General features: G+C 44.3%; 2 long non-coding RNA genes and 1 pseudogene across 4 annotated transcripts; 2 read left to right on the top strand and 1 right to left on the bottom strand.

Moving 5' to 3' along the window:
- Nucleotides 1–30,796: 30,796 nt before the first annotated feature.
- LOC119280126 lies at nt 30,797–31,963 on the top strand. 2 transcript variants are annotated; one of them, XR_005138068.1, is made up of 4 exons: nt 30,797–31,081; nt 31,151–31,357; nt 31,550–31,719; nt 31,813–31,963. It is a non-coding gene; the product is annotated as an uncharacterized LOC119280126 (long non-coding RNA). The 2 variants fall into 2 exon arrangements; XR_005138069.1 differs by having other exon boundaries at nt 31,228–31,357.
- Nucleotides 31,964–34,765: 2,802 nt separating this feature from the next.
- Nucleotides 34,766–36,712, top strand: LOC119352632 (annotated as a pseudogene).
- Nucleotides 36,713–37,911: 1,199 nt separating this feature from the next.
- On the bottom strand, nt 37,912–44,598 carry LOC119267934. 2 transcript variants are annotated; one of them, XR_005132764.1, is made up of 10 exons: nt 44,415–44,598; nt 44,244–44,344; nt 43,265–43,446; nt 43,037–43,112; nt 42,805–42,924; nt 42,630–42,709; nt 42,047–42,154; nt 41,363–41,951; nt 39,147–39,256; nt 37,912–38,175 (listed from the first exon to the last, which is right to left on the bottom strand). It is a non-coding gene; the product is annotated as an uncharacterized LOC119267934 (long non-coding RNA). The 2 variants fall into 2 exon arrangements; XR_005132765.1 differs by lacking the exon at nt 43,265–43,446 and having other exon boundaries at nt 44,244–44,598.
- Between the last annotated feature and the right edge of the window lie 23,732 nt (nt 44,599–68,330).

Raw genomic sequence — 68,330 nt, forward strand, 5'->3', positions numbered from 1 at the left:
AGTTCTTTCCAACATGCTGGGCTTGCCAAAGGATAAAATGAAAAAGGAAAGGTGAAGATCACCATGACACTTGCATAAGGTAGAAGATAATAATAAAAGATAGGCCCTTCGCGGAGGGAAGCAGAGGTTGCCATGCGCTTTTATGGTTGGATGCACAAAATCTTAATGCGAAAGAGCGTCACTTTATATTGCCCCTTGTGATATGAACCTTGATTATGCAGTCCGTCGCTTTTATTACTTCCACATCACAAGATCGTATAAAGCTTATTTCTCCCACACCAATCAATCATACATATTTAGAGCAATTTTTATTGCTTTGCACCGATGACAACTTACTTGAAGGATCTTACTCAATCCATAGGTAGATATGGTGGACTCTCATGGCAAAACTGGTTCAAGGGTATTTGGAAGCACAAGTAGTATCTCTACTTGGTGCTGAGAATTTGGCTAGCATGAGGGGGAAAGGCAAGCTCAACATGTTTGATGATCCATGACAACATACTTTATCTCATATATAAGAAAACATAACCCATTACGTTGTCTTCCTTGTCCAACATCAACTCTTTAGCATGTCATATTTTGATGAGTGCTCCCAATCATAAAAGATGTCAATAATAGTGTATTTATATGTGAAACCTCTCTTTCCTTATTACTTCCTATTAATTGCAACGATGACCAAAGCTATGTATGCCAACTCCCAACAACTTTTAATCATCACACTCTTTCTATGTGAAGTCATTACTATAAATAAGATCAATATGAACTTTTGTTTCTTCTTATTCTTTTTCTCTTTTCTTTTATTCACCCAAGATCATAGCAAGAAAATCAAGCCCTTGACTCAACACTAATTTTATTATATAGCTCACGGACTCGATTACATAGAGAGATCATAAGGCAAAACTCAAAACTAGATCATGCCATAAACGTTATTCTACTAGATCAAAATACTACTAATAGGATCGAACTAAGGAAAACGGTAAAGATAGGAGTTGTGATTGTGATACGATACCGGGGCACCTCCCCCAAGCTTGGTTGTTGCCAAGGGGAGTGCCCATACCCATGTTATTATATCTCCTTGGTTGGTGAAGAAGGTGGTGATGGATAGTCGCACATTGAGCGTAAGAGGTCCTCTAGCTTACGAATAATGCCCTTGAGTGCAAAGATATGCTCCTTTAACAAAATATTTTCACTTGTGAGATACTTGTTTTGAATATGAGTTAAATAAATCATCTGGAAAGCTTCGATCTCAGTTGGGGTAAGAAGGTTGTGATCAAGTTGAAGGATGTCTTCTGTTGCCGGAGCTTGGTTCTCCGTGGCCTTCTTGATCCCTTCATCCTTGTTGATCTCCATGGGTTCTTCCCTCTTCAGCTCTATCTTCATTAGCCAGGCATCTTTGTCACCATTGTTGGAGGAGGGGGACGACATGATGCCTGGCCTTGACAACCCTGATAGAGAACATCCCAAAACAAGAACAGAGGATAATTGCGTGATACGGGAGTCAAAACCTTCAGGAGAATATATAGTGAATTTTTACCGACCAAAATACGTATCGTGCAAGAAAACAGAGTCCGGAAGGAACACGAGGTGCTCACGAGGTAGGGGGCGCGCCCTCCACCCTCGTGGGGCCCTCGTGTCCTTCCCGGACTGCTACTTAATTTTCTATTTTTCTAAATATTCCAAAACGGAGAAATATTGCCTTAAAAATTGTTTTGGAGTCGGTTTACTTACTGTACCACATACCTATTCCTTTTCGGAGTCTGAAACGTTCTGGAAAGTGTCCCTTATGTATTCCTCCGGTGTTACGGTTTCAATAATATTGGTTTCAATATTTATGGGATTACCTGAGATATAATGTTTAATTCTTTGACCATTTACCACCTTTGGATTTGTGCCTTCAAAGTTGTTGATTTTTATGGCACTGGAACGATAGACCTCCTCGATAACATAGGGGCCTTCCCATTTAGAGAGAAGTTTTCCTGCAAAAAATCTTAAATGAGAGTTGTATAGCAACACATAATCACCTACATTAAACTCACGCTTTTGTATCCTTTTGTCATGCCATCTTTTAACCTTTTCTTTAAACAACTTAGCATTTTCATAAGCTTGGGTTCTCCATTCATCAAGTGAGCTAATATCAAATAACCTCTTTTCACCGGCAAGTTTGAAATCATAATTGAGATCTTTAATAGCCCAATATGCCTTATGTTCTAGTTCGAGAGATAAGTGACATGCTTTTCCATATACCATTTTATACGGAGACATACCCATAGGATTTTTATATGCAGTTCTATAGGCCCATAATGCATCATCAAGTTTCTTGGACCAATTCTTTCTGGACCTATTGACAGTCTTTTGCAAAATTAATTTGAGTTCTCTATTACTCAATTCTACTTGACCACTAGACTGTGGGTGATATGGAGATGCAATTCTATGATTGACGTCATATTTAGCAAGCATTTTACGGAAAGCACCATGAATAAAATGTGAACCACCATCAGTCATTAAATATCTAGGGACTCCAAACCTCAGAAAAATAACTTATTTAAGCATTTTAATAGAAGTGTTATGATCAAAACTACTAGTTGGAATAGCTTCTACCCACTTAGTAACATAATCAACAGCAACTAAAATATGTGTATATCCATTAGAGGCAGGAAAAGGTCCCATATAATCAAAGCCCCAAACATCAAACGGTTCAATAACAAGTGAATAATTCATCGGCATTTCTTGACGTCTACTAATATTACCAATTCTTTGACATTCATCACAGGATAGGACAAACTTACGGGCATCCTTGAAGAGAGTAGGCCAATAAAAACCGGATTGCAATACCTTATGTGCAGTTCTATCTCCCGCGTGGCGTCCTCCATAAGTTTCGAAGTGGCACTTGCGTAGGATATGTTCCTGTTCATGCTCAGGTACACAACGTCTAATAACACCATCTACTCCTTCTTTATAAAGATGTGGGTCATCCCAAAAGTAATGTCTCAAATCATAGAAGAACTTTTTCTTTTGTTGGTATGTGAAGCTAGGTGGTATAAATTTAACAACTATGTAATTAGCATAAACAGCATACCAAGGGGTACTACGAGAAGTACTTGTGACATTTAATTGTTCATCAGGGAGGCTATCATCAATAGGAAGTGGGTCATCAAGCACATTTTCTAACCTAGACAAGTTGTCTACAATGGGGTTCTCAGCACCCTTTCTATCAACAATATACAAATCAAATTCTTGTAGCAAGAGAACCCATCTAATAAGTCTAGGTTTAGCATCTTTCTTCTCCATAGGATATTTAATAGCAGCATGATCAGTGTGGATAGTTACTTTAGAATCAACAATATAAGGTCTGAACTTATCACAAGCAAATACAACTGCTAAAAGTTCTTTTTCAGTAGTAGCATAATTTCTTTGAGCATTGTCTGGAGTCTTACTAGCATAATGGATAACATTTAATTTATTATCAACTCTTTGCCCTAGAACAACACCTACATCATAATCTCTAGCATCACACATAATTTCAAAGGGTAAATTCCAATCAGGTGGCTGAACAATAGGTGCAGAGACTATGCTTTCTTAAGTATTTCAAATGCTTCTACACAATCCTCATCAAAGACAAATGGTATATCTTTTTGTAATAAATTAGTCAGAGACCGAGAAATTTTTGAGAAGTCCTTAATGAACCTCCTATAAAATCCGGCGTGACCAAGGAAACTTCTTATACCTTTGATGTCCTTGGGACATGGCATCTTTTCAATAGCATCAACCTTGGCTTTATCAACTTCAATACCTCTTTCAGAAACTTTATGCCCCAAGACAATACCCTCATTAACCATAAAGTGGCACTTTTCCCAATTCAAAACAAGATTAGTTTCTTCACATCTCTGCAAAACTCGATCAAGATTGCTCAAGCAATCATCAAAAGAAGATCCATAGACAGAAAATTCGTCCATGAAAACCTCACAAATATTTTCACGAAAGTCAGAGAATATAGCCATCATGCATCTTTGAAAGGTAGCAGGTGCATTACATAAACCAAAAGGCATACGTCTATAAGAAAAAGTACCAAAAGGGCATGTAAAAGTAGTCTTTGATTGTTCTTTAGCCGACACAGGTATTTGAGAGAAACCAGAATAACCATCTAGAAAGCAGTAATGTGTATGTTTGCATAATCTTTCTAGCATTTGATCAATAAAAGGTAAGGGGTAATGATCTTTCTTAGTAGCCTTATTTAATTTGTGGAAATCAATTACCATCCTATAACCTGTAATAATTCTTTGTGGAATCAATTCATATTTATCATTAGGAACAACAGTAATACCTCCCTTCTTAGGGACACAATGAACAGGACTTACCCACTGACTATCAGCAATGGGATAAATTATACCTGCCTCCAGAAGCTTTAATATTTCTTTTCTAACCACTTCTTTCATTTTAGGATTCAGACGTCGTTGAGGATCACAAACTGGTTTGGCATCTGCTTCCAAATTTATTTTATGTTGACATAGAGTGGGACTAATGCCCTTAAGATCATGAAGAGTATATCCAATAGCAGCACGGTGCTTCTTCAGAGTTTTCAATAATCTTTCTTCTTCATGCTCTGAAAGGTTAGCACTAATAATAACAGGATATATCTTCTTTTCATCAAGATAAGCATATTTAAGATTATCAAGCAACGGTTTAAGCTCAAACACGGGATCACCCTTAGGTGGAGGGGGATCCCCTAGGATTTCAATAGGCAAATTGTGTTTCAGAATTGGTTCCTTTTTAAAGAATACTTCATCTATTTCCCTTCTTTCATTCATAAACATATCATTCTCATGGTCTAGCAAATATTGTTCTAAAGGATCACTAGGAGGTACGGCAATAGAAGCAAGACCAATAATTTCATCCTTACTAGGCAATTCTTCTTCGCGGTGTTGTTTACTAAATTTAGAGAAATTAAACTCATGAGTCATATCATCTAAGCCGACAGTAACAACATCCCTTGTGCAATCTATGGTAGCATTAACAGTATTTAAGAAGGGTCTACCAAATATAATGGGACAAAAGCTATCTTGTGGGGAACCAAGAACAAGAAAATCAGCAAGATATTTAGTTTTCCCACACAAGACTTCAACATCTCTAACAATCCCCATCGGTGAAATAGTATCTCTACTGGCAAGTTTAATTGTGACATCAATATCTTCTAACTCAGCGGGTGCAATGCCATGCATAATTTCTTTGTATAAGTCAATAGGTATTGCACTGGCACTAGCACCCATGTCACATAAGCCATGATAACAATGATCTCCTATTTTAACAGAAATAACAGGCATGCCTACCACAGGTCTAGGTTTATCTGTATCATGGGGTTTAGCAATTCTAGCAGTTTCATCACAGAAGTAAATAACATGCCCATCTATATTATCAGACAAGAGATCTTTAACAATAGCAATATTATGTTCTACTTTAACTTGCTCAGGAGGTGTATATGTTTTAATATTGCTTTTACGAACCACAGTTGAAGCTTTAGCATGATCCTTTATCCTAACAGGGAAAGGTGGTTTCTCAACATAACAAGTAGGAATCAAGTCCATATTTAGTGCTAAACTTACGGAAAATATTGGTATCCATAAAAGATTTAACACAACCAAACTTAGGTGTCATACCTGACTCCTCACCATTGTCGAGGTCCCAATCTTCGGAGTTGCGTTTAATTCTTTCCAATAAAACCCATTTGAATTCAATAGTCTTCACCATAAAAGAGCCAGCACAAGAAGTATCAAGCATGGTGTGATTATTTTCAGAAAGCCGAGCATAAATTTTTTGAATAATCATTTCTCTTGAGAGCTCATGATTGGGGCATGAATATAACATTGATTTAAGCCTCCCCCAAGCTTGAGCGATGCTTTCTCCTTCGCAAGGCCAAAAATTATATATATAATTGCGATCACGATGAACAAGATGCATAGGATAAAACTTCTGATGAAATTCCAATTTCAATCATTTGTAATTCCAAGACCTCATATCATCACATAGCCTATACCATGTCGATGCATCTCCCCTCAAAGATAAGGGGAAGACCTTCTTCTTAACAACGTCTCCGGGTACACCTGCAAGCTTAAATAATCCACAAACTTGATCCACATATATCATATGTTCATCAGGATGTTTTGTTCCATCTCCTAGAAAAGGATTAGCTAGCAGTTTTTCTATCATACCCGAAGGAACTTCAAAGCAAGCATTTTCATTTTCATTTTCATTTTTAGTAGGTTCAGTAGGTTGAGGAGAAACTCTTTGCTCTACTGGTCGGGGTGAAGATACCCCGAACAAGCCCCTCAGAGGATTACCTTCCATAGTAACAAGTGACAGTAAATTTCAGCACACTATATAAATTTTTCCTTACCAAATTCCACCTACCAAAGGCGCTTCACTCCCCGGCAACGACGCCAGAAAAGAGTCTTGATGACCCACAAGTATAGGGGATCTATCGTAGTCCTTTCGATAAGTAAGAGTGTCGAACCCAACGAGGAGCAGAAGGAAATGATAAGCGGTTTTCAGCAAGGTATTCTCTGCAAGTACTGAAATAAGTGGTAACAGATAGTTTTGTGATAAGATAATTTGTAACGAGCAACAAGTAACAAAAGTAAATAAAGTGCAGCGAGGTGGCCCAATCCTTTTTGTAGCAAAGGACAAGCCTGGACAAACTCTTATATAAGGAAAAGCGCTCCCAAGGACACATGGGAATGTCGTCAAGCTAGTTTTCATCATGTTCATATGATTCGTGTTCGGTACTTTGATAATTTGACATGTGGGTGGACCGGTGCTTGGGTGTTGTTCTTACTTGAACAAGCATCCCATTTATGATTAACCTCTATTGCAAGCATCCGCAACTACAACAAAAGTATTAAGGTAAACCTAACCATAGCATGAAACATATGGATCCAAATCAGCCCCTTACGAAGCAACGCATAAACTAGGGTTTAAGCTTCTGTCACTCTAGCAACCCATCTTCTACTTATTACTTCCCAATGCCTTCCTCTAGCCCAAATAATGGTGAAATGTTATGTAGTCGACGTTCACATAACACCACTAGAGGCTAGACAACATACATCTCATCAAAATATCGAACGAATACCAAATTCACATGACTACTAATAGCAAGACTTCTCCCTTGTCCTCAGGAACAAACGTAACTACTCACAAAGCATAAACATGTTCATAATCAGAGGGGTATTAATATGTATATAGGATCTGGACATATGATCTTCCACCAATTAAACCAACTAGTATCAACTACAAGGAGTAATTAACACTACTAGCAACCTACTAGCACCAATCCCGGACTTGGAGACAAGAATTGGATACAAGAGATGAACTAGGGTTTTGAGATGAGATGGTGCTGATGAAGATGTTGATGGAGATTGCCCTCTCCCGATGAGAGGAGCATTGGTGATGACGATGGCGCTGATTTCCCCCTCCGGGAGGGAAGTTTCCCCGGCAGAATAGCTCTGTCGGAGCTCTAGATTGGATTCGCCAAGGTTCCGCCTCGTGGCTGCGGAGTTTCATCCCGAAAGGTTGCTTCTTATTTTTTTCTCGGCGAAAGACTTCATATAGGAGAAGATGGTCATCAGAGAGCCACCAGGGGCCCACGAGGTAGGGGGCGCGCCCCCCACCCTCATGGAAAGGGTGTGGGCCCCTTGGTCTTCATCTTTGGCGAGGATTTTTCATTATATATTATAAGGTATTCCGTGGAGTTTCGGGACTTTTGGAGTTGTGCAGAATAGGTCTCTAATATTTGCTCCTTTTCCAGCCCATAATTCCAGCTTCCGGCATTCTCCCTCCTTATGTAAACCTTGTAAAATAAGAGAAAATAGCCATAAGTACTGTGACATAATGTGAAATAACAGCCCATAATGCAATAAATATCGATATAAAAGCATGATGCAAAATGGACGTATCACCGCCCTTCCTCATTTCTTGTCCGCCCCCCATGGACGACTTCATAGTCATCTTCATCACCTTGCCACCGATAGCCATCCATGAAACCACGCAAGAGCAGGTGGTCCCGCACCTGTACAGAATTCGGGTCCATAAGGCTCTTCAGCTTGCATCTTCGACACGGACATGTATCTCCGTCTCGTTCTTTTGAAGCATCTCGGCCCTCGCGGAGCTCAAAAACCTATTCACGATGCCTTCGGTCATCGTGCGAACCATGGTCGCCTGCGGGGTAGAGCAAAACAATATTTTAGAACCAAAAAAATTGGCATGACTTTGCCTAAAAATAGGACCAAAAAGAATGCATAGTGCCAAATTCTCGCCGAAACGGAAATGAATCAATATTCCGGCAAAATATTGGCAACTATCGCATTTGAAATACTGGTACCTGCAAACACAAACATATGCAACACCACAAACATATGCAACACCACAAACATACGTAGATCTAGGCCATAAAAAGTGCATGTGCACGTTGTTGGAGGGAGAAAAAAGTAGATCTACAACATAAAGAAAGCTTTCCCCTTACTTACCTATCAAAAAAGGAAATTTAACCACTTAATTTGGGTGAATCTATCGTGCAAATGAGGTGAGGAGGAGGAGGCAGCCGAGACAAGATTGGAGGAGGAGGTGGAGAGAATGAAGTGGGGAAAGTGAGTGTGGTAGGTGGCTGTCCAAAATATCTGGCTGCTCTCAGGTTACCAATGGCGCACCACCTAATAATGCGCCATTAGTAACCCTGGTTACTAATAAAGCACCTGTTACGTGGTGCCCCATTACTAGTTTGAACTAGTAATGGCGCACTATACCCTGGTGCACCATTACTAGTTTTGAAAAAAAAAAGTAAAAAAAATGTTAGTAGTGGCGCACCACCTAACAATGCGCCATTAGTAACCCTGGTTACTAATGGCGCACCTGTTACGTGGTGCGCCATTACTAGTTTTGCAAAAAAAATAGTTGTTAGTAGTGGCGCACCGTGGTTGTGGTGCGCCATTACTAGTTTGAACTAGCAATGGCGGACTATGCCCTGGTGTGCCATTACTAGTTTTGGAAAAAAAATATTAGTAGTGGCGCACCATGGGTTTGGTGCGCCATTAGTGATATGGACACTAATGGCGTACCTACACATGGTGTGCCACTGCTATATAACAGTGATGCACCACATATGAGGTGCGCCATTAATGTCCATATTAGCTATAGCCCTTTTCCTAGTAGTGTGAAATGGAAAATCATCGTAACAAGAAAATTAAGTTTCTATGATCTGATCGTGGAGGTGAATATTTGAGTTATGAGTTTGGTCTTCATTTGAAACAATGCGGAATAGTTTCGCAACTCATGCCACCTGGAACACCACAACGTAATGGTGTGTCCGAACGTCGTAACCGCACTTTATTAGATATGGTGCAATCTATGATGTCTCTTACTGATTTACCGCTATTGTTTTGGGTTTATGCTTTAGATACGGATGCATTCACGTTAAATAGGGCACCATCGAAATCCGTTGAGACGACACCATATGAACTGTGGTTTGGCAAGAAACCCAAGTTGTCGTTTCTTAAAGTTTGGGGCTGCGATGCTTATGTGAAAAAGCTTCAACCTGATAAGCTCGAACTGAAATCAGAGAAATGTGTCTTCATAGGATACCCAAAGGAAACTGTTGGGTACACCTTCTATCATAGATCCGAAGGAAAGATATTCGTTGCTAAGAATGGATCCTTTCTAGAGAAGGAGTTTCTCTCGAAAGAAGTGAGTGGGAGGAAAGTAGAACTTGATGAGGTAACTGTACCTTCTCCCTTATTGGAAAGTAGTTCATCACAGAAATCAGTTCCAGTGATTCCTACACCAATTAGTGAGGAAGTTATTGATGTTGATCATCAAACTTCTAATAAAGTTACTACCGAACCTTGTAGGTCAACCAGAGCAAGATCTGCACCAGAGTGGTACGGTAATCCTGTTCTGGAGGTCATGTTACTTGACCATGACGAACCTACGAACTATGAGGAAGCAATGATGAGCCTAGATTCCGTGAAATGGCTTGAGGCCATGAAATCTGAGATGGGATCCATGTATGAGAACAAAGTGTGGACTTTGATTTACTTGCCCGATGATCGGCAAGCCATAGAGAATAAATGGATCTTCAAGAAGAAGACTGACGTTGACAGTAATGTTACTGTCTACATAGCTCGACTTGTTGCGAAAGGTTTTTGACAAGTTCAAGGAGTTGACTACGATGAGACCTTCTCACCCATACCGATGCTTAAGTCCGTTCGAATCATGTTAGCAATTGCCGCACTTTATGATTATGAAATTTGGCAAATGGATGTCAAAACTACATTCCTTAATGGATATCTTAAAGAAGAGTTGTATATGATGCAACCAGAAGGTTTTGTCAATCCTAAAGGTGCTAACAAAGTGTGCAAGCTCCAGCGATCCATATATGGACTAGTGCAAGCATCTCGGATTTGGAATATACGCTTTGATGAGTTGATCAAAGCATATAGTTTTATACAGACTTTTGGAGAAGCTTGTATTTACAAGAAAGTGCGTGAGAGCTCTGTAGCATTTCAGATATTATATGTGGATGACATATTGCTGATCAGAAATGATACTAAATTTCTAGATAGCATAAAAGGATACTTGAATAAGGATTTTTCAATGAAAGACCTCGGTGAAGCTGCTTACATATTGAGCATCAAGATCTATAGAGATAGATCAAGACGCTTGATAATTTTTTTCAATAAGTACATACCTTGACAAGTTTTGAAGTAGTTCAAAATGGAACAGTCAAAGAAGGAGTTCTTGCCTGTGTTGTAAGGTGTGAAGTTGAGGAAAGACTCAAAACCCGACCACGACAGAAAATAGAAAGAGAATGAAAAGTCATTCCCTATGCCTCAGTCATAGGTTCTATAAAGTATGCTATGCTATGTACCAGACCTATTGTATACCTTAACATGATATTGGCAAGGGAGTACAATAGTGATCTAGGAGTAGATCACTGGACAGCGGTCAAAATTATCCTTAGAGGACTAAGGAAATATTTCTCGGTTATGGACGTGATAAAAGAGTTCGTCGTAAAGAGTTACGTCGATGCAAGATTTTGACACCGATCTAGATGACTCTAAGTGTCGATCTAGATACATATTGAAAGTGGGAACAATTATCTAGAGTAGCTCCGTGCAGAGTATTGTAGACATAGAAATTTGCAAGATACATACGGATCTGAATGTTGCAGACCCATAGACTAAACTTATCTCACAAGCAAAAATGATCACTCTTTGGGTGTTAATCACATAGCGATGTGAACTAGATTATTGACTATAGTAAACCCTTTGGGTGTTAGTCACATGAAGATATGAACTAATCACATAAAGATGTGAACTATTGGTGTGAAATCACATGACGATGTGAACTAGATTATTGACCCTAGTGCAAGTGGGAGACTGAAGGAAATATGCCCTAGAGGCAATAATAAAGTTGTTATTTATATTTCCTTATATCATGATCAATGTTAATTATTCATGCGGGAATTGTATTAAACGGAAACTTAGTACATGTGTGAATACATAGACAAACAAAGTGTCCCTAGTATGCCTCTACTTGACTAGCTCGTTAATCAAAGATGGTTAAGTTTCCTAGCCATAGACATGTGTTGTCATTTGATGAACGGGATCACATCATTAGAGAATGATGTGATGGACAAGACCAATCCGTTAGCTTAGCACTATGATCGTTTAGTTTATTGCTATTGCTTTCTTCATGACTTATACATGTTCCTATGACTATGAGATTATGCAACTCCCGAATACTGAAGGAACACTTAGTGTGCTATCAAATGTCACAACATAACTGGGTGATTATAAAGATGCTCTACAGGTGTCTCCGATGGTGTTTGTTGAGTTGGCATAGATCGAGATTAGGATTTGTCACTCCGATTGTCGGAGAGGTATCTCTGGGGCCCTCTCGGTAATGCACATCACTATAAGCCTTGCAAGCAATGTGAATAATGAGTTAGTTGCAGCATGATGCGTTATGGAACGAGTAAAGAGACTTGCCGGTAACGAGATTGAACTAGGTATGGTGATACCGATGATCGAATCTCAGGCAAGTAACATATCGATGACAAAGGAAACAACGTATGTTGTTTTGCGGTTTGACCGATAAAGATCTTTGTAGAATATGTAGGAGCCAATATGAGCATCTAGGTTCCGCTATTGTTTATTGACCAGAGATGTGTCTCGGTCATGTCTACATAGTTCTCGAACCCGTAGGGTCCGCACGCTTAACGTTCAATGACGATTTGTATTATGTGTTATGTGATTTGATGTACCGAAGTTTGTTCAGAGTCCCAGATGAGATCACCAACATGACAGGAGTCTCGAAATGGTCGAGAGGTAAAGATTCATATATTGGAAGGTTGCATTTGGACATCGGAATGATTCCGAGTGGTTCGGGCATTTTTCCGGAGCACCGGGAGGTTACCGGAACCCCCTGGGAGAAGTTATGGGCCTTATGGGCCATAAGAGGGAAACACACCAGCCCACAAGGGGCTGGTGCGCCCCCCCCCCCTTGGGCAGGAGGCCGATTAGGACTAGGAGAAGGGGTCCGGCCCCCTTTCCTTCTCCTTCTCTCTTCCCCCTTTCTTACTCCGTGTGGGAGGTGGAATCCTACTAGGACTAGGGAGTCCCAGTAGGACTCCACACCTTGGCATGCCCTCCTAGGGTTGGCTGCCTCTCCCTCTCCCCCCTTTATATATGGAGGTAGGGGCACCCCAAAGACACACAAGTTGATCTTTAGCCGTGCGCAGTGCCCCCCTCCACAGTTTTACACCTCGGTTATATTGTCGTAGTGCTTAGGCGAAGCCCTGCGCCGGCAACTTCATCATCACCGTCACCACGCCATCGTGCTGAAGGAACTCTCCCTCGGCCTCAACTGGATCAAGAGTTCGAGGGACATCACCGAGCTGAACGTGTGCAAATCACAGAGGTGTTGTACATTCGGTACTTGGATCGGTTGGATCGCGAAGACGTTCGACTACATCAACCGCGTTACTTAACGCTTCCGCTTTCGGTCTACGAGGGTATGTAGACATACTCTCCCCTCTCGTTTCTATGCATCTCCTAGATAGATCTTGTGTGATCATAGGAATTTTTTTTGAAATACTTGTTCCCCAACACTACGGTAATGTGCGCTGGTGAATGTGGACCGTTTGACTGGTCAATTGATCATGTCATCAACAAATTACGTAGCTGTATGGTGAGTCAGTGACCGTATGATCACCATAAAATGTATTTTATTAACATAGTACAAACTCAAACTACCATTTGTTTCTTTCATATATGTGCTGACAGGTGGGCCCCACGGTTACGCACGCTGATGGTGCAACACTAGTTGCGCCACATGGAACGTTTGACTGGTCAATTTATCGTGTCATCAACAAATTACGGAGTTGTACAGGTGATCCAGTGACCGTATAATCACGATATGTATTTTTTAACACAGTACGCACACAAGCGCTCATATATACGCGCAAACACTCACCGCTATAAGCGCACACACGCACACCCTACCCCTATGAGCACCTTCGAGAAAGTGAGCGAGCATATGATCTTGAGATTTTCCGAAGTCACCATAGGTGCCTCATAGTCGAGGGGAACGTCTTCTCCCATTGAACGCACAATGCCAGAAAATACTGAAATTAATCCAGGATAAATGCGAGCACCAGGACTTTAACCCTAGTGGGCCGGGGAAACTACTGTCCTCCTAACCATCCAACCACAGGTTGGTTAGCAGCAGAAAATGTATATGGTGACTGTGATGAGCTTACTCTGAAGTCCAGTGACCATATCATGCTTTCACTTCAAATACAATGGCTGATAACCCACAAATATAGGGGATCGCAACAGTTTTCGAGGGTAGAGTATTCAACCCAAATTTATAGGGGGAGACAAAGAATATTTGAAAGTATTAGCATCTGAGTTGTCAATTCAACCACACCTGGAGATTAATTATCTGCAACAGCGTGATCAGTAGCAAAGTAATATGATAGTTTTGATAGTAGTGACAGTACAATAGTAACGGTAATAGTGATAGCAGTATTTTTGTAGCAAGTGCAACAGTAACTATAGCAGTAGTAACTTAGCAAGAACAATATAAGAGAAATTCGTAGGCATTGGATCGGTAATTTGTTGGATGATATTCATCATGTGACAGTCATAACCTAGGGCGATACGGCACTAGCTCCAGTTCATAAATATAATGTAGTCATGTATTTTGTAAATAGTCATACGTGCTTATGGAAAGAACTTGCATGACATCTTTTGTCCTACCCTCCTGTGATAGCGGGGTCCAATTGGAAACTAAGGGATATTAAGGCCTCCTTTTAATAGAGAACCAAAACAAAGCATTAACACACGATGAATACATGAACTCCTCAAACTACGGTCATCACCGGGAGTGGTCCCGACTATTGTCACTCTGGGGCTATAGTGAGTATAACTTGCAAGATCGGATCTAGAACATGGATATAATGGTGATAACATAAACGGTTCAGATCTGAAATCATGGCACCCAGGCCCAAAGTGACAAGCATTAAGCATGGAAAAGTCATAGCAACATCAATCTCAGAACATAGTGGATACTAGGGATCAATCCCTAACAAAACTAACTAGACTACATGATGAATCTCATCCAACTCCTCACTGACCAGCGAGCCTACGAAGGAATTACTCACTCCCGGTGGGGAGCATCATGGAATTGGTGATGGAGAAGGGTTGGTGATGATGAAGATCGAAGATCCCCCTCTCCGGAGCCCCAAACGGACTCCGGATCTGGCCTCCCGATGAAGAATAGGAGGTGACGACGGCTCTGTCTCGTGGAACGCGATAATTATTTTCCCTGATTTTTCTCTCCGAATATGTGATTTTATAGTATCAGGGTTGAGGTCTGCGGGGCCACCAGGTGGGGACAACCGACGTGGGCGCGCCAGGAGGGGGGCGCCCTGGTGGGTTGTGCCCACCCAGGTGCCCCCCTCCAGTGGATCTTGGCTCCAAAAAATCTCTTTATTGATATAAAAATTCCTCGCAAAGTTTCGCTCCATTCCGAGAACTTTTATTTTTGCACAAAAACAACACCATGGTAGTTTTGCTGAAAACAACATCAGTTCGGGGTTTGTTTCATTCAAATCATGCAAATTAGAGTAAAAAACAAGAGGAAACACTACAAAAAGAATACACTTCCGTGATGATACGTGTTTGTCACAGTAGGTCACGTTTTCTGTCATGCATGTACATCCATGACAATTTTATGACAGAATCAAGATAGTCATACATGTGCTGTCGTAGAAGTGTTCCATGACATTAACAAAATTATCATCACGGAAGTGTCCACTTCCATGACGATAAATCGCGCGTCACAGAAGTGCTTTCGTCAAGGGTGACCGACATGTGGTATCCACCGTAACGGAACGTCATTAAGCTATCGTGTCCGGTTTTGGATCCGATAACCCGTTAACAGCCCCGACCAATGGGGATTTTCCACGTGCAAAATCATCATTGGCTGGAGGAAACACATGTTGGCTCGCCGTTGGGACAGATGCCATCCACTCATTGGGCCCAAGGCGCCTATGATACGTCGACACGTGGCACGGCGCAACAGAGGCCCATTCCTGTGAAAAGGCCGGCCCGTTTGACTTGGTCAAAAGGTGGCGGGCCGGCCCACAACAAGCCTGTTAACGGCCCGTTCGCATATAGCCCATTTACAGCCCACTAGCCCAGGGCCCATTTAAGGCCTATCCGAATTAGGCCCAGTATCGTCATCTGGGTCATCCAATATAATTCCAGCTCGTTTTAACTTTCAGCCCATGTATGGCCCATGACGTCTTTCGGCCCATATGAGGCCCTTAGTAACTCTCGGCCCATTAATGGCCCGTGGTAAAACTGGCACATAATGAACAGTGTCTCACTTTATACCCATTAATGGCACGTGGTGAAACTGGCCCGTAATGAACAGCGTATCACTTTATACCCATTAACGGCCCATTATTCCGTTGGGCCGTTTCCAGCCCATGTTATCTTTCGGCCTTCTCAGGGCCCATTTATTCTTGGGCTCATTTCCAGCATTCGTTTACTTACGGCCTGTTACTCTCATTTTCTGCTTGTGGGCCAAATTCAACCCGTGGTTACAGTCGGCCCGTTTGTGGCCCGTTAATACATTGGGCCATTTTCATAGCGTCATCAAATACTGCCGATTAACGACAGCCCATTATGGTCGGCCCATGAACGGACAATTTCAACTCTAGCCCATTTACGGCCATAATGTGGTCTGTTATTGGCCCTTGTTTGGCCAACCAATCATACGGCCCGTAGAAGGCTCATTGTGTCTACGGCCCGTATAAGGCCCATTGTTTCTACGCTGCAGAAAGCCCGTTGTTTCTACGGCCCTTAGAAGGCGCATTTTTTATGGCCCGTAGGAGGCCCATGTTAACTATAGTAAATATGTAGCCCATGGTTATTGTGGCCTACTTTTAAAAAATAGGTTATTGCGGCCACTAGCAAACCGCGGAAAAAGAACTGCACTGACTACAAGAAAACAAATAAACAAGACAATAAGGAAATAAATAAGCAAGCAACTTACGCTAGGCTATCACGGCTATTACACATATTACATCCACTGGGCATCAAAGTTCGCCACCAGTGCAAATATAGGGAACAAAGCAGCATATAAACGCCGCAACAAAACAAGTCCAGAACTGAAACCACTTCAGAAGAGTTCAAGAAACAATATCCTGGGTACCCATAATGCTGGCAAGATGCTTAGCAAGCTTATTAACTTTCTCTTGTTTGGCGCTTAAATCCTCCAGCACTTGTTGTTGCACCAGAAAGCATGCATCTGAATTCTGCAGGGGCTTCCTCAGTCCTTCGGCTTCCTGTCGCATAACATCTGATCGATGTATTTTAACTTGAAGTTGAGACTCAAGAAGCCGAACTTATTCAGGCAGCGAGTTCGAAGAGCTGGTGCAAGCAGTAGCAGCCAGTAACTCGAACACTACATCAAGACAGGACTTTGGGGTTGTCTCAGTATCTTCAATATAGTTTTTATCAGCTTTCTTGGAGACCAACAGGGATGTCTCACTATCTTGAACCTTATCTGCATTAATTCCTTTACCATTGCATAACGGGGTACTCTTCTCCAATATTTTACCCGCGATCTAAAGGAGAAACAAACAAACACATCACAGGTTTACAATGTAGTATATGAAACTCATTTTGGTAAACCAGTTCAGTAGTAAGGTGGACATGATAACAACATGAAACAAACATATATCTATGTAGTATGGTCGTTGTATGGTCTCTATCATTCTAGTTTATGTTGCCAAATCAAGATAGATACAGTTCAAAGCATATCTATTTAAGACAAAGCAGCATAGACAGAATATAAGTATGGGAAACTACACAACAATAACAACACTTCTAATGTGCATGGCATCAGAACATAACTATTTATTCAATTGAAACTGAAATCAACATAGAGCAAGTTACAACAGCAAACACGTCAAAGAAACAAGTTTAAAACATACCTATTGCGCCATTGGAGTTTCAATTGCATCCTTCAAATTTGAAATTAGTTGGTATGAGTAAATACAGTGATGCAAGAGCAAAGTAGTATGAACCATAGCTACGGAACCTGACCTGAGAACAATTCTTCTTCTGCTTTAAGCGTTGACTTGGGGTTTGGAGTGGTGGTCCTCATGCTTTGGGCACTGCAATTGCCTTACTAACTACTCGTGTTTGGGTGCTTTGTGGTGGAGACGGTGCTATGTCAACGGGAATTGGGTTACTATCTACTAGGGTTGGGGTTAGAAGGGGTGTAGCTGGTTCTTTGTCCAATTGGGTAGGGGTACAATCTGCGTGAGTCTGGGTTATGTGTGGTGGGGCTGGTTCTTGGGCAAGTACAACCGTGGTTCTATCTCCATCGACAGGTAGCACGATCTTTTCTGAAGACCGTGTTTTTACTCCCATGGATACTGCCATCAACCCCTCCAATTGAAATGGCTGATAAACAAGAAAAGTAATTGAATGTACAGACATTATAAGATAGACCGGTGCAATGGATAGTAGGGAAGAAAACAGTGCATGAAATAATTCACATTTATGTTGTCTAACCAAATAGAATAGCAGGACATAATTTCACCTATATGATGGCTAATTAAACAGGATAGCATGACACAATTTCACATGTATGATGGCTAACTAAACAAGATAGAATGACATACTTCAAAATATGATGAGTATGTAAACAGGATGACATGATATAACTATATGATGTGTCTATTAAAGTGGTTGGCATGCCATAAATCACAAACATGTCGTCGATGGAAACATGATGGCATGATATAATTCACGGATAGAATGACATAATTCAAAATATGATGACTATGTGAACAGGATGAGGTGATATAACTATATTATGTCTTTAGAAAATGGGTTGGCATGCCATAATTCAGATACATGCTGTCTATGTAAACATCATGGCATGATATAATTCAAATATATGATTTATATACTAAGGAAGTGAGCAGAGGGCAATTGCATATATGATGTGTCAACTAAGGAGATGGCATTCAATATCGTGTATATGATGTAAAAACTAAGCATTGCAATACAACATATGCATGATATGAGTAATATAACCCTGCCAAGTTTGAGCATACACCTCAGGGGGATAATAGGACTGGTCATCTGCCTCTGAATCCTCCTCTGAAGAGCTATATGTAACCAGCAAGATATTTGCTGTAACGCCCTCGATGCGGCTATATCTCCCACGTGTCGAAGCACGACTTAGAGGCATAATCGCATTGAAAGCAATATCGCAAGTGAGGTAATCTTCACACAACCCATGTAATACATAAGGGAAAGAGATACATAGTTGGCTTACAATCGCCACTTCACACAATACATGAATAAAGCATTACATTCATCCAAATACACTCAAGGTCCGACTACGGAACCAAAATAAAAGAAGACTACCCCAAATGCTACACAGAACCCCGATCGTCCCAACTGGGCTCCACTACTGATCAACTGGAAACGAAACAACACAATGAACAAGATCTTCATAGAGCTCCTCCTTGAGCTCGATTGCGTCACCTGCACGCTTTCATCGGCACCTGCAAACTGGTTTTGGAAGTATCTGTGAGTCACGGGGACTCAGCAATCTCACACCCTGCACTATTTAAGCTTATAGGTAGGGTAAAAGGTATGAGGTGGAGCTGCAGCAAGCGACTAGCATATATGGTGGGTAACATATGCAAATGAGAGCGAGAAGAGAAGGCAAAGCACGGTCGAGAAACTATGATCAAGAAGTGATCCTAGAACAACCTACTTCAAGCATAACTCCAACACCGTGTTCACTTCCCGGACTCCGCCGAGAAGACACCATCACGGTTACACACGCGGTTGATGTATTTTAATTAAGATCAACTTCGGGTTTTCTACAACCGGACATTAACAAATTCCCATCTGCCCATAACCGCGGGCACGGCTTTCGAAAGTTCAAACCCCTGCAGGAGTGTCCCAACTTAGCCCATCACAAGCTCTCACGGTCAACGAAGGGATATTCCTTCTCCCAAGACAATCCGATCAGACTCGGCATCCCGGTTACAAGACATCCTCGACAATGGTAAAACAAGTCCAGCAAGACCGCCCGATGCGCCGACATCCCGATAGGAGCTGCACATATCTCGTTCTCAGGGCAACACCGGATAAGCAATCCGTACAACTAAAACCAGCCCTCGAGTTTCCCCGAGGTGGCGGTGCAAGGGTCTCTAGTTTGGACCAACACTTAGACAAGCACTGGCCCGGGGGGTTAAAATAAAGAGGACCCTCGGGATGCGCAACTCCCAAGGGAAAAAGGCTAGGTGGCAAATGGTAAAACCAAGGTTGGGCCTTGCTGGAGAAGTTTTATTCAAAGCGAACTATCAAGGGGTTCCCATTATAACCCAACCGTGAAAGGAACGCAAAATCCGGGAACATAACACCGATATGACGGAAACAAGGGCGGCAAGAGTGGAACAAAACACCAGGCATAAGGTCGAGCCTTCCACCCTTTACCAAGTATATAGATGCATTAATTAAATAAGAGATATTGTGATATCCCAACAAAATATCCATGTTCCGACAAGGAACAAACTCCAATCTTCACATGCAACTAGCAACGTTATAAGAGGGGCTGAGCAAAGCGGTAACATAGCCAAACAACGGTTTGCTAGGACAAGGAGGGTTAGAGGCTTGGCTTAACAATATGGGAGGCATGATAAGCAAGTGGTAGGTATCGTAGCATAGGCATAGCAAAAGAGCGAGCATCTAGCAAGCAAAGATAGAAGTGATTTCGAGGGTATGGTCATCTTGCCTGAGATCCCGCAAGGAAGAAGAACGAGTCCATGAAGAAGACAAGCGGACGTAGTCGAACGGATCTCACAACACGACATTACCGGATTACCGAGAAGAAGTACACCAGAAAGAAAGCAAACAACATAGTAAACAACCACCACATAAGCATGGCATGATGCGCAAACAAGTATGATGCATGTCCGATTTAATGAGGCATGGCATGGCAAAGTGCACCAACAATCCTACAAATTAAGTGGAGCTCATTATGCAACGGAGTTGCATATTGAAGAAAACACCACATGACTAATTTAGTTCTCTCTTGTTTATGTACCCAACAAGATTAAATGTTGTTAGCATGGCAAGAGGTGAAGCATGATGAAACTATCTAATATAGGCAAGTTTAAATGAGGCCGGAACAACAAAACAACAAGTCCGGAAACTCCTCATATGCATATATTAGGTTTGGTACTGTTCTGCCCTAAACATAATTTTAGAGTTGTTAAACATGCAAAGTAAAGCCACCATGTTAAACTAGGCATTTTCCACCCCATTTACATATAAAGTTTGTTAGGTTTGGAGCTACGGTTATTTAGTTATGAAATAAATCATTTTAGCATGGCATAGGAGCAATTTTAACCAAACAGCATTTTAAACATTTCAAACATAGATGAAAGTTGGATATTATGAATCTAGACAAAATTCTAAGCAAGTTTCATATATAAATCATTTTAAACCGATGCACGGTTATTAAGTTATTATATGCATGAAGTTTAGGGACCTTTCTGTAAAAAACGGCCGTCCTCTGGAAAATAGCTAAATTCGCCAGGCAGAAAAAATATGAAACGGGCTGAAACTGGAGGGGCTGGGAGCACTACTCACAGTGGCCTTGGGCCGGTTGGACAGAGAGGGTGGCCTGGAGGGGAAAACTAGCAGCGGGCCGGTGGCTGGGCCTTGGCGCGGCCCATGAGCGCGGGGCTGGCCCAGGGAAGCAGCGACTCGGGCCTCTCCCCGCACAGGAGGCCGAGCGAGGCCGCTGTGAAGACAGTGGCGGCTCGCGACGGAACGGCCGCACCGGCGAAGGGGATCCGGCAGCGACGATGACGGGGCAAAGCGGGGAAGAACAGGAATGAGTGGATCCGCCCGTGGGAGTTCGGATCCGGTGACGGACGAGGCCGGGAAGGCCGGTGACGAGCTCGATGGTGGATCCTGCAAAATGGCGGCGGCGCAGGTCTTAGAGTAGAGGCAGAGTACGGGAGAAAGGAGGAGAGGAGGAGACATCGGGGAGATGGTGCGTGGACTTGCGGGTCGGTCGTCGAGGCAGGCTGGAAAGGAGAGGGCGGAGGAGGCCGGCGGGGTCCTGTTGGTGCTCGGCGGTGGCGAGGTTGCGAGGGCTCTAGGTCGGGAGCTCCTCTCCCGATCCGGAGCTCGGGGCGGGGCAGCTGCGGGGAAACTGCGCGATCGGGCCCGGGCGGTCTCAGATGGGCCCTGAGGGCCAGGGCGAAGTGGGGCGCTGTAGAGGCGACGTGGCCTCGCTTGATTGGCGCCAGTGGGACGCTGCCAAGTGGCGCTGGTGAGGTGGCTGACGCTGGATTTGGAGGGGGAAGGTGGCTGGTGGCACGGAATTTGAGGAGGGAGGCGGCGGGGAGGTATGGGAAGGGTTAGGCTACCAAATTAGGAAGGAGGGGTGTTTATATAGGGTAGGTGCTAGGGTTAGGGGGCTTTGAGGGGGTTCTCGGAGCGTTTCGAAGCCTCTGATCGCGATCTGACGGTCCGGAACAGAGGGGGGGTTTAGGTGGGCTGCAAGTGAGTTGTAAAAAGAGGTTGGGCTGAGATGAGAGGAGAGGAGTGCAGCCCGGCAACTGTTTCCGGAGACCGAAAACGTCCGACGTTAGACCGACTATAATGCCGCTATAGTTTAACGGTTGGGCTATCAAATGAACTCCGAATGCGATGAAACTTGACATACGGTCTATATACACTATAATAAGACCGCACGCCAACTTTCAACCCAATACGAGAACATTTTCCGGCCACTTATAAAATACTATTTCAGACATGCCGCGGACGCGTGCAAGTGTGTCTGGGCTCAGAACAGACAACGGACGGAACTGGGAGACCCGGACTAATGCAAGTTTTGAAAACATGATGGTGCAATGCACATGATGACATGGCAAGATGCAACACGCAAGGAAATGACATGGCAACAACAGCAAATAACAGGAAGACACCTGGCACATCGGTCTCGGGGCGTCACAACACTCCACCACTACGAGAGGATCTCGTCCCGAGATCTAGAATGGCACCGGAGGGAAAACGGAAGAGAAAGAGGATGGTAAAACCAAGTTGCTTCTTTGACAAATGAGTGAAACCAAAGAACCTTGAAAAGGTTAAGCCATTGAAAGAAAGAATACAACAAAGATGAACGAATTTGAAAACACTCTGTTAGAAAAGAGGAACAAGGATCAATACTAGAACCTTGTAGGTTGAAGACATAAGAATAAAGGTTGCAATGGACAAGAAGCACATGCAAACACTCTGGTTGAAAGAAGGAGCACACGGAACGATAAAGATCAAATACGACAACACTCCGGTTGGAAAAGGAAGGAGTTGAACATGATCTTGACAAGATGAGAGGATACTTGAAAAGAGGACGCGACACTCTGGTTAAATGGATAAGCATGAAAAGAACAAGGTCCTGACAAGAACAAGAAGAAGGGTTGAAAAGAGCAACAACACAATGCCTCCGGAACGAAAGGATAGAAGATAGATAATTGAAATAAAAGAATGGAGAAGAAAAGGCCAACTTCTGCCACAAAAGAGCTTGAGAAGGTATCCTTAGGAGAAGGGTCAAACGGAGTTGTTGGAAAACTAGCAACGAAAAGGATAAGCTTGATATGGACTTGTAGGATACATCTCAAAATTATGAGGTGACAACTTGCCACTCACGAAAAAGATTTGATTGGATTGATATCAACAAGGGAACAAGAAACTATTTCACCGGGAGGATAAATGAAGAACTAGGGTCATTTATAAGCACCATAATTAGCAACAATCCTTAGGGAAGGCTTTAGGTGAAACATGACACAAGATAACTCCAACGAAGAGGTTGATGGATTTAAAATACCTCATTCTTAACAGCATGTGAATCATGAAACATGAACTCACATTATCAGGAATGACATAACACCACCTCCAATGATACGGAAGAAGAATTGCACTCCGAATTACAAGAAGAAGAATGCTTGAGCTCCTCTGAAAAGAATCTTGATGAACACTCCGAGAAAGGATTAAGTCCTTGATGAACCAACATGTAGAACCTCCATGAAGAACTCCGGTAATAAAAGAATGATCAAACGAAATGGAGGATGTAAAGAATAAGGTTGAAGCCTTGCAATGATTAGATGTATCTCCGTGGAGATATAATTACAAGAGCTTGGAACTCCTGGAAAAGAAAAGATAAAGCATGTCAAACCGAGAATGTGATATGATGAACCTCCGGAATAAGGAATTGAATTCACTCGATGAAACAAGAATAAGAATTACATTATGCTTATCCTTCACCAATTAAATTGATGACAAGCAACGGATTTGACATACTACTTGTTCTCGTAGAAAATATTAAGATAGATATAGCGTCAACTTGGAAAGGTCTTCAGCGAATCACCGGTCGGGTTGGAACAACGAACAAATTGATATGAAAAGAAGGAAGAGAAATCTTGAACGAACACGGTAAGAATTGGAAATGAACAAAGAAAAGATAAGGAAAACACCAGGAAGAATTATGAAATGAATGAAGGTGCTTGAGGGAATTTAGATACAGGTGAAACGAATAGAACACGAACCGATTAGAGAATATTTGAATGATGCACTAGTAAGATATGGAGAACAATAGTTGAAAGCTGAGAATGAATAAATCTTTTGAGATGATGGGCTCCGTGAAATCAAACTGAAAAGACTCCTGAATTGCTCCGGATGGGTGAAAAGAATTCTCACAATCGAAAACAATTATGAGAGGATGGCATAAAGCTAGCACCATGAATCTTGAAGAGAATGGAGCAAGATTTAATAGAAAATCTTCTTCGGTCTACAAGTGTTGAGAATGACAAAGAGAAACACCACCATGAATAGTTGAGATACTCCGGGATGACGAATAGAAAGGTTGAACCAATGATGAAAAGAATGTGAAAGATCTTGGAGAAGGACATAAGACTGATGATAATTCATTCTTACGTCAAACTTTGAAAAGAATTTAGGATAGCTCTGGGAAAATAAGAAGAGTCAGGTAAGATCCTAGGAAAAGACCTGTGGGTTAGGGCCCACTCAAGAGAAACACCGTTGATGATTTAAAATATAGATTGCGCCGGTTGAATTAAATGGCTTGAATGATATAACCACCTCGAAAGAGCTTGAACGAATGCAGAGTGGAAACACGAATCTTTGAGATATCTTGAACACTCTGGAACAATTGAATAGCAAGCGGGGAAGATTAAGAGGTGCACCGACATGAGAAGACATTTGAAACAAGGAAAAAGGATATGATCAACACCAAAGCTTGAATTGGATCCACCGGAGAAGAAAGAGAACGAAGAATGATGAACTTAAGCTCCGTTAGTATCTTCAAGAGAATCACCGGATAAGAACATTAACGGAAAAGGGAATGGAGAGGCTTCCAATCAATAAGATGATACTTGATTAAGAAATCTGAGTCCTTGAAGAAAAAAAGGTGGGAGGGTGGGAAAACAAAGGCAATTTGGGACGGATTAAACAACACCGTTGACGAAAACTGAGATTGGATCTTGCAGATGTTGAAAATGAACGGATCTACTTGAAGAGAAAACACACCGGTTGAAAAGGATTGACATGACAATCTCAATAAACGAGAAGGATTAGTATTCACATAGGAGTATGAAAACACCTCTTAGAAAAGGTATGGAATCCATACTTGACTTCGAAGCAACTCGAATACCACAACTCAAAACAAAACAAAGGATTGGCTTGCAGAATAAGTCGGAACAAACATATGATAGAGATCCCGTCCGAAGTTTTCGTGGTGGGGCCTACACGGGCTCGATCGTACAGCACCATCATGTACAAGGCAATGCACATGACATACGAAGCGTCCCCGAGTCGGCATAGCCAAGGACTCTTTAAGACACAACGAGACCACTGTAAAACCAACCGTGGATAGGCGGATCACTAGACGTCGAACCCCAATTTCATATCATACATCTGTTAGAAAGATATCCTAAGAGCTGAATTCCCACTTATAAAATCCCGAAATTCTCCCGGTTATGCAATCAGGTGTTGGGGATATAGGGGAAGCATAATATCTCACCCAAAACTAGCAAATCCTACATCCAGCTGTATCCATCCTTCAACACATAACCAAGAAACCTTCGGAAACCGTTTACCTCGACCTTCGAAAAGCATCCGTTATACAAGTTATGGCGATACTCCCGAACTCCCGCCCCAGTACTGGGTGGCGTCGAGGTTATCTCACCAACAACTGCATAAAAGAGATTTTCAATGTCGGCGAAACTCAGGTATTCCAGAATTGCAACGATAAAATTGTGACGACAACACCTCGGAGCTCAAATCCACGGGACACTGCCACAACCCCTAAATGTCAGGAGGCACCAAGAACAATGTTCTCATCACAAAACCATCGGAACGATTCCAAGATACCCGCGAGATCCTAAATTTTTTTAGTGAAATTTGAGGAGAGAAGAGTCAAAACTCTACGTCAGGATGCCTCACCAGAGCGACGAAGGGACTGAGGAGTAAAAAGAATCCTACTCTCCGATATATATAATCCTAAAAGACTCAAAACATTTTTCTAGACTCAACAACGCCAGCGATTCGATCAAGCAGGGGGCTCCTAAGGTCGGGGAAGGCTCTGATTACCAACTTGTAACGCCTTCGATGCGGCTATATCTCCCACGTGTCGAAGCATGACTTAGAGGCATAACTGCATTGAAAGCAATATCGCAAGTGAGGTAATCTTCACACAACCCATGTAATACATAAGGGAAAGAGATACATAGTTGGCTTACAATCGCCACTTCACACAATACATGAATAAAGCATTACATTCATCCAAATACACTCAAGGTCCGACTACGGAACCAAAATAAAAGAAGACTACCCCAAATGCTACACAGATCCCCGATCGTCCCAACTGGGCTCCACTACTGATCAACTAGAAACGAAACAACACAATGAACAAGATCTTCATAGAGCTCCTCCTTGAGCTCGGTTGCGTCACCTGCATGGTTTCATCGGCACCTGCAAACTGGTTTTGGAAGTATCTGTGAGTCACGGGGACTCAGCAATCTCACACCCTCGCGATCAAGACTATTTAAGCTTATAGGTAGGGTAAAAGGTATGAGGTGGAGCTGTAGCAAGCAACTAGCATATATGGTGGCTAACATACGCAAATGAGAGCGAGAAGAGAAGGCAAAGCACGGTCGAGAAACTATGATCAAGAAGTGATCCTAAAACAACCTACTTCAAGCATAATTCCAACACCGTGTTCACTTCCCGGACTCCGCCGAGAAGAGACCATCACGGTTATACACGCGGTTGATGTATTTTAATTAAGATCAACTTCAGGTTTTCTACAACCGGACCTTAACAAATTCCCATCTGCCCATAACCGTGGGCACGGCTTTCGAAAGTTCAAATCCCTGCAGGGGTGTCCCAACTTAGCCCATCACAAGCTCTCATGGTCAACGAAGGATATTCATTCTCCCAAGACAATCCGACCAGACTCGGCATCCCGGTTACAAGACATCCTCGACAAATGGTAAAACAAGTCCAGCAAGACCGCCCGATGCGCCGACATCCTGATAGGAGCTGCACATATCTCGTTCCCAGGGCAACACCGGATAAGCAATCCGTACAACTAAAACCATCCCTCGAGTTTCCCCGAGGTGGCGCTGCAAGGGGCTCTAGTTTGGACCAACACTTAGACAAGCACTGGCTCGGGGGGTTAAAATAAAGATGACCCTCAGGATGCGCGACTCCCAAGGGAAAAAGGCTAGGTGGCGAATGGTAAAACCAAGGTTGGGCCTTGCTGGAGGAGTTTTATTCAAAGCAAATTGTCAAGGGGTTCCCATTATAACCAACCGTGTAAGGAACGCAAAATCCAGGAACATAACACCGATATGACGGAAACTAGGGCGGCAAGAGTGGAACAAAACACCAGGCATAAGGCCGAGCCTTCCACCCTTTACCAAGTATATAGATGCATTAATTAAATAAGAGATATTGTGATATCCCAACAAAATATCCATGTTCCAACAAGGAACAAACTCCAATCTTCACCTGCAACTAGCAACTCTATAAGAGGGGCTGAGCAAAGCGGTAACATAGACAAACAACGGTTTGCTAGGACAAGGAGGGTTAGAGGCTTGGCTTAACAATATGGGAGGCATGATAAGCAAGTGGTAGGTATCATAGCATAGGCATAGCAAAAGAGCGAGCATCTAGCAAACAAAGATAGAAGTGATTTCGAGGGTATGGTCATCTTGCCTGAGATCCCGCAAGGAAGAAGAACGAGTCCATGAAGAAGACAAGCGGACGTAGTCGAACGGATCCTCACAACACGACGTTACCGAATTACCGAGAAGAAGTACATCGGAAAGAAAGCAAACAACATAGTAAACAACCACCACATAAGCATGGCACGATGCACAAACAAGTATGATGCATGTCCGGTTTAATGAGGCATGGCATGGCAAAGTGCACCAACAATCCTACAAATTAAGTGGAGCTCATTATGCAACGGAGTTGCATATTGAAGAAAACACCACATGACTTATTTAGTTCTCTCTCGTTTATGTACCCAACAAGATTAAATGTTGTTAGCATGGCAAGAGGTGAAGCATGATGAAACTATCTAATATAGGCAAGTTTAAATGGGGCCGGAACAACAAAACAACAAGTCTGGAAACTCCTCATATGCATATATTAGGTTTGGTACTGTTCTGCCCTAAACATAATTTTAGAGTTGTTAAACATGCAAAGTAAAGCCACCAAGTTAAACTAGGCATTTTTCCAACCCATTTACATATAAAGTTTGTTAGGTTTGGAGCTACGGTTATTTAGTTATGAAATAAATCATTTTAGCATGGCATAGGAGCAATTTTAACCAAACAACATTTTAAACATTTCAAACATAGATGAAAGTTGGATATTATGAATCTAGACAAAATTCTAAGCAAGTTTCATATATAAATCATTTTAAACTGATGCACGGTTATTAAGTTATTATATGCATGAAGTTTAGGGACCTTTCTGTAAAAAACTGTTATCCCCTGGAAAATAGCTAAATTCGCCAAGCAGAAAAAAAATATGAAATGGGCCGAAACTGGAGGGGCTGGGAGCACTGCTCACAGTGGCCTTGGGCCGGTTGGACGGAGAGGGTGGCCTGCAGGGGAAAACTAGCAGCGGGCCGGTGGCTGGGCCTTGGCGCGGCCCATGAGCGCGGGGTCGGCCCTGGGAAGCAGCGACTCGGGCCTCTCCCCCGCACAGGAGGCCGAGCGAGGCCGCTGTGAAGACGGTGGCGGCTCGCGATGGGACGGCCGCGCCGGCGAAGGGGATCCAGCAGCGACGACGATGGGGCAAAGTGGGGAAGGACGGGAACGAGTGGATCCGCCCGTGGGGAGTTTGGATCCGGTGACGGACGAGGCCGGGAAGGCCGGCGATGAGCTCGGTGGTGGATCCTGCAAAATGGCGGCGGCGCAGGTCTTAGAGTAGAGGCAGAGTACGGGAGAAAGGAGGAGAGGAGGAGACATCGGGGAGATGGTGCGTGGACCTGCGGGTCGGTCGCCGAGGCAGGCTGGACAGGAGATGGCGGAGGAGGCCGGGGGGGTCCTGTTGGTGCTCGGCGGTGGCGAGGTTGCGAGGGCTCTGGGTCGGGAGCTCCTCTCCCGATCCGGAGCTCGGGGGCGGGGCAGCTGCGGGGAAACGGCGCGATCGGGCCCGGGCAGTCTCAGATGGGCCCTGAGGGCCGGGGCGAAGTGGGGCGCTGTAGAGGCGACATGGCCTAGCTTTATTGGCACCAGTGGGACGCTGCCAAGTGGCGCTGGTGAGGTGGCTGACGCTGGATTTGGAGGGGGAAGGCGGCTGGTGGCACAGAATTTGAGGAGGGAGGCGGCAGGGAGGTATGGGAAGGGTTAGCCTGGCAAATTAGGAAGGAGGGGTGTTTATATAGGGTAGGTGCTAGGGTTAGGGGGCTTTGAGGGGGTTCTCGGAGCGTTTCAGAGCCTCCGATCGCGATCTGACGGTCCGGAACGAAGGAGGGTTTAGGTGGGCTGCAAGTGAGTTGTAAAAAGAGGTTGGGCTGAGATGAGAGGAGAGGAGTGCAGCCCGGCAACTGTTTCCGGAGACCGAAAACGTCCGACGTTAGACTGGCTATAATGCCACTATAGTTTAACGGTTGGGATATCAAACGAACTCCGAATGCGATGAAACTTGACAGTCGGTCTATCTGCACTATAATAAGACCGCACACCAACTTTCAACCCAATCCGAGAAAATTTTCCGGCCACTTATAAAATACTATTTCGGACATGCCGCGGACGCGTGCAAGTGTGTCTGGGCTCAGAGTGGACAACGGACGGAACTGGGAGACCCGGACTAATGCAACTTTTGAAAACATGATGATGCAATGCACATGATGACATGGCAAGATGCAACACGCAAGGAAATGACATGGCAACAACATCGAATAACAGGAAGACACCTCGCACATCGGTCTCGGGGCGTCACATCTGCTTCAGCAGGTAGCATTGTCTGCTCTGAAGACCTTGTTTTCACTCTAGATTTCTCCATCACAAATTCAAATGGCTGATGCACTGGAAGAGCAGTTGAATATACAAACATTGTCGACAAAAGCAATGAGAAATACAAAAAAGGACGACATGATATAATTCACATATATGACGCTTGGCTAAACAACATGGCATTGCATAATTCACATATATAATGCTTTGCAACAAGATAGCATTGCATAATTCACATATATAATGTCTTGCAACAAGATGGCATTGCATAATTCACATCTATCTATCTATCTATCTATACCTTTCTATACCAATTAGAGACTCCCTAATAATTCCCACGTTAATTAGAAAATAGGAGCCTTACATCTAATGATGGGACCGAGTTATTACAGTCTAGATTAACCCATACAATTTGTGGCTGAAAAAATTAAGTTCGCTTATTAAACAGACTGATTCACAAAGCCCAACATCATTCGATGGTTGTGTCAGAAGAAAAGGCCCATAGCGCTCTGAGTCAAGAAAAGGCACGTAGCGCTCTCCACCATCTCTTCCATTACCAAAAAAGACCCCCGTTCACAAAAAAAGAGACCTGAACCAATCGTAATCTCTTTCTCAATCTCATCTATCTATCTCTCTCTCTCTCTCTCTCTCTCTCTCTCTCTCTCTCTCTCGAACTCCCAGGTCTCTCTGCATCTCCCCATGATGACCAGATCCATATCTCTCAAATTGGAGCAAGAAATTTAGGCATGGATCCCTCTCTCAATCACGTCTATCTCTTTCTATCAAACTCTCAGGTCTCTTCTCTCCTCACCTCAAATTGCAGCAAGGACTCTTTTATCCTCACCTCAAATTGCATCAAGGACTCTTCTATCCTCACCTCAAATTGCAGCAAGGACGTTAGGGCGTGGATCTCCTGCGCTCAACGAGGTCATCGCACTAAAATTATTTTCCTCATGTGGATTAGGTTCCCCTTCTCACATTGATTTTTTTTGCTAGATTGGATTCAAAAAAAATCTAAGGATTCAATTTTAAATCTAATCTTCTCACGTATGCTCTTTGGATACATCATGAAGATCGGTTTGGGGCAGAACTAAGCCCATAAGGCTAGCTTATAAATTAAGCATGCAACCTAACATAGACCATCTCAAATCAAGGAGGCTCTATTCGTTGTCAGCATCGTCATTGCTCAGATTCTCCTATTAGGTGCGACGGTTGCCTCTGTTCAGTTGCTTTTCACCCAATTTTTAGATGATTATTTTTTTTGTTGGTTCAATCACATTGTTAGGCTTTGCACTTACTATGTAATACAAACTAATCTTTCCTTCCGATTATAAAGTCTTTGATTTGGCTAAGACTATAACAAGTTCTAATCTTCAAAATTGTGTTCGCTTATAGGTCAAATTCTTTTGTTTTCAATTGAAACAATGGCATATGATATGCTCGATGCCATTAACAATGGGAAGGATTCCTGGAAAGCGAAGGTCGGAGTAATTAGGCTATGGGACGCCATTAACCTCAATAACAATGAACTAATTAGCCTTGACATGATACTGCTTGATGAACAGGTTAGTTTATTGGTAAAAGGATTTTTTCCAACATAAATAGGTCACTATGATTTAAATACCAATGCATCTTCTCACTGCATTATAATGTTTCAGGGCACTATGATACATGCCAAGGTAATAAAACATATTGATGCGGAGCATCCTTCCATCATCCCCATGGACTCTACAGCAACACATCCAACCCCTCAAGGACCCATGACTCGAGCACGTGCAAGAGCTCTTGAAACCGAGGTGACATCACTCCTCTCACAATTCCCTTTCGATTCACATGAGACATGGTTACTACCTCAAACGGAAACACTATGCATACTCAGGTACCAAGGAGTTCACCGTGAAGAAGCTAGGAAGCAAGGAGAACCGGAAGCGGAAGACATGCATGAAGACGGAGAGGAAAAAGCACCAAGGACCAGGGTGGCCGGACGATCCGGACGGCGGCCCGGACGATCCGGACAGAGCCCAGACGATCCGGACCCCGGCCCGGACGATCCGGCTAAATCGACCGAAGACTACAGAAGCCTCCCCCCTGAAGCCGGATCATCCGGACCCCGTCCCGGATCATCCGGACCCTGCTCGGACGTCCGGACCGCCAGCCGGACATCCGGCCCTGCGCCTCTACCAGCCGAGTCTCCGGATCATCCGGGCCTCCACCCGGATCATCCGGACCAGCCCGGATCATCCGGCTCCAGACCCGGATCATCCGGCCAGCGCCTGTGTGCGTGTGTTGGGCTGAGCCCATGTACCCCTTTGCCCCTAGCCTATAAATAGGACTCCTCCTCCTCCTTTTGAGACTTAGCATTGGATTAGCTCATATTTGTGTGAGAGCCTTTGCTCATCCACTTGGATACTTCTCCTCGGAGATCAGGACCTCTCCGGAGAAGATCCCCAAGCGGATTCAAGACCCCTCTTTAGGGAAGAACATCAAGGCCTCCTCTTGGAGAAGAACGATTCTGTTGTATCCTTTCCCTTTGTTGATTGTGGATCATATGTTGCTCTATGTATTCGATGATCTAGCACTTGTGTGATTGATTCCTTGTTGGTTGAGTGATTCTCTCTCGTTTTCCCCCGTGTTTCCCTTTGTGCTTCCGCGTGTTCTTCGTGATTCCCCGTAGGATCCACTCCAAACGTGAAAGACGACGCTATAGGGTTCCACCCTACATCATCATGGTATCATGAGCCAGGTTGATCACGTTTTTGGAGCCCCTACCCCGTGATTTCTAGCTTGATTTTGTTGTTTTCGTCCTAAATCCGAAAATCCCCACCAAAAATAACTCCAAATTTTTTTGTGATTTGTTAGTTTTGATGATGTTTTGTTGATTTTGATCCGTGGATTCGGTGTGTAACTCATGGATCTTGCTTTTCCCCACCATCTTCCCCTCGAAATCCATCCAAAATCCACGGAATCGCCGAATTTCTCGCCGTTTTCGAGTTCTTCCCGAGCAGTTCCCGACCGAGATTGACCTGCCCGGATCATCTGGACCTTGACCCGGATCATCCGGCTCCTGGTCCGGATCATCCGGCTTCCTCTGCCGAAACTGCAGTTTTGCAGTCCTCCTCCACCACCCCAACCACCACCACTTCCACCTGCCAAACCCCATCATCCCCATGGACTCTACAGCAACACATCCAACCCCTCAAGGACCCATGATTCGAGCACGTGCAAGAGCTCTTGAAATCGAGGTGACATCACTCCTCTCACAATTCCCTTTTGATTCACATGAGACATGGTTACTACCTCAAACGGAAACGCTATGCATACTCAGGTACCAAGGAGTTCACCGTGAAGAAGCTAGGAAGCAAGGAGAACCGGAAGCGGAAGACATGCATGAAGACGGAGAGGAAAAAGCACCAAGGACCAGGGTGGCCGGACGATCCGGACGGCGGCCCGGACGATCCGGACAGAGCCCGGACGATCCGGACCCCGGCCCGAACGATCCGGCTAAATCGACCGAAGACTACAGAAGCCTCCCCCCTGAAGCCGGATCATCCGGACCCCGTCCCGGATCATCCGGACCCTGCCCGGACGTCCGCACCGCCAGCCGGACATCCGGCCCTGCGCCTCCACCAACCGAGTCTCTGGATCATCCGGGCCTCCACCCGGATCATCCGGACCAGCCCGGATCATCCGGCCAGCGCCTGTGTGCGCGTGTTGGGCTGAGCCCATGTACCCCTTCGCCCCTAGCCTATAAATAGGACTCCTCCTCCTCCTTTTGAGACTTAGCATTGGATTAGCTCATATTTGTGTGAGAGCCTTTGCTCATCCACTTGGATACTTCTCCTCGGAGATCAGGACCTCTCCGGAGAAGATCCCCAAGCGGATTCAAGACCCCTCTTTAGGGAAGAACATCAAGGCCTCCTCTTGGAGAAGAACGATTCCGTTGTATCCTTTCCCTTTGTTGATTGTGGATCATATGTTGCTCTATGTATTCGATGATCTAGCACTTGTGTGATCGATTCCTTGTTGGTTGAGTGATTCTCTCTCATTTTCCCCCGTGTTTCCCTTTGTGCTTCCGCATGTTCTTCGTGATTCCCCGTAGGATCCACTTCAAAAGTGAAAGATCGACGCTATAGGGTTCCACCCTACATCACATATGGTTAACAAGTTCAGGCCATTGATCCAAGAAGGTTTAGTCTACATGATAGCAAATTTCAAGGTTACATCTGCCATGAATTTCCGTCCAGTTGAAGGCGACAAGATTATTAACTTCTTGCACACAACAAAATTTCAAGAGATTAAGGGACTTAAAAATATCAGAATAGCAGAACAAAGTTTCATGTTTTGTAGTGTTGAAGTTCTTTCCACAAGAGATGGCCAGAGGATGTACTTATCCGGTATGATTGTATTTGTTTAAATTATTAACTTGAATCTTCACCACATATTAACACCATCTTATTTAGCAGATGTCATTGGGGTAGCAAGTTATATAGGTAATATTGAAGAGACGGAGCCAACTCATGGGATTTCCAAGATTCGAGATATTGTACTTCGAATTGAGTAAGTACACTTGAATAAAATTGTATGAATAAAATATCATGGCTGCTCATAGTCATGTCTGTTGGAATATACAGGGATCAAAAAGTTAATATTAGACTGTGGGGTAATAAGGTCAACCAAATTGATGAAGATTCTATGGGACGTGTTGTCATAGTAACATCAACAACTGTCAGAAAACTGAAAGGTTTGTATTTATATCAATCAAGGGTAAGTAGTGTTATGCATGTCTTTTTTGTATTCGAAATTTAATATCAAGTTCTTGCAGAGTAGTCGCTGTCATCTACAGGTGCGACCAAAGTATATATCGATTTGGATATGCCTGAAACAGCTGAGCTCCATACGAGGTGCAACCATTTTTCTGCAATAATATGAAGAAATCCTATTTAGTCATGTACATGGATACTTACCTCATGCGAAAATAGGTATCGCTTGGAAGATGATATCATAGAGGAAACAGGGTCGGAAGCCCACTTGCAAGGAACAATTCAAGAACAAATGCTCTATAACAGAAAGACACTAAGATAAATAACTGAAATTGCATATGAATCTGAAAAACAGGTATTTATGATTAACTTTTAAATTCTTTTTTCATATGTTTTATGTGCTAATTTAACCTACGATGGACAGGAAAAGTTCTATACTGCAGAAGCAACCATTAAGTCAATTGATACATCAGATGAGTGGTACTACATAGGATGCGGCAAATGTAACAAAAAATACAAAAAGAAGGGAATCACTTCTACTGTCCAAAATGTGAGAAAGAACCTGAGAAGACATGTCCAAGGTAAATTTGATAATATCTCATGTTTTAGGTAGTAATTTATCCTCCACTTACCAGATGTGTCATTTTGTTACTAGGTACAAACTTAAGCTAGAGATATGTGATCATACTACAACAACAACTTGCACCATGTTTGAGACAGACGCAAAAAAACTGATTAAGCAATCTGCAAGATTCTTGATAGATAGGGATGACTATGATATCCATGAGCAGGCAGAAAAATTTCAGAAAATATGTGGGCAGAGATTGATTTTTCAGTTCAGACTGAATGACTATAATTTCAAGTACGGTTACCAAGATTACACTGTTCATAGAATATTTTTTATGGACCCTGAAGAAGATTCATCGGTACAACACGTTAATGTTGAACATGTATCGTCTATTTGTACTACGATGCTCCATAACATTTTGTATATGTGCATGCCATATTTTACAATGAATGTTTATGGAAACTAACTCAATTTGTCATGTTTTTGTAGAACAGTACGAAGGGCACTAAAAATTCTAGGACTAGGAACACATGTCGCGTTGTACATTCTGATGAAGAATCAGAAGAGGATAGCCAGGAGAAAGATGCATGCAAATTCAAGGAATCTAGCCCCAAAAGAAAGCGTACAATAAGCATTACTGAAGACAAAGATTCTGAAAAAGATGGAACTGAGAATTATTCAAAGACCAGCATAAGGCTTACTGGTGTTGTTGATAAGGGATCTAAGAAGAAAGGAATTCAGAATGATAACCATGTAAGTTTCTTGGTGCATTTTCATGTTCTTTCATAGTTGTTGTACACCTCTCTAACTGGTATAAATGTTCGCAGGAGCAAGTGAAAAAATTATCACTTTCAAAAACTATAAAGCAAGAATCAGAGGATGATGAACTCACTATTGACCAGACTAAAAGGGGTAGGAGACGGAGCACAGGTCGTGCTGCACATCTTGACGATGAATCAAAAGCTGAAGGTAGTCAGGAAATAAACAAATCCAAATCTATGGAATCAAGCCCCAAGAGGAAGCGTGTTGTACGCAAATGCGCCGGTGTTTATCAGGAGCACAATAATTCAAGGCCTAGGACAAGGCTTAGTTGTGTCGATAAAAAATCACTAAGCAAAGGCATTCAGAAGTCTGGTGTATTAAGGACTCGAAAGACAAGTCGCTAATTTGTGGAGATCCGTTAATTTAGGATGTAGTACAATAGATGGGAGCATCACATTTGTACTTTATACGAACTTCGTCATTGTTTAAGATATTTTTAATAAACGTGAAGGCATACCTTTGTGTTAGTAAGTTATTATTCTCTCTATTATTCAGAAGTAAATGTTTGGTGTAATTCTGAATAGTCTAAAACAATTCAATCTTAGTTACCTTAGTTGCTTGCTATATGAAGAAAGCATGACAGCTAAGAGAACAATTCTGCGGTTCATGGTTGAGTCCATATTTGATTCTGTTGTAGCATTTGATCGCCAGCATCAGGAACTGATTTCTCTCCGTGAGTGCATCCCTTTTAATTAGAAACAGCTGATTTCTCTCCGTAAGTGCATCCCTTTTAATTAGAAACAGCAGTAGAATTTCTCCATCCTGTTCGCCAGATTTGTACCAAGTGCCAACTCTGGGAGGAATTGATCAGGGTGCTCTCTTCATATGTGCTAGCCTCCCAAAGCTAGCTGGTGGAGGAATTGATCAGCTAACCTTTTTTATATGGATCAAATAGCTTTTTGGTACGACTAACCTCCCTACAGAATCAATCAATTTGTTTGCTTTGCTAGCTTGGTTGGGTACACACGTTTACAGAAGAGGTCCTGAGTACAAATTCAGTGATTTCCTGAAGTCAATTTTCAGCTTGACCTATGTTGCGTACATAGAGATTTCCCATACACTAAGCCTTGGGCATAACCAATTCTACCTGTCACCCTAGCGTACATAGAGATTTCTCATACACTAAGCCTGGGGCATAAGCCATTCTACCTGTCGCCCTAGCTCTGACGTACATGCTCCAGTCCGCATTGCATTCCGTCTTGCCATCTAGCCCTATCATGCGTGGCCGACCATGACTCAAGTTTAGATTGGAGTTAAATATTGGTTTTTCCACGAAGACATGTAGATAAGCACGGGTTCTGGATGGTTAAACACATGGATAGAAATTTGAATGAAATACATAGACTATACGTGTATGGAACGAAGACGTGCATATATAAGACATACAGCGCTAAGACTAACTGCTCAGATCTAAATGTACGCGTGACAAATTCTACATAACAAAATCTTCTTATCTCTCTTTTCTGCCACATCGCCCGCCGCCGATCACATCCTTCATCGCGGCAAGACATCACCTCTGATCTCATCCCACATCACGTACAGGCGATAATTAATCCTTACACGGCAAGCAGTAAGGAGCAGATAGGTTGTGTGCCAGTACTTGCAGGTAATCATTACCAACTTCCACTACTATATGCATCAACTCTGTAATCTCATCACATATGCTTTGTTAATTGCAACTACAGAGAAATTGATGAACAATCATCAAAATTAGTTGCCAATTACAAACCATATAGTATGTCCTCTGCTTAAAAGGTAATAACACATGTACATGATCTACAATTCTTTGTTGGCAAACTATCAGTAGGAGAACAGGAATATTTCCAGGAAACTGATTGATCCAGACAACATCCTTCAAAACAATGCGGTACCTGACATGTGTACATTAAACTTATCGTCAGCAACTCAGAATTTCCAGACAAGTAAAATAAGGTGCTTACAAGATGTCCTCACTATCATGTACTGCTTACATACTTTGTGATAACCCCGATGAGGAATAAAATTCTAAGAAAGTTAAATATGAATGGATTTCGACTATCAATATGATACTAGCACATCCAAGTGCACGGGTCAACTATCAAAATACTTGATACTCTTTGCATGTTGTTGTTCTTGGACAAAATGCTTACATTTTTCCCTCATATTTTTCAGGATTAACTACCTGCAGTCAGCATGCGTCGAACTCGCAATGGACTCAACAAAAACAACAATAGGTATTGGTTACCACAATATAAAAACAATTTTATACCCATTAATTTACCTAGATTATTAAAATGGCACCAAAATCTAATGCAGCAATGAAAGACCTGACAAAGCAACCTCCAAACTTGCCACTCTACAATCTAATGATAATCAACCAGACATCATTAGAGCAGCAATGAAGGATGCTGCACGGAAAAGGAAAGAAATACTTCAGCAGAAAAGGAATCAGGTGCTTATAAGATGTCCTCACTAGCATGTACTTAATTTTTTTGTGATGTTCCCAATGAGGAATATATTTTAATTTCTACAGTCAAGGTTAAATATTCAGTGAGAAATATCACATGGGGTACATGCCAGATCTTCGGCTCCAGAAAGGAAATACTGCTGAGTTCCATATACTTAATTCTATCTGCATGTTGTTGCTCTCAAACAAAGCGTTACAATTTTTTCCCCTCATTTCAGGATTCACTAGCTGCACTCAACTTGCGTCGAAGTAACGGTGGACCAAATCAAAACAACAGAAGGTATTCATTACCCCAATACCAAAAAATAATTATATAGACATTAATTTACCTGGATTATTCAAATGATACCAAAATATAATGCAGCAATATATTGGGTGACCAAACAATACAAATACCTCAGCAAGGAACCTCGCAGCTCGCGACAGTAGAATCTAATGATAGTCAATCAGATATTATCAGAGCAGCAAGGAAGGAAGCTAGACGAAAAAGGAAAGAGATACTCCAGCTGAAAAGGGAAAGGAAACGAATAAGGACAGAAAAGGACAATAATGGCTGTGAAGTATCAAATATAGCAAAGGATGTCACTCAAGTTTCAAATTTGGGAAAACCAAATTGCGTTTGGGAATTTTGCAATGCCATTATGTGGCATGGAGAGAGAAGCACAAACACATGTAACATCACAGTTCCAAAGTTTGGTCTCTGCTGCAAGGAAGGGAAAATTAAATTACCACCACTGAAGCAAGCTCCGTTGTATCTCCGACAGCTACTACGTTACAATGAAAGAGGAGAGTCATCCAATTTTCGCCAGAACATCAGGTTGTACAACTCCATGTTCGCGTTCACTTCAATGGGAGGAAAGGTTGACTATGAAATTAATAAGCAGACACCTGGACCATATGTTTTCCGTTTGAATGGCCAAAACTACCATCAGATTGGCACTTTACTTCCTAAAGATGACGTGACAAAACCAAAATTTGCCCAATTGTACATACATGACACAGAAAATGAAGTGCGTAACAGGATTACTGCATCAACTTCAATGGAGATTAAGACAAAGCCAGATGAAAACATTGTCAAAGGTCTACTAGAGATGCTAGATGAGCACAATGTTTTGGTCAAATCGTTTCGTATGGCAAGGGACAGGCTCGAAAACTGAGATATTAAAGATGTAAGACTAAGATTGATCAACAAAAGGTCGAAAGATGGACGGCAATACAGCCTCCCATCTGCCTCAGAAGTTGCATCACTAATTATTGGGGAACAAGATGGAGAAAATAATGAATTTGATATAATAATTGAGACCAAAGACAGAATGTTACAGAGGATTTCAGAGTTGCACCCAAGCTATATGTCAATGCAATACCCCTTGCTTTTTCCATATGGAGAAGATGGGTTCAGACCAGAAATAGAGTATCAAAAAAAGATAGGCGACAAAGGTAAGAGAGTATGTAACAATGCTGGAGTTTTATGCATATCGCATCCAACAACGTCTTAACCAAGCAACAACCTTGCAAATGAGTGGACGTTTGTTCCTACAGTTCTTAGTTGATGCAGCAACGTGCATTGAACAATGGAGACTAAATTGGTACAGGACAAACCAAGGAAAGCTGAGGACAGAACTATACAGAGGACTGCATGATGCAATAGAAAATGGAGATACACGAACTGAACAAGTTGGCCAAAGAATCATACTACCCTCAAATATAATGGTAGCCCTAGAAATAAGCAGCAAAACTACCAAGATGCCATGGCGATTTGTCGTTGGGGTGGCTATCCTGATCTCTTCATCACTTTTACATGCAATCCGAAATGGCCGGAAATACAGGATATGCTGGATCTGATTCCAGGCCAGAAACCTGAAGATCGTCCAGACATTGTTGCCAGAGTATTCATGTTAAAACTGAAGGAACTTATGAATGACATAAAGAACGAGAAGTGTTTCAGACAAACAATTGCGAGTAAGTTTACCAACCAACTACAGATTTACTATTGCCTAGATGATTGTCCTAAATCATTTCTTCTCAAATTTCTTTACTTGCATGCAGTTGTCTACACAATAGAGTTCCAAAAAAGAGGCCTCCCTCATGCACATATACTGGTGTTTCTACATCCAGATGATAAAGATCCCAGTCCTTCCCAGACCGACAAAATCATATCAGCCGAAATTCCTAACAAGAATAGTGATCCAGATGGGTATGAAGCAGTGCAAAATTACATGATACATGGTCCCTGTGGTCAAGCACACCCAAAATCACCATGCATGGTCGATTAAAGTTGTGCCAAACATTTCCCCAAGAGTTTTTGCACTGAAACTACAATAGATGAAGATAACTATCCAGTATATAGAAGATGAGATGATGGCAATACTGTGGACAAAAACGGAGTGAAGCTAGACAATAGATTTGTTGTGCCATACAATAGAAACATACTGGTCAAGTATCAAGCCCACATAAATGTTGAATGGTGCAACAGATCAAGGTCTATAAAGTATTTATTCAAATACATCCACAAAGGAGAAGATCGAACAACTGTATTAATAGAAACAGAAGAGCAACAAAGAGAAACAAGAGGTGGCAAATTAACAAACAGGGATAACGAAATCAAGAGATACCTTGATGCTCGGTACATATCTGGATGTGAAGCCGCATGGCGCATATTTCAGTTTCCTCTTCAGTATAGAGAGCCTGCGGTTGAAAGGTTACAATTTCACCTAGAAAATGAACATGTTGTGGTATTCCCAGACTCGATGGATTTAGATAAAATCATATCTCGGCCTAACATAGAAAATACAATGTTCACAGAATGGATGACAGCCAACCAATTGCATGAGGAAGCTCGCAGTTTGACGTATGCACAGTTTCCAACCAAATGGACTTGGCATGCAAAAGAGAAAGAATGGAGGAAGAGACGTGGTGGTAAAAAAACCATAGGCAGGATTTACTATGCACAACCAACAATCGGTGAAAAATACTACTTGAGAATGCTTCTAAATACCGTGAAAGGATGCAGATCCTATGAAGAAATCCGAACAGTTGATGGGGTTGTACATCCAACATACAAATCTGCATGTTATTCTCTTGGGCTACTTAATGACGACAAGGAGTGGGATGACTGCATCAAGGAAGCATCCCATTGGGCCTCTGCTCCTCAAATGCGCCAACTTTTCTGCACAATACTTTTATTTTGCGAGGTGACTGATCCTGCAAAGTTGTGGCAAACAAACTGGGAGTTACTATCTGAGGACATCCAACGTCGGCAAAGAAGAATACTCAATTTTCAGGCCCTAGAACTCAACTCATTGCAAATAAAGAGCCTCCTCTTGGCAGAGATCGAACACCTATTGGCTAAAGGTGGTAAGTCCCTCAAAGAATTTCCAGGAATGCCACTACCAGATAGTTCGATTCTTCAAGATATAAATAATAGATTAGTAAATGAGGAACTAAACTACGATAAAGATTCTTTAAGAATAGAGCACACAGAGTTACTACAAAAGCTAAATCAAGATAAGAGGATGGCTTTTGATGTTATAATATAATCAGTTAGCAGCAGCCGTGGAAAACTGATTTTCGTTGACGGATATGGTGTAACTGGAAAGACATTTCTGTGGAAAGCAGTCACGACAAAATTAAGATCCGAAGGAAAAATAGTTCTAGCAGTAGCTTCAAGTGGTATAGCAGCACTTCTTTTACAGGGCGGAAGAACAGCTCATTCAAGATTTCACATTCCGCTCAAAATCACAAGCGAGTCGACATGCAACATCAAGCAAGGAACATTTCTCGCGGAACTAATAAAGAAAACTTCACTGATAATATGGGATGAAGCACCTATGACACACAAGAACTGTTTTGAGGCACTAGACAAGAGTTTGAGAGACATACTTCGATTCACAAATGAGGATGCCGAGCATAGACCGTTTGGAGGAATGACAGTAGTCTTGGGAGGTGACTTCAGACAAATCCTACCAGTTATGCCAAAGGGGAAAAGGGAACATATCATTTCGGCATCTATAAAGAGATCCTACTTGTGGAAGAACTTTGAGGAGTACCGACTCACAGAAAATATGCGTCTGAATTCATCTGAAGGTAGTCCAAAAGAGAAAGCAAAGACAGCTGAATTTGCAAACTGGATACTAAACATCGGCGATGGCACAACGGCAACAATAGATGATGAAGACTGCATTAGCATCCCAGAAGACCTTATTTTAAATAAAGGATATGACCCAAAAGCATCTATAGTTAATAACACATACCCTGAATTACACAACAAGTACACTGATAGAACATACCTAGAGGAAAGAGCGATCCTGTGCCCAAGGAACGAGACTGTTGACTAGATTAACACCTACATCATGAGTCAAATTCCTGGAGAAGAGGTAACCTATCTCAGTTTCAGATACAACATGCAAGGCAATGTCTATGGTGGAAGACGAAGATATGTTGTACCCAACTGAATTTCTAAATAGTAACATTTTCTGGAATACCAGATCATGAACTGAGGCTGAAAATAGGATTACCAGTAATGCTTATGAGGAACATCAATCAAAGTGCAGGACTTTGCAATGGGACAAGACTAACAATAACACAGCTAGGAAAGCGTTTCATCGAAGGCCAGGTCATAACAGGTACTAACATTGGTGACAAAGTTTACATCCCACGAATTATTATGTCACCAAGTGATTCAAAATGGCCATTCATTCTGAAAAGGAGACAATACCCAATATCAGTGTGCTTTGCTATGACAATAAACAAAAGTCAGGGGCAATCTCTCAAAAAGGTTGGACTCTACTTAGAAAGGCAAGTGTTCACACATGGCCAACTCTATGTTGCAATGTCAAGGGTTACCAGCAGAAATGGATTGCGGATACTTATATCGGATGAAGAGCGTCCATCCGACAAGGTTGCAAAAAACATTGTTTACAAGGATATATTATAGATATTTTTTTTAATAACTAGAAGTATAAGTTAAGAACAAATACAAACATTCTTAAATGACCAAATATAATGTGTTGCAGACATAGCAGCCTTTTTTTCTGGAAAGACATAGCAGCCTTATCTGTTTTAAATTGGTTTTTAAAATTGTTTTAAATGGTTATCTCTGAAGTATTATATTTGTCAGCAAGGTACTTCTCTCTGCATTTACAGGTAAACAAAAATATGCGAGCAAGGGCTAACAACTGATTTGACAAGATCAATACCAGTTATATATGTATGCATTAGGGACGTGGCTCTAAAGTTACAGAGCCATTGAAGAACCAAGATCATTTTCTCAATTAATATAAAATTTCTTTCTTACATAGCCTACCAGTCATATCCAATTTCACAAATAATAGAAAATACTGGAACAAGTAATTTCGTAGCTGCATCTGCCAGCATTTTCCTTGATGGCTCCTCTACCATCGTCTCTCAAGTACACTTTACAGCAAGATGCAAACATACGGTGCTCAAATTTATTTAATACAAGGAGGAGATGGTAAGGCAAAGGGAGATATGCACCTGTTCGTGCAAACGCACAGTAAAGAGGAAAAGATGCATACTGAATGGATAAGATAATGCCACTTTCTTTGGTAGATGGATAGGAGTTGCCGGCGCTGCTGCTGCATAAGGAAACTCTGCTCAGCAACGCGGGCGCCGGAGGAGATTGCAGCTTCGGCCGAGACGACGTACCACACCGCAAAGGGGAACGGCTAGATGGCCGGCGACGTGATGCGATTCGCCGCGGAGGACTATAGAAGGTTAATGATGCACGCATTGTCCATGAGATCCACCGGCGAGGCCGCTCTCATGGCGCCGGTCAGAGGGGCGCGCACTAGACACGACGGCAGCGCCGACCGCGGGCGCCGAAACCCGCCGCTCATGCTACCAAAAATCTGTAACTAATAAAAATGCGCACATCTAAATGGACATTAGCCACAGTGTAACTCACTACAGAAAATATAATTTCTATTTCAGTTGACTATACGGGACCAATTTTAATAGTAACTAACAAAAAAGAATAACGAAAATCGGGATAATTATTTTTATCTTCCTGCCTATTCTATTCTAAATGGACATCACAACTCCCTATAAATAAATTATTTATTTTTAAAAACATCTAGTTATGCGTCAAGTAATTCCAAAAAAAAAAACATATTACACAAAATAAAACTCATAAAAAGAAAATACAGATGATAGCGAAATCTAATTATTGAGTATACAATTTACCCAAGGAGTTTTCGAAGGAGTTATAGAATTGATCGTGCAAAGTAGAAAGTTTAGGGGTATATGATAATATTTTTAATTTTAATCTCAAGAAAAAAAATTAAAAAATTTATGGTTTCCCAAAATAACATACTTAGCACCCATATTTATATCCAACAGTATATCCATTAAGGCCACAAAAAATCATAGCAAAAAAACAGAAATCATAGCAAAATCTAACTGTGTAGCATACAATTCACCAAACAAGTTTTTGAAGAAGACCTAGAATTGATCGCTATCGAGCAAAGTACTAAGGTTAGCAAATATCCTAATTTCAAATTCAATCTCAAGGAACAAATTTATAAAATAAATTGTAGCTTCTCAAAAGAAAAAGTTTAGCAATCTTTATATCCAAGAGTACGTCATTGAGACCATAAATAACCATGCATTGCCTTCCATGAAAGTTTATGTTTTACCCCACAATAAATATGCTAGCTCGTGCAAACGCACGGGTAGGCGACTAGTGTTACTAAATGGGTAGAAATTATTCCAACTAGTAGTGCTGATCATAACACTTCCATTAAAATGCTTAAAGAGGTTATTTTTCCGAGGTTTGGAGTCCCTAGATATTTAATGACTGATGGTGGTTCACACTTTATTTTTGGTGCTTTCCGCAAAATGCTTGCTAAATATGATCTCAACCATAGAATTGCATCACCTTATCATCGTCAATTTAGTGGCCAAGTTGAACTTAGCAATAGAGAAATAAAACTAATATTACAAAAAACTTTTAATAGGCCCCAAAAGAATAAGTCTAAAAATTTGGATGATGCACTTTGGACCTACTGAACAGCTTATAAAAATTCTATGGGCATGTCTCCTTATAAAATGGTTTATGGGAAAGCTTGTCATTTGCCTCTTGAGTTAGAACATAAAGCATACTCGGCAATTAAAAAACTCAACTATGATTTCAAACTTGTGGGTGAAAAGAGGTTATTTGATATTAACTCACTAGATGAATGGAGAACCCAAGCCTATGAAAATGCCAAGTTATTTAAAGAAAAAGTTAAAAGATGACATGAGAAAATAATCCAAAAGCGGGAATTTAAAGTTGGAGAATATGTTTTTTTGTACAACTCTCATTTTAGGTTCTTTGCAGGAAAACTTCTCATCAAATGGGAAGGACCATATATTATCAAAGAGGTTTATTGTTCTGGAGCTATCAAAATAAATAATGCCGAAGGTACTAACCCGAAGGTGGTCAATGGGCAAAGAATAAAACATATCTCAGGTACGCCCATTAATGTTAAAAGAAATATTATCCAAACTATGACACCGGAGGAACATATAAAAGAAACCATCTGGAACACTCCAAAATCGTGAAAAAGAGAAGGTACGTGATACACTAAGTAAACAGACTCCAAAAAATCTACAAAAATATTTTTTTGTCGGTTTTGGAATATTACAAAAAATTAGGAAAATAAGAAACAACCAGAAAGATAGCCCTGGTAGGAACAAGACACCAGGGCGCGCTTGGCTTGTCAGGCGCGCCGAGGTGGGCAGTGCTTTTGGCAACCGAATACCACCTTTTGTCAGGATAACTTGTACTATATGTTCCCCTTCAAAATGGGCAAGTGTTAGCGCCCTTCCCGCTCATTATTTGGGGAGAGGCCCAGGACCTCTATAAATAGAGCTAGCCACCACAGAGTAGAGACATATATAAAACGGCCAGAGATCTGGTAGAACCCTAGTAGAGAGAGAGAGGCAACTGAACTCACCCTAGCAGTTCATCGCACCAGCTCAAGAACACCTCTCGCGAGGCTGTTCTTCCCTTGTACTATTCGTCATCAGCCCCTGAGGCAATCCACCATACCACACACTGGAGTAGGGTATTACACCACAACGGTGGCCCGAACCAGTATAAACCTCGTGTCCTTTGTGTTGTTCGTTGTTTCCAGCTTAGATCACGCGAGGAGATTGGACGTAGATCGGTAGGGGAGAGATCCCCGCGCGCACCCCAGTGTTCGAACCTCAAGGGTCTGCCGGAACCCGAAATCCGACATTTGGCGCGCCAGGTAGGGGTGCGCCAGAATCTTTCTTCTGCTGTTCGCGTGTGATCTTCTGTCGTGTCCATGGCTGACGCTCGTCGGGCTCGCGCTGAGCACCGGGCTGCTCTCGCCACCCGCGTCGCCCAGACGGCGCCCATCGGCGGACGCCCTCGTCGTTCCCCGTCGCCTGCCACCAACGCCGCCACCGGCCCGACGGGGAACAAGCAGCAGGCCTCGTCCCAGCATCCTTCGGTACGGCGGGAAGGCCGCACCGCCACACCGTCGCTGACTCTAGCCGCTTCGTCGTCCCATGCCCGTCGCGCCCCCACGGACGCGCACGCCGCGCTGCTCCTGGCAATAGAACTCTTGCACTACCGCCCCGTCGACGACCTCTACGAAGACTGGCTCGCCCGCATCACCGAGCTCGTTAGCACCGCAGGGGATCCCCTTTGTCGTCCCTCTCACTGCCTCGCCCTCCATTCTGCGCAGGAGGCGAGGATCAGGAGGTGCCTCCACCACCTCCTCCCCAAGGAGGCGCCCTGGCTCCAAGGCGCGCAGCCCCAGGGCGAGACCCTCCACGTCCGGCGCCTGCACAGCAAGGAAGGAGCTGCCAAGAGATCCCTCGTTCCTAAGAAGGTGCTTGCACGCTCCCAGCGCCGGCGCGCCAAGATCGCGTCCCTGCACCTCCACGCCAAGATCCCACTCTGCTCCAAGCGGCGGCGCGCGGTAATCCCCAGGAGCAAGCCCAGTACCAGCAAAAGGCACTGGTGGCCACAGTAGGTTGCCGTGCCCTCACCCCCGAGCTACGCGGCGTCGCATGGCCAGGAAAGTTCAAGCCTGACCTGCCCCCTCGCTACGATGGCACGGCGGACCCGGCAGAGTTTCTGCAGCTCTACGAGCTATGCATCAAAGCCGCCAACGGAGACGAAAGGGTCATGGCAAACTGGTTTCCCATGGCGCTCAAGGACGGGGCCCGCACCTGGCTCCTGAACCTGGCTCCTGGCACAATCTCCTCCTGGGACGAGATGCGCACTCGCTTCATCGCCAACTTCCAGGGCACTCGCGACCGGCCCCCGGCCGTGAGCGATCTGCGCCGCATCAAGCAGCAGCAAGGGAAAACCCTGCAGAAATACATCCAGCGCTTCAACAACGCTCGCCTCAAGATCCCCAAGGTGACTGAAGAAGCCATCATTTCGGCCTTCTCCGATGGCGTACGCGATGTCAAGATGAAGGAGGAGCTAGCAATCCATGAAGACCTGTGCACATACCTGCAGTTTTTCAACTTGGCGACCAAGTGCGCCAGGGCTGAGGAAGGGCGCCTTTCACTCCTCGAACTCCCGGCTGCCGACCCAGAAGAGAAGAAGCCCAAGGCCAAGGACGTGAAGCGCAAGGGGGCTGTCGTGCTTGTAGCGGAGCCAGACACCAAGCGAGGCAGGGATCAGCCCGAGTCATCCAAGGGCAGCCGGTACTGCGTGTACCACGACCTCCACACCCACAACACAACGAATGTCAAGAGCTCAGGGCCGTGAGAGATGGACGTGTCGGCCGACACCCCGAGCGCAACGACAGGGGCTATGGCCGATGAGGAAGAGGTGGAGGACGATGGGAAGACCGTGGCCCCCGCCAAGGGTGGCGTGACCGACCTCGCGAGGATCACTGGCAGGACCAGCCTCGCGAGGGAGGCTAGAGAGATCAGCCTCATGAGGATCGCCCGCGCGGCAACGCAGGCCTTCCTCCTCTGCCGCCACCGCCAAGGAGGAACGAAGACCAGCATCAGGACGAGGGGGCTGGGGGCTTCCAGGAGCCGCGCGCAATCGCTTGCATCTTGGGTGGCGCGCAGGCCCCAGCCTCACAGCGTATCTTCAAGAAGTTTGCTCGCAAGGTGAATGCAGTCCTCTCCAAGCTTGAGGCCACGCGCCCTCTCAGGTGGTCCGCGTGCGCTATCACGTTCAGCTCAGCGGATCAGCTCAAGTGTGCGGCAACGGCTGGAGTCCTCCCGATGTTTTGCTCCCCAGTCATCAGCAACGTGCAGGTCACCAGGACCCTCATTGACGGCGGAGCAGGACTCAACATCCTGTCCATCGAGACGTTCGACAATCTCCAAGTGTTGTACGATCAGCTTCAGCCAACCAAGCCCTTCTCAGGAGTCACTGATGGTTCCACTGTTCCGATAGGGCAGGTTCGCCTTCCAGTCACCTTCGGGCAGCGCAACAACTACCGCACCGAGCTCATCGACTTCGACGTCGCCCACATCCGTCTGCCATACAATGCCATCCTCGGGTACCCAACCCTGGCCAAGTTCATGGCAGTGACTCACCATGGATACAATGTCCTCAAGATGCCAGGAAGCGGTGGAGTCATCACCGTACCCTGTGAAGAAAGGGATGCAGTGTGTTCATTTGAGCGCGCGTTCCAAGCCGCAGCAATCGAAGACCCGGACCGCAGAAACGGAAGACTTCCCGAGGCGACCCCCAAGAAGAAGAAGGATTCACCTGGCCCAAGCCATCAGGAGGCAGGCGCCTCCGGAGGTGTTGGGTCAGGATCTGCGCCTAATCAGGGAGCACCACCCTCTCTCGCATAGGAAGGCACGCCCGCGCCCTCCTCAGGCAGGGCTCAGGGGCTTGAAGAGCCACCGACTTTGCCAAGGTCGCGAGGGAGGCGCTCGGGCACCACTTGGAGGGGTGCTTCCAGGCACATTTCCCTCAGGAAGGTACAAGGCAAGGAAGACCAAACCCTCAGGAGTTCATCGCAAGCAACACTCAGGAGCTACAGGAGTCGAGAGTCATGCGCGGCAGCCGCCGCTTGCCCGCCATGGCCCCACATCCAGGCAAGGATGGTGGGCTGCACGTCTGCGTCGACGTGCCAGGGCTCAACCAAGCCGCATTTCAGGAGCGCCTCTGGCCTTCGCGCGTGGGGCGTTGCGAGGGTCCACCTCACAGCTATGTTCGCATGCCTTTCGGCCTGCCGAACGCGGTCGCCGCTCATCAGCGCTTGCTGAGGAGCATTCTGGAGGCTCAGGAGGTCAGGCATCGGGCCGCCCTAGCGGAGATGGAGATGGCTCTCGGAGACCCACCTGTGCCCCCAGAGCCTCCCGAGGTTCCTGGGCATGGGGGCTTGTGAGGGTAGGCGTCTTCATCGCGCATCACCCTGCTTCTTCAGCATCACTCCATCTTCAACGGCACCAGGTGACTTCTCCGCTTTCATGCAAAGCGCTTGCACGTTAAAAGGGGGGTACCTGAGCATCACGACTCATGGACTCCTACTGGCTCTCCAGCCTTCACCCCCTGGCCTTGACCCACGGCATCGTGACCTGTCATACCAGCGGCGGCTGAGCTCGCTCGAGGGTCGGGACCTGAGGACGTAGAGAATTTGCATTCTAACTACCCTACGGGAACACACCATTGATAAAGGCCTAGAGCCAGGCGCAACCTGCCTCGAGGTAGGGCCTCATGAGTCCCGCGCTGGCTCACGAGTGCCCAGATACACCTCTCCTAGCCCTACCGTGCCGGCCATGTGTCAGGGCGGGGTTGTACACGCCCCGGGGGCTCCTCCCGGAGGGGAGCCCACTCCCACGTACCAGTGGAAGCACCATGCTCCGCGCTGGCTGACGACACTGCCGAGGAGCGGCTATGTCCGTACACATACGGAAGCGCTATGCTCCGCGCTGGTGATAGACAACTGAGGGCGGCCTCCGGCCGTACCAACCTCAGGGAGCCTAGAGCTTAGTGTCCGGCACCATCACAACGCCTCCCCTCGGGAGCGCCGCGCGAGGGGTCTGGACACGGGGGCTACGCCCGGGCCTCGCCCAAGCGCATGCCACCCAGCCAGGTCCCTCAGACCTGGTCGTTACACGCCCCTCCCTGAGCGGAGCCAAGGTATGGAAACCCGTTTGAACGTCAAGGGGGACTCCTGAGCATCGTGACTCAGGAGCCTAACTTGCCCCGTAGCCCCTCACTCCTTAGTCCCGTCCTGGTTTCCGGTCGGGGCTAACGCTGGGTGAGGTACATGCGGGGTCGGGCCCTGCCGATGCAGAACGATCAATCCACTCCTCGTCCCCCCCTTTCCTACTTGTTGCTTGTGCGTCAAGGGGGACTCCTGAGCATCGCGACTCATGAGCCTAACTTGCCACGTAGCCCCTTGCTCCTTAGTCCCATCCTGGTTTCCGGTCGGGGCTAACACTGGGTGAGGTACGCGCGGGGTCGGGCCCTGCCGACGTAGAGCGCGAGCAAGTAGGGGAGAAAAATGTAAATTCCAGGAAATTCAAAGCAAATATTACAAGCCATAGATCGTTTCACGACGTCAAACACAAGTCTAAACGCCTCCGCAAGGCATGGTGCATGTTGCAGGAATAAAAGCAGGACAGAAGCCGCGAAGGGATCACTCTCCAGTGGCATCGCCTCCTAGGGCCGTAGAGCTGGCGGATCCGCGCCCGGGCAAGATGCTAAAGGCGCGGAACCTTCCTAGCAAAGCTTCGGCTCGGCCTTTCACGGCCTCAGCGGCAGCAGCGACAAGGTCGCCACTCATGGGCTTCAGCAGGCTGTCGAGGTCGACGTTGGGGTCGCGCAGGTAGACATGGCTGAGGACACGCGTCAGCGCCGCCGAAGACAGGGCACGCGCCTTGGCCTCGGCCGTGGGGCCAAGGACGTCTACGACATCTTCAAGCGCGCGGACCAGGAAGGGAAGCAGCTTGGCAGGGCCATCCTCTGCGCCGGCCAGCGGCTCCTCCAAGCCGCTCTCGTAAAGCGCCTTCAGCGCGGCACGAGCCCTCTTCTCCATCTTCGCAAAGGCCACCCGATCCTCCGCCAGGACCTTCGCCTTGGCGCCCAACTCGGCCCTCTCCGCCTGCAGCGACCGCTCCAGCGTCTCCAGTTCACCATGGCGGTCATCGAGCTTGGCGTCCCGGTCCTTGACGGCAGCCTCCCGAGCCTTCATCTCCTTCTCTTTCTCCTGGCGGCTGTGGACCTCCTTGGCGAGCTCGTCGCGCAGGCCTTGCAGCTCGACCTCCAGCTCCTTGCAGCGAGCCTTGGCAGCCGCAGCGTCGCCCAGGGCAGCATTGCGGGCGGCCTTGGCTTGGTTGGCGGCCTGCTTCTCCCCATCGGAGGTCTCCACGGCCTGGCTCAGCGCTGCTCGGACAGAGGCAGCAGAACGGGCCTAGCCAGAAGCTAGCTCCAGGCGTCCGGCCACTAGGCGAGTGCTCAGAAGATCCTCCCGAAGCTGGCTCAGTTCGCTAGCGACCTGGTCCAGGACGGCGGCAGAGGAAGCAGAAGAAGCGGGAACCGGCGGAGCAGGCGAAGAAGACGGCGGCGTGATGGCTTGGCAGGAAGGAACCCCCTGGGCCTTGGTCGCCCCGGCTGCAGCATCGAGCGCAATCGACTCCAGGGTCAGCGGGGCCACCGGGGCTGACTCCTCGCCAAGGCGTCCCAGTCGGCCTCACGAGGATGATCGGACCAGGGAGGTGCGAGCCGCGCCATCTTCCTCCCCAGCGGACGAAGGCACCGCCCCGGCAGATGGACTCGCCCCAAGCGGAGCCGCAGAAGCCCCTCTCAACCTCTTCGCCGCAGGCACCGACCTGACAAGAGAATATGGATGTCAAGCCTCAGCGGCAGAAACCAAGCAAAGCGGGAATCAAGCACTTACTGGTCGTCGCTCGCGGACCCAAGCAACTTCCGGCCGAACTTGAAGCCCGAGAGCCTGCAGCTTGGGTCAGCCTCGGGAGGCCCGGAAGCAGAAGCCACGTCGGGAGGGCTCGGGTTGGCTTCAGACCACCTAGGGATCGGAGCAGACCCTGGGGGAACCAGCCCCGACCTGCCCTTCCTTGTGACCAAGGGAGAGTCCTCCCCTCCTCGCCCGGCGCTGGCATCGTCGTCATCCGGCATGGAACGGAGGGCCCGAGACCTGAGCTGAGGGAAGGACTCCCCCGACTCCTCGCCAGTCGCCTCGAAGACGGACTCTTCCTCCTCCGCCTCTTCTTCCTCCTCACTCTCGCTGGAGCTGCCGGAGGACACGTCCACCATCTCTAGCGCCGCAAGATCCTCGGGAGCTACCGCGGGCACCAGCCCCTCACCGTTGAAGGTGGGCATGGCATTCACCACCTGATCCTAGTCGTCGCGAAGGAACAGGGGGACGGGGGCGCCCACCGGCTTCGCCACGTCTCCCCCAACCAAGGAATGGAGGGCCGCGACCAGATTCTCGTCGGTCAGGGCCTCCAAGCTCAGGAGCAAGGCGGTGTCTGCTTCCCCAAGCCTCCACAACGGGAGCGAGTGCTCCTGGAGTGGACCCACCCGGTGCTCCAAGAACTCCAAAGAGATGGCTGATGCGGATGGCGAGATGCTTCTCAGGTATTGTGTTATCGATGACATGGAGCCCCTTCCCCAGGAGACCATCGGGCGTGAGCTGGAGATTTAGGCGGCGACTGAGATCGACGAGCACCGGCCGTAGTAGTACTCTTTGTTTTGTTTAATTAAGAGCGCTGGTCTTTAATTTGTTAGAGTAATGTTTAGGTCAGCTAGCTCTATTTAATTGATGAACTTGCTCGATTAAGAAGTGTGGGTGTGCTGTAGTCTCCTTTGTGTACCCAAATTATGCAATGACGTGGATGACCACTGTAACCAGGGAAATAAGAACCAAAAATTTTGACGTTCAAAATTATCACACACGGGTTAAGCTATCTGAATCGTTTGTGATGTTCACATATCGTACATAGTTCTGAATAGGGGACCGTGTGTGATGACACTATGCGAGCCAGTTTTTTCGCTGAAGCGATTCCAAATTTTTGGCTTCCACGGAAATATCTACCTCCCTGCCTCTCCCCCTTACCAAAAGCCACATTTCCCCTGTTTCCGCCTTCCTTTCCAAATTGAAACCTTCACTCCTTACTTGCAGTGCTGCCTCCTCGCCGGCGACCCTCCTTCACACTGCTCGGCCTTGTCTATCCAGGCAGGTAATCCTCACCCGACCCCCATCCTCCTCATCCTTCCACATCGCACATGCCCCGACCGCAAGTGCGACACCTTCCACCCAGATCACCGACCCTTCCACCAAATAAGCGCCAGCCTAAGCCATGGTGCACACGGTATAGCCAGGATCACAAGGAGCATTTGGCAGCGGAGAAGCAAATCGCAGCCGCACCCGCGGATGAGGTCGCGATGGCTGCCATTCGTGCCGACCCCCAGATCTTGGAGGTGTGCCTCGCCGTCGAGGCCACCGTCAACACCTCACGCACCGATGACGTGACGCGGTTGGCTGCTTTAAATGATAGTTCATGGCATTTTATCAAGCCCACCCTTTTAACTGTTTGGTTAATTAGTTGTCGTGTTCAGTTAACTATTTGGTTCAATGCTGCAAATGCGATGTTCAATTCTTCAGGGTGCAATTTTTTATAGTCTTCCATGTGAGAAATAAATTGAATTTTTCTTTACAAAATACATGAGAAACAAATACAATTACTATATTTCGAAGCTGTCAAGCATGCTTGGTTTGGTTAACTGTCTGATCTTCTAGGATGTTATACATTGCATAATGTCGTGCTCAGTTAATGTTTGGTTCAATTATTGTGGTGTTTAGTTAACTGTTTGGTTCAATTTTGCAATGCGATGTTCAATTGTTGTGGGTGCATTATGTTATTGTTTACCATGTGAGAAATAAATCGAATTTGGTTGTACTAAATACATGAGATACAAATACATTTGCTATATTTCCAAGTTCTTAAGCATGCTCGGTTTGGTTAACTGTCTGATCTTCTATTAGGAGTATGTTATATTGTGCAATGTGGTGCTCAGTTAACCTTTGGTTGATTTGTTGTGGTGTTTAGTTAACTGTTTGGTTCAATTCTGCAATGCGATATTCAGTTGTTGTGGGTGCATTCTGTTATTATATACCATGTGGGGAATAAATTGAAATTGGCTGTACTAAATACATGAGAAACAAATGCAATTGCTATATTTCCAAGTTATTAAGCATGCCTGGTTTGGTTAACTGTCTGATCTTCTATTAGGAGTATGTTATATTGTGCAATGTGGTGCTCAGTTAATGTTTGGTTCATTTGTTGTGGTGTTTAGTTAACTGCTTGGTTCAGTTCTGCAATGCGATGTCCAATTGTCGTGGGTAGAATTTGTATTGTTGTGCATGTGAGGAATAAATCGAATTTGGCTGCACATAATACATGAGAAACATATACAAGTGCTATATTTCCTAGTTCTTGGTCATGCTTGGTTTGGATAAATGGGTTTTCCATGTGGCTTGTATTAATCTGATGAATCTGCAATGTGCTTATTTTTCATCAACATATTTTACTGGTAGCATGTGAACCCTCACTTAACCTGATGACTAACTACCTTATATGTGTTGCAGGGAAACAATGGGAAGCACTAAGGTTTACAATCGAGGTTTGCACATGCATGGTCCTTTGTCTAATAGCACATTATTGTGCAATTGTAGGAACCATTCTAATATTTAGGGTTTTAACATTTTGTTCTTGCACATGTAGGTCCTGATGTCAGAGGTTTTGACCCACTATTCGACCCTTTTTGCATATGGGGAAATGAGTTGTCCATGAATATCATTCAAGTTAAGAAACTCAAAAAGATTGTTAGGAGAAAGAAATTAGCGACAAAAAACAATAAGATCTTTGTCTTCACAATGAAGAAGACATCAGCTCACTACAGGCTGGTACTAACTATTATACCTTGCCTTTTTTATTTCTTTGCCCATTTCCAATATAGAGAAGATATTTATGCACATCCTTGTTTTCAGGCCTTTCCAAAGCAGTTCACTGATGATTACCTCCCAAACCACCTGTATGGTCAGGAGGCGAGGAAGGCATTCATACAACACCCACGGTTCAGTATTGAAGTATTCCTGAAGAGGACGAAGGATGGACGGTCAATCATCCACAGGCACTGGCCTAAAGTTTTAAAGACCTTCAACATCAATGAAGGCTCAATACTCGCCTTCTGCTTTAGCAGTTTTCCAGATGAGATACATCTGTCTATGTACCGTCTATGATGCTAATTTCAAAAGGTTATAGATGTTGCATGTGAAACTTGGTGTTGGTGCAGTTGTGTAATGGGGTAGTTGAGTGCTGAAGCTATATGATGTTGTACTCTGATGTAGCGACCAGACCTCAAACAGTCTGATCTCTGTGCTTCAGTGTCATCCCTGGATCAGTAATGCTAACACGCACAGTACTTAAAGGATTTATAACAGAGTAGCAATCACACACTTATTACAATGAGTGTCTCAAAAGAGAACTTATTACAAAATAAATATGGCTTAAGGACATCTATTAACGATAACAGCGGAAGGCTTGGAAGATAAGTGAGTCCATCAACTCCAACGGCATCATTGAGTATAGAACCACGACCTAAAGGCACCTTACTCGTCGTCTGAAAAGTCTGGAACATGAACGTTGCAGCCCGAAAACGGGTCAGCACATGGAATATCCTGGCAATGTAACACAGTAGAGTAAGAACAGAATAATGCTATCACTACATGCATATTTGGCTGGTGGATAGCTCTATGGTTACAGTTTTGTGTAAAGCCAGTTTTTCACTACTGCAAAGGAATAAATTTTTTTTAACTATCATGGTAGTTGTTAAACATTGAGAGCGTTGACACCCTCTCAATCCCAATTAAACATCATCATTAAAACCCAACACAATTAATTGAAGTCACATGATGAGATTCACATGATAATCCAAGTACTAGATACTCAAGACGTCCATAACCGGGGACACGGCTAATCATGATTAGTTTATACACTCTGCAGAGGTTTGTGCACTTTTCCCCACAAGACTCGATCTCCTCCGTTGGGATTCTCACACTGCATGGTGTTTGAGAAACGGATGACCGAGACATAGTCTTTCAGAAGCGCTAGCACCTTACGATCGGGTAGACCGTTACACCTACTTTCCCCTACATCTGCTAGTCTACCATTGTAAGAGTTCGCACGACTTAATCAACTATGCTAGAGCCCATAGTAGCTTGTGGCTGCACACGGAAGTTTCTAGTATGAATAATCTCATGATCCCTTTGAGCCTGGGTGGCGGTCCATAAAGAAAAACAGGCAATCGCTGGAATACCGAGGTGCCTCAATCCACCTAGATGTGTATTAAAGTTGCCACCTTAAATAAACCATTAATTAACAATCTCACATCTGTCATGGATACACTCACCTAATCCACGTCTACTAGCATAGCATGGCAATATAAGCAAACGTAGAAGTAACTCCCAAGGGTTTGATAATAACAGGGCAATAGGTTCCTACCTCATCAACTATTTCCCAATACCCACATGTTATCAAGTCCTAACCATGCAATGTTTGAGGGTTGAAACTAATGCATAAAAACTGGGTATGAAAGGGATATGATCAAAGTGTTACTTGCCTTGCCGATGATCCGTGAAACCTAGAGATTCGAAGTAGCAAGCGGCGCACTCCGGGTACTCTATCGCAAACAAACAAGCACACAATAAGCACTCATCTAAAGCACAGGTAAAACTCGAATAAGAGCTCTAACCAGAAAGTTCAACTTAAGAACTCCGATTTGCAAAAAGAATCAAATCAAACGAAGCAACGAAAGTCAAACGGCGAAAGAAACAAGCTTCATTTACTAATCTGGATCTAAGTCAAATTTTATAGAACCAAAAACTTGTTTGAGTTGGCTAAACGGAAAGAGGGTTCCGAGATGAAACTCTAGGCGCTTGAATCGCCTGATTCTGATAAACGAGCGAAAAGTTAAACTAAAATGAAAATCGGATCAGAAATCACGATCAGAAATAATCGCGGAAAATCCGAGAAAAAGAAAAACTGACGAACAGATTAACAAACGAATGTTCGTTATCTGAAACTAAACGGTGAACTCGTCCGTTAAAACAAACGAACGAGCGACCGCTCGCAAGGTAAAAGAACCGATAAAACTGATCTAATAAAAAAACTTAGGGTTTTCAAAAAAACCGGATCGGTTTTCTTCGGAAAACCGGTGGTGAACGATGCGGCTACCTCGTCGAACTCCGGCGGCTCGGGGCTCCGGCGGAGTGGGGCGGCGTCGGCGGCGGGCGCGGCAGGCAGCAGCGTGCGGCGGCTGCGGGAGGCGGGGCGGGGCGAGGTGGCGGCAGCGGCTATTTAAGAGAGGGGGGCGAGGTGGCTTCGGGAAGGGGCCGTCTCGGGAGGCGTGCTCCTCCCGGACTTGGGCGGCGGTGGCTTCGCTCGGGACTCCGGTCCCGAGCCGCTGCGGGAGACGGCGACGGGGCGCGCGAACCGATTTTTTTAAAAAATAATTTTGCCGAAACTAAAAAATTTCTAGAAAATGAAATAAACTTCTAAAAATGCCAAAATAAATTTTCACCGCCTAAATAAAATATTTAGAACGAGATGAACATTTTCTTGGCCCTAAAATGCAGTTTTAAAAACATGCATTTTTTCCTGAATTCGAATAAAACTAGCCAAAAACTCCGAAATAAAATCTTATTTGATTTTTTTATTAAATCCTCAATATTTCTTTGTTTTGGGAAAGTCATTTTATTCCTCTCCCATATTTTTATAATAAAATAATTGAAGATAAAATAAGCAAAATCAAATGATCCTATTTTCAAAATTTGAGAAGACTCAAATATGAAAATAACGAAATCCCCAACTCTCTCCGTGGGTCCTTGAGTGACGTAGAATTTCTGGATCAGGCCAAACGCAATAAAATATGATATGCAGTGATGATCTAATGTATAACATTCCAAATTGAAAATTTGGGATGTTACAAACCTACCCCCCTTAAGATGAATCTCGCCCTCGAGATTCGGGTTGGCTAGAAAATAGGTGAGGGTGGTCCTTCAGCAGATCTTCCTCTCGCTCCCAGGTGGCTTCATTCTCGGTGTGGTGGCTCCACTGAACTTTACAAAACCTGATAACCTTGCTGCAGGTGACTCGGCTGGCATATTCAAGAATCTTGACTGGTTTCTCCTCGTAGGTTAAATCACTATCCAACTGAATCGCTTCCAGCGGCACTGTATCTCTCAGCGGTATATCAGCCATCTCTGCATGGCACTTTTTCAACTGGGAAACATGGAACACGTCGTGAACTCCTGAAAATCCTTCAGGTAATTCTAACTTATAGGCAACTTCTCCCATGTGTTCCAAAACTCTGTATGGTCCCACAAAGCGTGGCGCTAACTTTCCCTTAACTCCAAAGCGCTTAACTCCTCGAAGTGGAGATACACAAAGATAAACTCTATCTCCGGCTTCGTAAACTATCTCCTTGCATTTAGAATCTGCATAGCTCTTCTGCCTGGACTGGGCTACCTTGAGCCTATCGTGAATCAATTTCACCTTCTGTTCAGACTCCTTAATCAAATCTGGTCCAAACAACTGGCGGTCTCCAACTTCGTCCCACGACAATGGTGTTCTGCACCTTCTTCCGTACAAGGCTTCAAAAGGGGGCCATCTTTAGACTGGATTGATAACTATTGTTGTAAGAGAACTCCGCATATGGCAAGTTGTCATCCCATCTAGATCCATAATCTAGCGCACAAGCTCTCAGCATATCCTCCAAAATCTGATTGACTCTCTCGGTCTGTCCATTGGTCTGCGGATGAAAAGCTATACTGAACTCTAGCCTGGTAACCAAAGTTTCATGTAACTGATTCCAGAACTTTGAGGTAAACTGGGTTCCTCTATCTGATACAATGCTCCTCGGAACTCCATGCAGACATACGATCCTGGTCATGTATATCTTTGCCAACTTAGCACTGGTGTAAGTGGTCTTTACTGGGATGAAATGAGCTACCTTCGTCAAGTGATCAACTACAACCCATATCGAGTCATAGCCTGAGCGGATCCTGGGTAATCCCGTGATAAAATCCATGCCTAGCTTATCCCACTTCCATTTGGGTATCAGCAATGGCTGTAGCAATCCTGCTGGCTTCTGATGCTCTGCCTTTACTCTCTGACATACATCACAAACTGCTACATACTCTGCAATATCCTTCTTCATTCCGGTCCACCAAAAAGTGTCTTTCAAATCCAAATACATCTTGGTATTTCCTGGGTGAATCGAGTACGGCGAATCATGGGCCTCTTGCAAAATTAACTTCCTGATCTCCGGGTCATTGGGCACATAAACGCGGTCCTCAAACCATAAGGTATCATGTTCATCCTCATGAAATCCTTTAGCTTTCCCCCTACTCATTTTCTCTTTAATAGAGGCAATCTCCTTGTCGGTCTTCTAAGCTTCTCTGATCTTATCCATCAGAGTAGACTGAATCTCCAATGCTGCTACATAGCCTCTCGGAACTATCTCCAAACATAGCTCACGAAGATCCTCGGCTAACTTCTTTTGTAACTCTCCGGCCATTAGTGTGTTGACATGGCTCTTGCTGCTCAATGCATCGGCTACTACGTTAGCCTTTCCAGGGTGATAATGCAATCTCATGTCATAATCCTTGATGAGCTCCAACCATTTTCTTTGCCTGAGATTCAACTCCTTCTGCGTGAAGATGTACTTCAAACTCTTGTGATCCGTGTACACCTCACAATGGTTTCCAATGAGAAAATGTCTCCAAGTCTTCAATGCGTGCACTACGGCTGCTAACTCCATATCATGTGTAGCATAATTCAACTCATGGGGCTTAAGCTGTCGTGAAGCATACGAAAAAACTCTTCCCTCCTGCATAAGCACTGCTCCAAGTCCTTGACATGAAGCGTTGCAATATACCTCATAATACTTGCGCTGATCTGGCAGAATCAACACTGGCGAGGTAACCAAACGTTTCTTCAACTCCTGGAAACTGGCCTCACATTCCTCAGTCCAATTGAACTTGGTATCCTTCTTCAACAACTCCGTCATAGGTTTTGCAATCTTTGAGAAATTTTCAATGAATCTCCGGTAGTATCCTGCGAGTCCAAGAAAACTTCGGATCTCTCCAACTGTTGTTGGAGCTTCCCAATTTGTCACAGTGACAACTTTGGTGGGATCTACTGCTATTCCTTCTCCGGATATAACATGTCCGAGGAATCCAACTTCCTTCAACCAAAACTCACATTTGCTGAACTTGGCGTATAACTGATGTTCTCTGAGCTTACCAAGTACCAAACGCAAATGTTCTTTATGTTCCTCTTCATTCTTCGAGTAAACCAGAATATCATCAATGAATACTACGACGAACTTATCCAAAAACTCCATAAACACTTTGTTCATCATGTTCATAAAATAAGCAGGTGCGTTAGTCAGACCAAATGACATAACAATATACTCATACAGCCCATACCTTGTGGTAAAAGCTATCTTAGGTATGTCCTGCTCTCGAATCTTCAACTGGTGGTATCCTGATCGCAAATCGATCTTGGAAGATACCTTAGCTCCTTGCAATTGGTGAAACAAATCATTGATCATCGACAGTGGGTACTTATTCTTGATCGTCACTTCATTTAATCCTCGATAATCAACAACCATCCTTAACAATCCATCCTTCTTTTCCACTAGAAGTACTGGTGATCCCCAAGGTGACGAACTTGGGCGAATATATCCCTTATCTAGTAACTCCTTATTCTGCTTCTTAATCTCCTCCAAATCCTTTGTAGGCATTCTATACAGTCTCTTAGATATTGGTCCTGTGCCTGGCAAAAGCTCAATAAAAAACTCAATGTCTCTATCCGGTGGCATGCCGGGCAATTCTTCTGGAAATACATACGGAAAATCCTTTACCACTGGTACTTCCTCATGTACAACTCCTGATAGGGAATTTACTTGTGTCCTCTTCGGCTCATGCCGTGACACATATTGGATCCTTCTTCCTTCTGGGGTGGTAAGCAAAATTGACTTATTGGCGCAATCGATGTTTCCTCCCATACCTAGAATTACATCCAAACCTTACGATTCCAAAATGATTAAATCCGAGGGAAACACATGCCTACCTATACTCAATGGCACTTGAAAACATCCTTTACTGGCCATATACTCCGCTCCTGGTGAGCTTACTAACATAGGTGTTCTAAGAACCTTGGTGGGCAGTTTATACTTATCCACGAATCCTCTTGATATGTATGAATGCGATCCACCAGTGTCAAAAAGAACGATTGCAGTAAATGACTTAACCAAGAACTTATCTATTACTGCATCTGGCTGGGCTTCAACCTCCTCCACGTTAACGTGGTTCACCTGTCCCCTGTTGAAAGGGTTTGGCTTCTTCCCAGAGCTTCCATTGCCATTTCCATTCTGGGTTTAAGGACATTCATTGGCATAATGTCCGGTCTTCTGACACTTATAACAAGTGACTTGGCTCAGGTCTCTCTTAGCTGGGGTTGATGGGTTGGTACGGTTCTGACCATTGCTTCCTCCATTCCCATTACCGTTCTTGGGGCCATTATGATTATGCGAACTCCCTCCTCCATGGGTATGCTCAAAATGTCCTCCCGTTTTCGGGGTAAAACGTGGCTTCTGCTGAGCTCCTGAGTTGTACTTCCCTTGTCCATACTTCCTCTTGCGGTTCTCAATCTGCTGGTGCTTCCCTTCAATCATAAGAGCACGATCTACCAGTTCCTGGTAGTTGTTGAAAGTTGCTACCATCAACTGCATGCTCAACTCATCATTTAGTCCTTCCAGAAACTTCTCCTGCTTAGCTGCATCCATAGCAACGTCATCCGGGGCATAACGTGCTAACTTACTAAAGTCATCCACGTATTGGCCAACTGTCCGTCCTCCTTGGCACAAGTTGCGAAACTCACACTTCTTCATGGCCATAGCTCCTGCTGAAACATGGGCTGTACGGAAAGCCTGCTGAAATTGGTCCCATGTCACCGTGGCTATAGGGTAGGTGACAGTGTAATTCTCCCACCATGATGTTGCTGGTCCATCCAACTGATGTGCGGCAAAACTCACCTTCTCAGTGTCAGTACATCCTGTAGTGGTTAACTCCCTTCCAATCTTGCGGAGCCAATCATCTACTACTATAGGCTCGGTGCTACTGGAGAACACCGGCGGATTCAGTCTAAGGAAATGGGTTAAGTGATCAACATGTGGTGGTGGTAGGTTGTTGTTGTTGTTCCCATGATTCTGATTCTGGACTAGCAACTGCATCAATGTATTCTGCTGCTGGATCAACTGAGTGAGCTTCGATGGGAAGGCAAATCCATTGTCACGTCTCGGAGGCATCTGATGGGTTTAGAGGGGAGAGATTAGAATAGAATGAGATCTAATGAGAAAGCACTACCCATATGCACATGAGACAAACACAAACATTTCACTCAATCAATCAAACAAGGGCATACAATCGGTCTAACTATCGCAAAAGTCCTTGGACTGCTCTATTTACATGGTGGAATACTACTACTGATGTGGTGGTCTACTAGAAATATTCCTCGGTTGCAGACTCCATGATATCTGCTCCAGCTTCATCTTCATAGTCATCATCGCTCAGGTGAGAGTCGGTGTCGTCAATGATGATGTAGTCTTCCGGGCGAATCTGCTTGGGTTCTTCGTCTTCTTCTACTGGTGTGGGGTCTCCCATGAATATTCCGATCTTCTTAATCAGGTCGTCATTCTTCTCCACTAGTACGATGATTTCCTCCTCATAATCTTCACGTCTAGCCTTGAGTTCTTCCTCCAGTTCCGTGATTCTTGTCATCTTCTTCAGATCTATCATGTCTGCGCACATCTAGTTCTCTTGATGTCGAATGTGCTGGTTTAACTCCTGGATAAAAGATGCGATTGATCTATCCTTCTTGGTGTTGATCATTTCCCAGTGCTCATCTCAGCGCCCACAAATCTGGTAGATAGTATCCTTGAGATCATTGCGGTAAACTTCTCCAATATGTCCCATGGTGATGTGGGCCGCCATGCTCTTTCCTAGACTCCAGGTTGGTGCATCAAAGGAAAACTCTATGGCCTCGGTGACTGGCGCGAACGTCCTTCCCGGAACTTGAACTTAAATCATCCAGCGCTCCTCCTCGGGTAAAGTGGCGTTGTAGGTCCCGGTGAAGCTTAGTACTCCGATGTTCAGGTACTTAGTGACCTCCTTCAGGTGGCATCCAAAGGGTGTATCTTCATCTGGTTGCGTGAACTTGTTCCTTGCACCCGCCATCCTAAAAGAGTAGAAAAGATGAGGAGTCAGAAATGAGAAGAGTGAGTAGTGATCTAGGGCTTTATCTTAGTGATCGTGTCCTACAGTCAGCGTGTGCTCTGATACCATCTTGTAGCGACCAGACCTCAAACAGTCTGATCTCTGTGCTTCAGTGTCATCCCTGGATCAGTAATGCTGATACGCACAGTACTTGAAGGATTTATAACAGAGTAGCAATCACACACTTATTACAACGAGTGTCTCAAAAGAGAACTTATTACAAAAAAATATGGCTTAAGGCCATCTATTAACGATAACAACGGAAGGCTTGGAAGATAAGTGAGTCCATCAACTCCAACAACATCACTGAGTATAGAACCACGACCTAAAGGCACCTTACTCGTCGTCTGAAAAGTCTGCAACATGAGCGTTGCAGCCCGAAAACGGGTCAGCACATGGAATATCCTAGCAATGTAACACAGTAGAGCAAGAACAGAATAATGCTATCACTACATGCATATTTGGCTGGTGGATAGCTCTATGGTTACAGTTTTGTGTAAAGCCAGTCTTTCCCTACTGCAAAGGAATACATTTTATTTAACTATCATGGTAGTTGTTAAACATTGAGAGCGTTGACACCCTCTCAATCCCAATTAAACATCATCATTAAAACCCAACAAAATTAAATGAAGTCACATGATGAGATTCACATGATAATCCAAGTACTAGATACTCAAGACGTCCATAATCAGGGACACGGCTAATCATGATTATTTTATATACTTTGTAGAGGTTTGTGCATTTTTTTCCCACAAGACTTGATCTCCTCCGTTGGGATTCTCGCACTACATGGTGTTTCAGAAACGGATGACCGAGACAAAGTCTTTCAGAAGCGCTAGCACCTTACGATCGGGTAGACCGTTACACCTACTTTTTCCTACATCTGCTAGTCTACCACTGTAAGAGTTCGCACGACTTAATCAACTATGCTAGAGCCCATAGTAGCTTGTGGCTGCACATGGAAGTTTCTAGTATGAATAATCTCATGATCCCTTTGAGCCTGGGTGGCGGTCCAAAAGAAAAACAGGCAATCGCTGGAATACCGAGGTGCCTCAATCCACCCAGATGTGTATTAAAGTTGCCACCTTAAATAAACCATTAATTAATAATCTCACATCTGTCATGGATACACTCACCCAATCCACGTCTACTAGCATAGCATGGCAATATAAGCAAACGTAGAAGTAACTCCCAAGGGTTTGATAGTAACAGGGCAATAGGTTCCTACCTCATCAACTACTTCCCAATACCCACATGTTATCAAGTCCTAACCATGCAATGCTTGAGGGTTGAAACTAATGCATAAAAACTGGGTATGAAAGGGATATGATCAAAGTGTTACTTGCCTTGCTGATGATCCGTGAAACCTAGAGATTCGAAGTAGCAAGCGACGCACTCCGGGTACTCTATCGCAAACAAACAAGCACACAATAAGCACTCATATAAATCATAGGTAAAACTCGAATAAGAGCTCTAACCAGAAAGTTCAACTTAAGAACTCCGGTTTGCAAAAAGAATCAAATCAAACGAAGCAAGGAAAGTCAAATGGCGAAAGAAATAAGATTCGTTTACTAATCTGGATCTAAGTCAAATTTTACAGAAGCAAAAACTTGTTTGAGTTGGTTAAACGGAAAGAGGGTTTCGAGACGAAACTCTAGGCGCTTGAATCGCCTGATTCCGATAAACGAGCGAAAAGTTAAACTAAAACGAAAATCGGATCAAAAATCGCGATCAGAAATAATCGCGGAAAATCTGAGAAAAAGAAAAACTGACGAACAGATCAACGAACGAACGTTCGTTATCTGAAACTAAACGGTGAACTCATCCATTAAAACGAATGAACGAGCGAACGCTCACTAGGTAAAAGAACCGATAATACCGATCTAATAAAAAACTTAGGGTTTTCAAAAAAAACGCATTGATTTTCTTCGAAAAACCGACGGCGAACGGCACGGCTACCTTGTCGGACTCCAGCTGCTTGGGGCTCCGGCGGGGTGGGGCGGCGTCGGCGGCGGCGGGCGTGGCAGGCGGCGGCGAGCGGCACGGCAAACGGCAGCGTGCGGCGGCGACGGGAGGCGGGGCGGGGCGGGGCGAGGTGGCGGGTTTGCGACGGCGGCTATTTAAGAGAGGGGGCGAGGTGGCTTGGGGAAGGGGCCGTCTCGGGAGGCGTGCTCCTCCCGGACTCGGGTGGCGGCGGAGGCTTCGCTCGGGATTCCGGTCCCGAGCCAGTGCGGGAGACGGCGACGGCACGGGCTTGGCCCGGCTCGGCTGGGCCTTTGGCCCAGTCGGGCGCGCGAACAGATTTTTTTAAACAATTTCGCTGAAACTAAAAAAATTCTACAAAATAAAATAAAATTCTAAAAATGCCAAAATAAATTTTCACGGCCTAAATAAACAAATTAGAACAAGATGAACATTTTCTTTGCCCTAAAATGCAGTTTTGAAAAACGTGCAATTTTTCCTAAATTCAAATAAAACTAGCCAATAACTCTGAAATAAAATCTTATTTGAATTTTTTATTAAATCCTCAATATTTATTTGTTTTGGGAAAGTCATTTTATTCCCTCTCTCATATTTTTATAATAGAAATAATTGAAGATAAAATAAATAAAATCAAATGATCCTATTTTTAAAATTTGAGAAGACTCAAATATGAAAATAACAAAATCCCCAACTCTCTCCGTGGGTCCTTGAGTGGCGTAGAATTTCTGGATCAGGCCAAACGCAATAAAATATGATATGCAGTGATGATCTAATGTATAACATTCCAAATAGAAAATTTGGGATGTTACATCTGATGTATTTCAATTATGAAAATGAAATATATTGTGTGCTTAATATGAAAAGTCAATCAGATTAATAAATGGATTATTAATAATAGGATAATTAGCCTGCAAATTGGGTTTTTCTATTGCGAACAGTTATTGAGAAAACACCGTGGGCGATGACCTCAAGCAACGCACACAGTTGCTAGGAATAAATCATGTTAGATTAATGAACAATCACACATGACATCCTCTTGAAAAGAGGTTACGTTAGACCACCTGGCGCAAATGTTTACCACATAAAAACTGTGTGTGATGGACACCCTTTGCCACACAGTTTCTTCTATGCATCGTGTGTGATGCATTCAATAACGCAAACGATAAAATTGTTAATACCGTGTGCAATGGGAATGCTATCACATACGATTTAACAGGGAAAATTGTACGTGATTTACCTGCGAACAGAAACATTTTCCTTGGAGTGACTGTGTGGGATGTATATATGAAACGGAAACATTTTGCGGGGACTGACTGTGTGGGGTGTACTTACGACCGAAAATGATTTCGCCTGTATAATTGTATTTTTGAGCACTACTGTACGTATAACCGTATTTGGTCGCTCACCGGTAGCACATGACCTCATTTGGTCGAGCGTGTGTGCCAGGAGGGCATATCCCCGACGGTTTCTGGGACATGTGGGAAGGACCTCCTTATCACCCACACTCACTAGGCGACGGTTCCAAATACCGTCGCAGAAAGGGATTAAAAACTGTTTGTATACCACCTCGCTGTAGTAGTGAGTCAGTTTTGAGTTTTCTATAGGTAGCATCAACATTCCTCATCCATCCTCTATTTTTCTTCATTAATACTCTTAGTCTTTATTGCCATTTCTCTATATTAGAGCCTTCATATTGGTCAACCCAAGTTTTGGATTTGAAACCCACTCTCAATATCCAGGAGTTTTCAAACCTAAAGATGGTCTAATAAGCATTATGAGAGCCAGTATCAAGGATCAAAGAAGTATGATCTATCACCTATCTTTCCAAGGCCTAGAGAAAGGAGAGTGGATAGTGCTCTTCCGACTCGGGACAAATAAGGACCCTATCCAGTTTCTCATAAGTAGGGCCAACCTGATTGTTGGTCCAAGTAAAGTTCCTATCATTAAGGGGTAATTCTCTTAGTCGAATGCTCAATAATTGCATTAAAAGCAAAGCTCCAGTGATTAGGGTTACTAGGTTTGTTTTTCTTAGAACTATTTCTAATCATATTAAAATCACCACCCACCACACAGGGGAGTGGGTTATCTTGGTAAAGTATGTAAAGTTCTGCCATGAAAGCAGCCTTCCCATCTAACTCAACATCTCCATACATAGTAATCAGATTCTAATGGAATTTAGATATTTTATCAAAAACCAAAATTCTAACAAAATAGACACAAATATCTACTTGAATCACATCCAAAACATCATTATTAGCTCCAACTATTA

Source organism: Triticum dicoccoides, chromosome 1A (assembly GCF_002162155.2).
Source record: "Triticum dicoccoides isolate Atlit2015 ecotype Zavitan chromosome 1A, WEW_v2.0, whole genome shotgun sequence".
Classification (NCBI taxonomy): Eukaryota; Viridiplantae; Streptophyta; class Magnoliopsida; order Poales; family Poaceae; genus Triticum; species Triticum dicoccoides.